Genomic DNA, 72,089 nt, shown 5'->3' with positions numbered 1-72,089 from the left:
CCAACAGCTTCCCGGATCTCACACCAAACGTACACTTGTTCGGATTTAGCCTCAGTTTGAACTTTCTCAGTCTGTCAAACAACTTCTGCAAGTTAACCAAGTGCTCCTCTTCTGTCTGCGACTTCGCAATCATATCATCCACGTACACTTCAATCTCTTTGTGCATCATGTCATGAAAGAGAGTCGTCATAGTCCTCTGATAGGTAGCACCGGCATTCTTCAGCCCAAATGGCATCACCTTATAGCAGAACGTGCCCCAAGGTGTAATGAATGTCGTCTTTTCCATGTCCTCTGGCGCCATCTTAATCTAATTATAACCAGAAAAACCGTCCATGAAAGAGAAAACCGAGGATTGAGCCGTATTATCAACCAATACATCAATATGAGGTAATGGGAAATCATCTTTCGGACTCGCTCTATTCAAATCCCGGTAATCGACACACGTTCTAACTTTGCCATCCTTCTTCGGTACTGGAATGATGTTGGCCACCCACGGGGGATAAGTCGTAACTGACAAGAAACCCGCATCGAACTGCTTCTGAACCTCTTCCTTGATCTTAACCGCCATATCAGGACTCGTTCTCCGAAGCTTCTGCTTGACTGAAGGACAATCTTCTCTGAGAGGTAGTCTATGCACCACAATATCGGTATCCAACCCAGGCATATCTTGATAAGACCAGGAGAATATCTCCACATACTCTCTCAGCATCTCAATCAACCTTCTCTTGACATCTTCTTTCAAAGCAGCCCCGATCTTAATATCTCTTCTGGCGTCCTCAGTACCAAGATTAATAATCTCCAACTCCTCCTGATGAGGTTGGATGACCCTATCCTCTTGCTTCAACAATCTGACCAATTCTTTAGGGAGTTCACAGTCTTCCTCACTCTCCTCTTCAGCTTGGTAGATGGGATTATTGAAATCATACTGAGCCATAACAGAACTGTTCATAGTGGATTCCGTGAGATCACTTCTGCATGTTTAATGCTTTGCTTTAGAAAAAGAGTTCAAGAAAGTCACAAAAACAAAAACATTGCCATTTTAATTTTTGAAAAATGAAAACAAAAATAGAAAGACAGGGATCACAAAATTGTTTGCAAAACGTCCTTTATTAATGATATCATTGGAAAAACATGACGAGGCCCTACAATGAACCACTACGCCTTGGGCAGAACGTAGGGTTTGTGCAAAATGAAAAAACAAAAGAAAATTACTCTGTTTGAAGAGTAACTTGGACCACACCTTCTGCTGTCCAATTGTTGATCAATTCCCCTGGTGCACACGGGCGAACCCAGTTGTCCAGATCACAATCACTGTCACCATCTTCACTACTGGCCGCAAAGACGTCACCGTGATTCATCAGCCCAGCGCTGGTAAAGGTACTCGGACCTGTCTGCACACCCTGCTCCGCCTGCAGAGGTTGATAGCCAATTCCGAATTTGTCTTCTTTGATAGGCAAATCCACCATCTTGCCCCACCCTTCAGCCTTACCGGAGTTGACAACTTCCACTGCCTGCTTATACGATGCAATTGAGGCACCTGGCTTCTTCTGCTCAGCAAAAGCCACCCTCTCAAGAGCAACAGTCTCGAATGCCTGGCATAAAGTTTCATGGATCTCGCCATCCACCTCTACATATTTGAAAGAGGATAGGTGACTCACCAGAATATCTTCTTCACCGCACACGGTCACAATCTGACCATTCCAGACATACTTCAGCTTCTGGTGGAGAGTTGACGAAACTGCCCCAGCTGCATGAATCCACGGACGCCCCAACAAACAACTATACGTGGGCTGGATGTCCATCACATAGAAGACAATGTCGAATACCTCCGGACCAATCTTCACTGGCAAGGTGACTTCACCAAAAACAGACCGTTTGGATCCGTCAAATGCACGCACAATCAGGTCACTCGGAGTGAGGATGACTCCTCCAACATCAATCTTGCCCAAAGTCTTCTTAGGCAGCACATTCAGAGAAGAGCCAGTGTCTACCAGCACATGTGACTGTAGCACCTCAAATTTGCACCTATCATCATGCATACATTTTCACATTAGGTCATGGCATATCATGGTCCATTGCATAGCATTGCATTGTCCCTCAGTTGCCTCAAGAGCAAGCAATCAAGAATTAGGTCAAACTAATCTCCTGATCAGTCAACCAAGCAAGCAAAGGAATTTCTCATTGAACCAAGGCCCTAGGGTTTGTCCAACAAGTTCACATGACTTGGTGGTCTTTTTGAAGTGTTCAAGTCAAGGGTTGAAGGCTCAGAGGTCATCAGTTCATGCACAAACAGTCAAAAGCCCTAGACAGTCAACAGTCAGTCAAAGCAGTGGACGGTGACCATTCTTGTGGAATTTGGGCACCATGATCAGTAATCAAGAGTTCATGCAACTTGGGACATCATTTGAAGTCAAGTTCTCAAGGAATTAGGGTTTGGAATTCATCAGTCAATGCACAATCAGTCAGAAACCCTAAAAGTCAACTGTTGGTCAACTGTCCATTTAATCAGTGATTTGATGATTGGAATTGGTTTGTGAGAGCTCATTCATGGCCAAATAGTACTCATATATCATGTCAAACACCATCATGGAAGAATTTGAAGCCAGATCAGAAATTTCCAAAAAGGGAAACTGGACCTGTAACTGAAACTTACCAAAAATGGAAAGTCTTGATCCTCAAAATTACATCTTGATACCAGCCTCAAATGAATTTTTGCCCAACATGAAAGTTAAAGATCTTGTTCTCCCATTTCCAAAAAGTCCTAGAACTCTCAATTCCCATGTGTGGTTGGCAAGTTATGATCGAATCGATTTCAGAAAATCTTGAACTTCAGAAGGCCATATCTCTCAAACCGTTTGACCAATTTTGGTGGGGTTTTTTCCTACAAGTCACATTTGATCCCCTCTTTCCAAAAATATAAATTTCATGAGCCAAAACTTCACCAATCAAAATGGCATATTTTGACTTTTCTCATTTAAATGTAAGTTTGACCAAGAGTTGACTTTTTGATATAAACATTTTTTCTACATTTGGCCAATTGGAACAGCTCATAAATGTCATTTAAAATATGTTTGCAAAGCCCATTCCCATGAAGTACATGTATCCATGCTAGTTTGCTTGAAATGTGGCCAAGGTACACTTTATCCATACTATCCACCATACCTTGCTTTGTACTTCTCTAAAACAGAATTTTAGAAGCACATTTGCTGTCATTTGAAGCCTCATTTGCAGCAAGATAACCAACAGAAAAAGCCATGCCAAGTTGCTTGGGATTTTGGAAGGCAAGTACATTTTCACCATATCTCTCCACAAATCCATGGACCATACCTTGTACATCAAAACAGAAGATTTTCTGTCATTTGTAAACCAGAATTGCAGCCATACCATACAAAAAAACACACTGCACATCATTTTTTTTCACTCTCCAAAAACACTTCATTTTATGCATTTTCCCAAACAGTCAAAAAACTCAAAAAGAACTGAGCTTGGCCTTGCTTAATACTACATCTATTCATCATTTTGAACCTATTTTTAACAACATTCTCCAACTGGAAGCTCCTTTTCCTCTACTGTTTTAAAGAGGCATCATCAATGGCAAAGTTTGGTTAAAGCTATTTCAAGCTGTTTCAAGCCCAAGCATCTTCACCATTCATCATTTAGAGCATAAGTCTACATCTGTTTGAGCTTATAACATCAAAACAACAACTGTTTCACTCATTTTTTCAAAATCAAGTAAGATATCAAATCTCTCTATTTCTAAAATCATGAACTACATCTTGTAGATCTTTTTGCCATGAGCTTACTGTGCTTTGAATCGAAGGAAACGGTTGAGAATCGAGAAAGAAATTTGAAATCCAAATTTGATGTTCATTTACATTTTTACTTGATTTGTCCATTTTAGCATGATTTGGGATTAATGGAGTTTGGTTTAGGTTTGAGCATGTTTAGATGCACATATTGGTGTTTTTATTTTTTAATTTGGAAAAAAAAAATTTGGAAAAAAATTTTAGCATGATAGATACGTTGCTGTTGCTACTGTAAGTAATATGTTTTCTGCAATTTGTTTTCTGCAATATGTACTGTAGCATTTGTATGTGCCTTGCCTTTCCAAATAAATGCCAAAAGGCCTGGGGCGAGGGGGATTCGAACCCCAGACCTTTGCTTCAAATACCAAGTGTTTTACCACTGGGGCGCAATGCCAATTCATTAATTAAACGCCTCCTACAAAATATATGTTAAAAAAGGGCGCTGACTTTGCAAATTTAATGAAAGCTGGGTTTCATACTCAGCATGGGGGGCGTTTTGGTCATTTACCACAGCGCCTATTATTTAATCCACTTTAATTCATTTAGTCTCAATTTTTATTTCATTTACCATGCCAATCTTACAAAATTCATAGATCATTCATTTTAAATCCAAATTTCATGGGAATTTTTGCATAATGATCATCACAATCTCTAGTTTTTTATCATTATTTTTCCAGATTTTTTGGTTGAGTAATTTTTAGTTGGCCTTAGGGTTTGTGACATGTGACCAATTTTTGTACACTTTGCCAAATCAATTGTGAAATGATGATACTTTATCCAATGGCCCCCAAATTTTTTGTGCTTAAACTAGATACATTCATGGTAATTTTGGTATAAAGTTTGTGAATTTATCATTTGTGGTTTGTGAGTTATGATTTTTTGAATTAGGGTGTGACAATTTGTGTCACACCATTGATGACCAACTTCATGATTTTCATTGCTATGCTTCTTGACCTCCAAATGGATTGAAATTTTGCATGAGCCTACTATTGTATGTCTAGTTGACTTGTGAATTTTATTGGATTTAATTGAACTATTTTCCATTTGTTTGAGATTTTTCCTCCCTGCCTAGTCAAATGTTGACTTTGTGTGACACATGTTCCCATTTCATTTGTGAAATTCTCATACTTTATTGGATGGACATGAAATTTTGCATGAGATAACTAGACATCCTCATCTTTGCCATGGTTTTGATCCCATTCATTTATCATACACCATTCTTGACTTATGATTTTTCTAAGTTGATGCATGTTTGGTTGACTTCATTGAGCATGTTCAAATTTGCTTTGACTTTCTGATTTTTATTGACTGCCTTCCACTCGTCCAAATGGGATGAAATTTGACATGCTTACCATGCTATGTGTTAGGTTTGATCATGATTTATTTGATGATTTTTGGAAAATGTTTAGATTGCTTTTGAGTTAAGTCTTGCTGTTGACTTATATGAGCTTCTGTTTGCCATATTTTGACCTAAACTGTTCATGAAATGATGATAGTGATTGATATGAGTGTGAATCCAATTGGGTTTGTTTCTTGAATGCTTAAATTTGACTTTGATTGGATATCCTTTGCTGTTTTGACTTTCTCATTCACTTTTGACCCTAGGCTTGCCCTAGTGGTCCTGTTACTCACCTTTGAGTTTGTGATTTCAGGTTGACCATCAAATGGCCATTGAGACCAATTCTTTTGACTGAGCTTGCTTGAATATTGTTGTCTAACCTCCTTGTTTTGTAGATGGCTTGGCTCACATGCCTTAAGCCTTGTGCCTTGCACATCCATGTGCCTCCAATTAACTGTTGGTGTCGGTTTCTGTTTGTTTTGTTTGAAGTTGTATACTAACATCTGCTTGACTGTTTCAGGTGCTTTAGTTGCTTAGTTCCTTGTGAACTTTTTGCTTTGCTTTGCTTGTATAAGCAATTTGCATTGAGGTATGTCTCTTTTACTTCATGTAGTCTGGAAGACCTGGCCTGTTACTTGGCCAGGCAACTGTCTGAAGTCCTCCTTAAGAGGCAATGTTTGTGATTGTTTAATTTTGTCCTTGCATAGAGTCAAAGTCCTCCTAAGTGAAGAGGCAATTGGTGGAAGGTAGGGATATGCAATCTATCCCCCACTATTCAGTGTGTCATCCGCTTTGATCACACCACTGTGTTGATGCATTGCAGATACAAACCCAAGATCTTGTACAATTGTACAGTTGAGTCAGTTTTAATGTGTAGAAGGGTTCCCACTTTCTGAACCCACACATTCTTGTCTTGAGCTCTCCCAGGCCAGGGATAAGAGCTGTGAGGTCTCATCCTCACTTCATCCTTTCATCTGCTTCACCTTAGCCCCTCAATGGCAAGGTTAAGAGCAACATTCACCCAGTTCCAGAGGTTTGTTTGTTGAGGTTGATATGACCCCTTGACTAGAACCTAACCCTTGTTTGAGCCACTTGTTTGTGTATAGCGTGTGCTATCTGTGCTTGTAGGATTGTTTGACTTGCTTCCTGTGCAAGTTAGGATAGTTTGACTTGCTTCCTGTGCAAGTTAGGATAGTTTGACTTGCTTCCTGTGCAAGTTAGGATAGTTTGACTTGCTTCCTGTGCAAGTTAGGATAGTTTGACTTGCTTCCTGTGCAAGTTAGGATAGTTTGACTTGCTTCCTGTGCAAGTTAGGATTAGTTTAGACTTGCTTCCTGTGCAAGTTAGGTTTTGCTTGGCTTGCTTCCTGTGCAAGTTAAGTGTGTGTGGCTTGCTTCCTGTGTGAGCCATACTTAGGATAGGTTGGCCCTCGTGCCATTTAGCTAGAAACCTTAACTTAGGGTTGATTTTGCATGACAACATCTAGGCTCGAGTCGTAGTCTCCCTAGAGTTGTGTCTCCCTCTGTTATCTGGTTAGGCTAGTCCTTTATCCCTCCGTAGGGGAACTACATCGCCCTGATCTTCATACCAGATGAAGTATGTAGGCAGGAGATTGAGCTGATCTCTCCGGGCGCCTTTTCTTTTCTTTTGTGTGTGTTTGACAGTTATAGGCTCGAGTCCCCGACTCCCTATTAACTTGTTGTGTTGTTGTGTGCTTGGAAGCTGATGTAAGTCCATCGAGTGGCAGTTAGGTTCCAGTGTGCGTGTGTTTTGGTTCGGATGCTGATGTAAGTCCAGCAGTTGGCATTCAGGCTCCACGTTTGCCTTCTTGTGTGTGTTTTGGTTCGGATGCCGACATAAGTCCAGTGATTGGCAGTCGGGCTCCACGTTTGCCTTTGCCTGTGTTTGTTTGTGTGCGTGTCAGCCGAGCTACGAATGCTCTGATTCTTCTCTCGTCCGAGAAGATACGTATGCATAGGATGCGATATCCTAGCGAGCATGTGTCGTTTCCCCAGTCCGAACTACTTCGACTCTGATGTCTATGCCTGATAGACTAAGTAGGCCCAGGATGCGATATCCCGCCGAGTCAGTTTCAGTCAGTTTCTTGTGTCTCTTTCAGCCAGTGTATGTGTGTTTATGAGCAGTGTTTAGCAACCAATATTCCTTCCTTTTGTGCGTGGATCCCGTAGAGTACTACGGATGCGTAGGGGTGCTAATACCTTCCCTTCGCATAACCGACTCCCGAACCCATTCTCTTTGGTCGCGAGACCATGTTCTTTCCCAGGTTTACTCTGAGCGTTTCCTTTCCCTCTTTTGGGATAAATAACGCACGGTGGCGGCTCTGTTGTTCTTGTTTTCCCGCCGGTTTTTCGCGCGATGCGACAGCTGGCGACTCTGCTGGGGATAAAGAGAAGTTGACCTGTGCTGGTCCATCTTCCCTGAGCGAGTCTCTCCTAGCGCTCTCTAGGTTAGGGCTTTGGTTGCTTTGCACTATTTTATTGCATTCTTTGTATATATTTGCATTTACTGTTTGCATTTATTATTTGCATCATTGTTTGCATTCATTCATATTCATCTGTTCATCTGGCTGTGTTTCTCTGTTTGGGGTGGGAGTTACTCGAGGTAAAAGGCCCAATACCCAGGCTATGAGTGAAATCTAGGAAACCTAGGAATAGAGTGATTCATGGGAAGCGGGTGGTATGGCGCCACTTAGCGGAACATTGATATCACGAGCAGTTCAGACCCTGGTGGGATATTGTCGTTACATGCTTCAGGTGTGTATATGATGGTATTCTGCGAAAGGTTATTTATGCTGCGTTTCTCTCAGCTTTACCCTGGCCTAGACTACGCCCGTGAGTGGGAAGGGTTATTCATTACAGGTACCGTTGGTGACTTTGGTTCTGTTGGTGACTCTAGTTCAGACAACAGCGTGATCAGTTTGACCATAAGTTGGATTTATGTTCTGATCTTGACTGAAGCTTCGACCTAGTCAGAGTTTGCACAACCAGCCAGTCCAGTCTGCATCATGTGCATCATAGCATATTTATTTTTCAAAAGAAACGCAATGAAAAAAATCAGAAAAAAAAATCAAAAAAAAGAAAATTTTCAAGGAACTCAAAGGAGTTTATTTGCAAAAAATTTCAAAACATGAAAAAACCGGGAAAAATTTTTCACCTGATATATCTGAGGAGATATTCTCATATATGATCAAAATGCTAAATATTTCAAAGTTTGCAAATAAAACCCTCGAATTCCTTTGAAATAAAAACAAGCATATGCATAAACACTTCATGCATCATTTGCATCAGCAGGTTCTGTTCTGGTCTCCTGTCCTGTGGTCTGACCCTGCGATCTTCATTTATTTTGAAGATGCACTTTGCCGGTATTATACCAGAGCCATCTCTGCCAGATTGATGGATCATCCTGAGCAAGAGAATTGTGAACTCAGAGAGATATTTGCCAGACTTTGTACTGTTGATGGATTTATTCCTGGTTAACCGATCCCGGGCTGGCATTGGCTACTATTCTGGGGCATGCAATGAGCAAGGTCTGTTCAAGAGTGGAGGATTCATCCATGACGATCAACTTGAAGAAAAGGATGCTGCTATCTTGGAAGAGGACGCAGGGGATTTGAACAATTTCATCATTCCTGGAGGTGTCTGCCACAATTGGGTCACTGTGGGCTTTTCTACAGTTTTTTCATAAGTCAGAGTAACAATCACTTTGTTTAAAAACCCTTCTCCCATGCCAAAAGGAGAAGTGATGACATTGTTGGCAGCATTTTGTGCAATGATATTTTCATTCAAATAATTCATGTTAAAACATTTGTTTTTCCAATTGTTTTCCCTTTTCGCTTTTTGCATGAAATTGGTGATCACAAAAAACCTTTAAAAACAGGAATAAAAGCAGTCTTTTCATCTGCATAACGATTGTCTTGTTTGATTTTCAAAGAGCTTTTCATATCAAATCATTATGCAGGTTGTTTCTCAAACCCATTGAACATAGTGATCGGACGTCATCTCCCAATTTTGAATTCCCTGTATTCGAAGCGGACGAAGATGATGTTGAAGGGATTCCTGACGAGATTTCCCGACTTCTTGAGCAAGAGAAGAAGATCACTCAGCTGCATCTCGAGAATCAGCAGAACAGCCAACTGGGGCATTATCAAAAACAAAAAAGGAAGAAAAAAAAAAGAAAAAAAGAAAAGAGGAGGGTGCAAAATCAAAAAAAAAGAAATCAAAAGAAATCAAAAGAAAGAAAAAGAAAGGAAAGAAATAAAAGAAAATAGCACCCTCAAAGTCCCAAGTTGGCTGATGCTGAATTCGATCAAAAAGAAGAGATCAACTGCCATGTGTCATGGTCAGTCATATCAGCAGAGAGTGAAAAAGCATTCAACAAGAAGGTCAAGCCTCGTGTGTTCCGAGAAGGTGACCTTGTGCTCAAGAAAGTCTTGTCTTTCGTACCCGATTCCAGGGGCAAGTGAACCCCAAGCTATGAAAGTCCATGTGTTGTCAAGAGAGCCTTTTCAGGCAGTGCTTTAACACTTACATCAATGGATGAAGAAGTTCACTCGTCCTGTGAATTCCGATGCAGTCAAGAAATACTTCGCCTAAAATAAAAACAAAAAAAGCAAAAGCTCGATAAGTCAAACACCCCAAAGGGCGACTTAGGCAAAAAGGAGCGTCTCGGTGGATTGAAAACCCGAAAGGGCGATCCAGGCAAAAGTTAGAGACATTGAAAAAAAAAAGGAATTTGCATCCCGCTAGATTGATCACCTCACACTGGGGCAATCTAGGCAAAAATTAGGGATTTGGCAAGTAACTGCATCTTGACAAGACTGTGCTCTATATCTGTCATCCGTCAGGGATTCTCGATTCATCATCGACTGAAGCTCTGAATACATCGAAAATTCAGAATGGTAGAGGAAAGGTCATTATGTTCGATGTAGCCCTCTCCAATATATATCACCGATTTCAAACTTGTACAGATCCATGGAGTCTCGCCCTTTGCAGACTACCATTCCATCACATCAATTTGAGCTTTTATCCAATTATTTGCATTCTTATTTGTTTCAACTCAACAAATGTTTTGCATGTTTTTAATTGATAAAGTATCATTGTTTTCAAAGTAAACAAATTTTTCAAAAAAATTGTTCTTAAACAAAGTGAACGTTCACAATGATGGAAGGATACTTAGGAGACCCACAGTGCTCTCCCGGGGGTGGTATGATTACCAACAGGTAAGACAATTGTTCGTATCTCGAGCATGACTTTATCTTTGTCCTGCAGAACCTCGTATGGTCTCTCCTCAGTGAAGTTGCCCGACGCAGTGTTGTTTGAAGATGTTCATCTTCATGTCCCCAGTAGTGCAACATTTCTCCCTCCGAGTCCCTATTAGCTCTATTGTGGGGCATCCCCAGTAGAGTGCTGTTTGAGCCTTATCATGGGGCATACCTGGGGCACGTTTTTATCTGACGATCTCTTGTGCAGGGGCTGTTAGATATCTTCATTCACTTGCCAGTGGTAACATGAACCTTTTTGACAAAGAGATCCCCTCAGAGTCCAACCAGGGGCAAGGGATAGATGAACCGTGAAAAGACGGTGAAGGATTACGACAACGATCCTGGAAAGTTAATCAAGAAGACTCTTCAAAGTCTGATGATTGGAAAGTATGTATAAATCCCAAGAGTTCAACCTCCGTGAAGTACGAACGAGTTGGGAATACAAGATGATGGAGCAGAAAAGTCCAGAAGAGTCTGGGAGTTCTTAAAAGTGGAAAGTCAACACTATGGGTGGATGATGGATACTAGTGTTCGACGAGTCGACCGACATCCCTGTCAAAAAAGCTGTATCTCCCCAGAGGATTGAGAGTATGATCTCCCTGGCAGATTCGAGATCGTTGTCTCCTCAGCAAGCCTGAAGGTTATCACGTCCCCAGCCTAAGTCAGTATTGAAGCTATCAGAGTTGTTTCCCCTGCAGAGATGCCTGTAGACAGTACCTTCTTTCCCCAGCAGATCTGAGGATTGTTTATCCCCAGCAGGCTTATGCTTGCAAATTTCCCCAGTTGAGAATCCCCGCTGAGCGCCTGGCAGCTATTTTCCCCGGGAGTCCCCTAGTGGAGTTTATCAGTAGACTGTTGGTGTGTTCCCCAACAATTGGTTTTGTGATGTTGTTACCTCCAGTATGGCTGTGAGTGCTTATCCCAAGCAGGTTTGTGGGAATTCATCTCCAGTATGATATGACGTGTTATCATCCTCAACAGAGTTGTTACTCTCACCACTATGGTTGATCTCTCCACTAGGATCGTTCTCCTCAGCAGAATGGTGTGTTTTTTCCTCGGCAAGTTCCCCGAGTGGAACGGGTCTCATGAAATACATCTCCAGCAGTGATTCTCCTACATATGGATTGGTTGGGTCGTCCCTAAGTAGAGTAGCATTTATTTCTCCAGCAGAGTTCATCCTACCAGTGGATTGGACGGGTTTCTGTAGTAGACTGATATCTGCATCCCCAGCTGAGTTGATTCTACCCATGGATCGCGTGGGTTATCCCTAGCGAAGTAACAGACGTTCTCCAAAGCAGGGTTTATCCTATCTGAAGATTGGTTGAGTCTTCCTCCCAGTGAAGTCGATTTACCATTCCCCAGCACAGTTCCTGGAATTCCCCGGTGTTGTCTCTGAAGGAGACGTGTGTTTATGCATTCATCATTTAGATAAGCATAGCATATCGCATCATTAGTGCATAGCATTTCCATAATCATGGGGCATTGTGTAAAGCAAGAAAAAACTCATGCATCAACATTGCAAGCATATCCATTAGCCCTAGGCCGTGGTGACCAGCCGAGATTGGGTTGTTGGAAAGAGTTTAGCATCGCGCCATTGGATCGGCTTCAGAATTGGGTTCATCAGCATGGTCGAGAGGTTGGTGTTTTCCGAACAAGTGATTCCTCAGTCGAGTGGGTATCCCCAGCAGTGTTACTCCCCAATTGTTAGCGTCTTGCCAGCTTGGGTCTTTTTTTCCTTAAGCAGATATGGGTGTGTCCGATCTCTCCATGTAGAGTCTACCCCTTAAGCAGAAAGTGTCAATCTTTTCCTGCCATTTCCCCACTGAGATACGTCCTCGTGGATGACGGTTGCTTCCGTTCCCTCCCAACACACATTGGGATGGGTTTTCCCTATTGAGTTCTTTCCTCATTAGGATGAGTCTTGTTTCAGTCTGCCTTTTTGGATCGATCCTAAATTGGTTTCCTGTTGGCTGTCTCCTGTACTTCCCTGGGGCATAAATGAATAGTCGCTCACTAACCGACACTCATTCATCTTATCCTCAGCGGAATTTGTTTGGCTTCTACCTACGAACCGGTAGTTGTAAGTCCTATCTTTGTGGTTTTCTACCTACAAGCTGGTAGTTGTAAAATCCCGCTTTCATCCCCTTGTTGGAGTTAACCCTTTGTATTCATCCTTTGCATGACTGGTTACTTTTCCGTGGTTTTCTGCCTACTAACCGGTAGATGTAATCCCCTCTGTGCAGTTATCAGTATCCGGTTTGTGATATTGATATTCTTTCCCCTCTGGATACTTGCCTTGATCAAGCAGTATTGTCCCCATTGGGTCTTCCCCTTCTTTTTGGATACTCGCTCCGAGTAAGCAGCTTTATCCTCTTTTGATCGGTCATATTTTGCATACCGAGTCTGGTACCCAGATGCCTTTCTTTTCGGTCGATTATTCATTTAACAACCTACAACCCGGTTATGGATAATCTTCCATGCGAGTGTATTATCTACGTTTTGACGGCTATAGATAATATGTCTCACGTTTTTCCGGTATTCAAGACCGAAGGAGTTTCCGACGATCAGGTCGATGTACTCATGGCACAAAGCCAATTTTCCGGTATTCAGACCGAAGGAGTTTCCGACGATCAGGTCGATGTACTCATGGCACAAGGCCAATTTTCCGGTATTCAGACCGAAGGAGTTTCCGACGATCAGGTCGATGTACTCATGGCACAAGGCCAATTTTCCGGTATTCAGACCGAAGGAGTTTCCGACGATCAGGTCGATGTACTCATGGCACAAGGCCAATTTTCCGGTATTCAGACCGAAGGAGTTTCCGACGATCAGGTCGATGTACTCATGGCACAAGGCCAATTTTCCGGTATTCAGACCGAAGAAGTATTCTCCTCTCCGTTGGTGTCGATAAACGTCGAGTTTTTCCCAATCATCCGTTGATGATTTGGTTGTGTTCACTCTCCCCAGTAGGGTTTCCTCCTCTCCGTTGGTGTCGATAAACGTCGAGTTTTTCCTAGTCATCCGATGATGTCTAGTTGTACCTGTCCCCACGTGGATTTACCTCTCCGTTGGTGTCGATAAACGTCGAGTTTTTCCCAATCATCCGTTGATGATTTGGTTGTGTTCACTCTCCCCAGTAGGGTTTCCTCCTCTCCGTTGGTGTCGATAAACGTCGAGTTTTTCCTAGTCATCCGATGATGTCTAGTTGTACCTGTCCCCACGTGGATTTACCTCTCCGTTGGTCTTGGTAAACGTTGAGTTTTTCCCATTTCGTCCGTTGACGTATGGTTGTATCCCTTCCATTCATTCATTAATGTTTGGTTACCTCTCCGTTGGTCTTGGTAAACGATGAGTTTTTCCCATTTCGTCCGTTGACGTATGGTTGTATCCCTTCCGGTCATTCATTAATGTCTGGTTACCTCTCCGTTGGTCTTGGTAAACGTCGAGTTTTTCCTAGTTGTCCGTTGGCATCTAGTTGTGATTTCTTTCCATTCCCATTCGTCATCGTTGTGATGTCTGGATGTGGCCATACCCTTTGAAAACCAAAAAACAAAACAAAATACCCAGTAATAAATATCAAATCCCAGTGGACGTTTCCATTGGTGGATCCCTGTATTGTGCAAATTCTACGGTTCTTTGGTATTCAATCCCTGTTTACCCTGCAAGTCTGACAGCCGTTGCTCTCATCCATTCGGGTTCCCAGCTGATTGAATAGGGGCAGCTGTAGCACCTCAAATTTGCACCTATCATCATGCATACATTTTCACATTAGGTCATGGCATATCATGGTCCATTGCATAGCATTGCATTGTCCCTCAGTTGCCTCAAGAGCAAGCAATCAAGAATTAGGTCAAACTAATCTCCTGATCAGTCAACCAAGCAAGCAAAGGAATTTCTCATTGAACCAAGGCCCTAGGGTTTGTCCAACAAGTTCACATGACTTGGTGGTCTTTTTGAAGTGTTCAAGTCAAGGGTTGAAGGCTCAGAGGTCATCAGTTCATGCACAAACAATCAAAAGCCCTAGACAGTCAACAGTCAGTCAAAGCAGTGGACGGTGACCATTCTTGTGGAATTTGGGCACCATGATCAATAATCAAGAGTTCATGCAACTTGGGACATCATTTGAAGTCAAGTTCTCAAGGAATTAGGGTTTGGAATTCATCAGTCAATGCACAATCAGTCAGAAACCCTAAAAGTCAACTGTTGGTCAACTGTCCATTTAATCAGTGATTTGATGATTGGAATTGGTTTGTGAGAGCTCATTCATGGCCAAATAGTACTCATATATCATGTCAAACACCATCATGGAAGAATTTGAAGCCAGATCAGAAATTTCCAAAAAGGGAAACTGGACCTGTAACTGAAACTTACCAAAAATGGAAAGTCTTGATCCTCAAAATTACATCTTGATACCAGCCTCAAATGAATTTTTGCCCAACATGAAAGTTGAAGATCTTGTTCTCCCATTTCCAAAAAGTCCTAGAACTCTCAATTCCCATGTGTGGTTGGCAAGTTATGATCGAATCGATTTCAGAAAATCTTGAACTTCAGAAGGCCATATCTCTCAAACCGTTTGACCAATTTTGGTGGGGTTTTTTCCTACAAGTCACATTTGATCCCCTCTTTCCAAAAATATAAATTTCATGAGCCAAAACTTCACCAATCAAAATGGCATATTTTGACTTTTCTCATTTAAATGTAAGTTTGACCAAGAGTTGACTTTTTGATATAAACATTTTTTCTACATTTGGCCAATTGGAACAGCTCATAAATGTCATTTAAAATATGTTTGCAAAGCCCATTCCCATGAAGTACATGTATCCATGCTAGTTTGCTTGAAATGTGGCCAAGGTACACTTTATCCATACTATCCACCATACCTTGCTTTGTACTTCTCTAAAACAGAATTTTAGAAGCACATTTGCTGTCATTTGAAGCCTCATTTGCAGCAAGATAACCAACAGAAAAAGCCATGCCAAGTTGCTTGGGATTTTGGAAGGCAAGTACATTTTCACCATATCTCTCCACAAATCCATGGACCATACCTTGTACATCAAAACAGAAGATTTTCTGTCATTTGTAAACCAGAATTGCAGCCATACCATACAAAAAAACACACTGCACATCATTTTTTTTCACTCTCCAAAAACACTTCATTTTATGCATTTTCCCAAACAGTCAAAAAACTCAAAAAGAACTGAGTTTGGCCTTGCTTAATACTACATCTATTCATCATTTTGAACCTATTTTTAACAACATTCTCCAACTGGAAGCTCCTTTTCCTCTACTGTTTTAAAGAGGCATCATCAATGGCAAAGTTTGGTTAAAGCTATTTCAAGCTGTTTCAAGCCCAAGCATCTTCACCATTCATCATTTAGAGCATAAGTCTACATCTGTTTGAGCTTATAACATCAAAACAACAACTGTTTCACTCATTTTTTCAAAATCAAGTAAGATATCAAATCTCTCTATTTCTAAAATCATGAACTACATCTTGTAGATCTTTTTGCCATGAGCTTACTGTGCTTTGAATCGAAGGAAACGGTTGAGAATCGAGAAAGAAATTTGAAATCCAAATTTGATGTTCATTTACATTTTTACTTGATTTGTCCATTTTAGCATGATTTGGGATTAATGGAGTTTGGTTTAGGTTTGAGCATGTTTAGATGCACATATTGGTGTTTTTATTTTTTAATTTGGAAAAAAAAATTTTGGAAAAAAATTTTAGCATGATAGATACGTTGCTGTTGCTACTGTAAGTAATATGTTTTCTGCAATTTGTAATATGTGCCTTGCCTTTCCAAATAAATGCCAAAAGGCCTGGGGCGAGGGGGATTCGAACCCCAGACCTTTGCTTCAAATACCAAGTGTTTTACCACTGGGGCGCAATGCCAATTCATTAATTAAACGCCTCCTACAAAATATATGTTAAAAAAGGGCGCTGACTTTGCAAATTTAATGAAACGCTGGGTTTCATACTCAGCATGGGGGGCGTTTTGGTCATTTACCACAGCGCCTATTATTTAATCCACTTTAATTCATTTAGTCTCAATTTTTATTTCATTTACCATGCCAATCTTACAAAATTCATAGATCATTCATTTTAAATCCAAATTTCATGGGAATTTTTGCATAATGATCATCACAATCTCTAGTTTTTTATCATTATTTTTCCAGATTTTTTGGTTGAGTAATTTTTAGTTGGCCTTAGGGTTTGTGACATGTGATCAATTTTTGTACACTTTGCCAAATCAATTGTGAAATGATGATACTTTATCCAATGGCCCCCAAATTGTTTGTGCTTAAACTAGATACATTCATGGTAATTTTGGTATAAAGTTTGTGAATTTATCATTTGTGGTTTGTGAGTTATGATTTTTTGAATTAGGGTGTGACAATTTGTGTCACACCATTGATGACCAACTTCATGATTTTCATTGCTATGCTTCTTGACCTCCAAATGGATTGAAATTTTGCATGAGCCTACTCTTGTATGTCTAGTTGACTTGTGAATTTTCTTGGATTTAATTGAACTATTTTCCATTTGTTTGAGATTTTTCCTCCCTGCCTAGTCAAATGTTGACTTTGTGTGACACATGTTCCCATTTCATTTGTGAAATTCTCATACTTTATTGGATGGACATTAAATTTTGCATGAGATAACTAGACATCCTCATCTTTGCCATGGTTTTGATCCCATTCATTTATCATACACCATTCTTGACTTATGATTTTTCTAAGTTGATGCATGTTTGGTTGACTTCATTGAGCATGTTCAAATTTGCTTTGACTTTCTGATTTTTATTGACTGCCTTCCACTCGTCCAAATGGGATGAAATTTGACATGCTTACCATGCTATGTGTTAGGTTTGATCATGATTTATTTGATGATTTTTGGAAAATGTTTAGATTGCTTTTGAGTTAAGTCTTGCTGTTGACTTATATGAGCTTCTGTTTGCCATATTTTGACCTAAACTGTTCATGAAATGATGATAGTGATTGATATGAGTGTGAATCCAATTGGGTTTGTTTCTTGAATGCTTAAATTTGACTTTGATTGGATATCCTTTGCTGTTTTGACTTTCTCATTCACTTTTGACCCTAGGCTTGCCCTAGTGGTCCTGTTACTCACCTTTGAGTTTGTGATTTCAGGTTGACCATCAAATGGCCATTGAGACCAATTCTTTTGACTGAGCTTGCTTGAATATTGTTGTCTAACCTCCTTGTTTTGTAGATGGCTTGGCTCACATGCCTTAAGCCTTGTGCCTTGCACATCCATGTGCCTCCAATTAACTGTTGGTGTCGGTTTCTGTTTGTTTTGTTTGAAGTTGTATACTAACATCTGCTTGACTGTTTCAGGTGCTTTAGTTGCTTAGTTCCTTGTGAACTTTTTGCTTTGCTTTGCTTGTATAAGCAATTTGCATTGAGGTATGTCTCTTTTACTTCATGTAGTCTGGAAGACCTGGCCTGTTACTTGGCCAGGCAACTGTCTGAAGTCCTCCTTAAGAGGCAATGTTTGTGATTGTTTAATTTTGTCCTTGCATAGAGTCAAAGTCCTCCTAAGTGAAGAGGCAATTGGTGGAAGGTAGGGATATGCAATCTATCCCCCACTATTCAGTGTGTCATCCGCTTTGATCACACCACTGTGTTGATGCATTGCAGATACAAACCCAAGATCTTGTACAATTGTACAGTTGAGTCAGTTTTAATGTGTAGAAGGGTTCCCACTTTCTGAACCCACACATTCTTGTCTTGAGCTCTCCCAGGCCAGGGATAAGAGCTGTGAGGTCTCATCCTCACTTCATCCTTTCATCTGCTTCACCTTAGCCCCTCAATGGCAAGGTTAAGAGCAACATTCACCCAGTTCCAGAGGTTTGTTTGTTGAGGTTGATATGACCCCTTGACTAGAACCTAACCCTTGTTTGAGCCACTTGTTTGTGTATAGCGTGTGCTATCTGTGCTTGTAGGATTGTTTGACTTGCTTCCTGTGCAAGTTAGGATAGTTTGACTTGCTTCCTGTGCAAGTTAGGATAGTTTGACTTGCTTCCTGTGCAAGTTAGGATAGTTTGACTTGCTTCCTGTGCAAGTTAGGATAGTTTGACTTGCTTCCTGTGCAAGTTAGGATAGTTTGACTTGCTTCCTGTGCAAGTTAGGATTAGTTTAGACTTGCTTCCTGTGCAAGTTAGGTTTTGCTTGGCTTGCTTCCTGTGCAAGTTAAGTGTGTGTGGCTTGCTTCCTGTGTGAGCCATACTTAGGATAGGTTGGCCCTCGTGCCATTTAGCTAGAAACCTTAACTTAGGGTTGATTTTGCATGACAACATCTAGGCTCGAGTCGTAGTCTCCCTAGAGTTGTGTCTCCCTCTGTTATCTGGTTAGGCTAGTCCTTTATCCCTCCGTAGGGGAACTACATCGCCCTGATCTTCATACCAGATGAAGTATGTAGGCAGGAGATTGAGCTGATCTCTCCGGGCGCCTTTTCTTTTCTTTTGTGTGTGTTTGACAGTTATAGGCTCGAGTCCCCGACTCCCTATTAACTTGTTGTGTTGTTGTGTGCTTGGAAGCTGATGTAAGTCCATCGAGTGGCAGTTAGGTTCCAGTGTGCGTGTGTTTTGGTTCGGATGCTGATGTAAGTCCAGCAGTTGGCATTCAGGCTCCACGTTTGCCTTCTTGTGTGTGTTTTGGTTCGGATGCCGACATAAGTCCAGTGATTGGCAGTCGGGCTCCACGTTTGCCTTTGCCTGTGTTTGTTTGTGTGCGTGTCAGCCGAGCTACGAATGCTCTGATTCTTCTCTCGTCCGAGAAGATACGTATGCATAGGATGCGATATCCTAGCGAGCATGTGTCGTTTCCCCAGTCCGAACTACTTCGACTCTGATGTCTATGCCTGATAGACTAAGTAGGCCCAGGATGCGATATCCCGCCGAGTCAGTTTCAGTCAGTTTCTTGTGTCTCTTTCAGCCAGTGTATGTGTGTTTATGAGCAGTGTTTAGCAACCAATATTCCTTCCTTTTGTGCGTGGATCCCGTAGAGTACTACGGATGCGTAGGGGTGCTAATACCTTCCCTTCGCATAACCGACTCCCGAACCCATTCTCTTTGGTCGCGAGACCATGTTCTTTCCCAGGTTTACTCTGAGCGTTTCCTTTCCCTCTTTTGGGATAAATAACGCACGGTGGCGGCTCTGTTGTTCTTGTTTTCCCGCAGGTTTTTCGCGCGATGCGACAGCTGGCGACTCTGCTGGGGATAAAGAGAAGTTGACCTGTGCTGGTCCATCTTCCCTGAGCGAGTCTCTCCTAGCGCTCTCTAGGTTAGGGCTTTGGTTGCTTTGCACTATTTTATTGCATTCTTTGTATATATTTGCATTTACTGTTTGCATTTATTATTTGCATCATTGTTTGCATTCATTCATATTCATCTGTTCATCTGGCTGTGTTTCTCTGTTTGGGGTGGGAGTTACTCGAGGTAAAAGGCCCAATACCCAGGCTATGAGTGAAATCTAGGAAACCTAGGAATAGAGTGATTCATGGGAAGCGGGTGGTATGGCGCCACTTAGCGGAACATTGATATCACGAGCAGTTCAGACCCTGGTGGGATATTGTCGTTACATACTTCAGGTGTGTATATGATGGTATTCTGCGAAAGGTTATTTATGCTGCGTTTCTCTCAGCTTTACCCTGGCCTAGACTACGCCCGTGAGTGGGAAGGGTTATTCATTACAGGTACCGTTGGTGACTTTGGTTCTGTTGGTGACTCTAGTTCAGACAACAGCGTGATCAGTTTGACCATAAGTTGGATTTATGTTCTGATCTTGACTGAAGCTTCGACCTAGTCAGAGTTTGCACAACCAGCCAGTCCAGTCTGCATCATGTGCATCATAGCATATTTATTTTTCAAAAGAAACGCAATGAAAAAAATCAGAAAAAAAAATCAAAAAAAGAAAATTTTCAAGGAACTCAAAGGAGTTTATTTGCAAAAAATTTCAAAACATGAAAAAACCGGGAAAAATTTTTCACCTGATATATCTGAGGAGATATTCTCATATATGATCAAAATGCTAAATATTTCAAAGTTTGCAAATAAAACCCTCGAATTCCTTTGAAATAAAAACAAGCATATGCATAAACACTTCATGCATCATTTGCATCAGCAGGTTCTGTTCCGGTCTCCTGTCCTGTGGTCTGACCCTGCGATCTTCATTTATTTTGAAGACGCACTTTGCCGGTATTATACCAGAGCCATCTCTGCCAGATTGATGGATCATCCTGAGCAAGAGAATTGTGAACTCAGAGAGATATTTGCCAGACTTTGTACTGTTGATGGATTTATTCCTGGTTAACCGATCCCGGGCTGGCATTGGCTACTATTCTGGGGCATGCAATGAGCAAGGTCTGTTCAAGAGTGGAGGATTCATCCATGACGATCAACTTGAAGAAAAGGATGCTGCTATCTTGGAAGAGGACGCAGGGGATTTGAACAATTTCATCATTCCTGGAGGTGTCTGCCACAATTGGGTCACTGTGGGCTTTTCTACAGTTTTTTCATAAGTCAGAGTAACAATCACTTTGTTTAAAAACCCTTCTCCCATGCCAAAAGGAGAAGTGATGACATTGTTGGCAGCATTTTGTGCAATGATATTTTCATTCAAATAATTCATGTTAAAACATTTGTTTTTCCAATTGTTTTCCCTTTTCGCTTTTTGCATGAAATTGGTGATCACAAAAAACCTTTAAAAACAGGAATAAAAGCAGTCTTTTCATCTGCATAACGATTGTCTTGTTTGATTTTCAAAGAGCTTTTCATATCAAATCATTATGCAGGTTGTTTCTCAAACCCATTGAACATAGTGATCGGACGTCATCTCCCAATTTTGAATTCCCTGTATTCGAAGCGGACGAAGATGATGTTGAAGGGATTCCTGACGAGATTTCCCGACTTCTTGAGCAAGAGAAGAAGATCACTCAGCTGCATCTCGAGAATCAGCAGAACAGCCAACTGGGGCATTATCAAAAACAAAAAAGGAAGAAAAAAAAAAGAAAAAAAGAAAAGAGGAGGGTGCAAAATCAAAAAAAAAGAAATCAAAAGAAATCAAAAGAAAGAAAAAGAAAGGAAAGAAATAAAAGAAAATAGCACCCTCAAAGTCCCAAGTTGGCTGATGCTGAATTCGATCAAAAAGAAGAGATCAACTGCCATGTGTCATGGTCAGTCATATCAGCAGAGAGTGAAAAAGCATTCAACAAGAAGGTCAAGCCTCGTGTGTTCCGAGAAGGTGACCTTGTGCTCAAGAAAGTCTTGTCTTTCGTACCCGATTCCAGGGGCAAGTGAACCCCAAGCTATGAAAGTCCATGTGTTGTCAAGAGAGCCTTTTCAGGCAGTGCTTTAACACTTACATCAATGGATGAAGAAGTTCACTCGTCCTGTGAATTCCGATGCAGTCAAGAAATACTTCGCCTAAAATAAAAACAAAAAAAGCAAAAGCTCGATAAGTCAAACACCCCAAAGGGCGACTTAGGCAAAAAGGAGCGTCTCGGTGGATTGAAAACCCGAAAGGGCGATCCAGGCAAAAGTTAGAGACATTGAAAAAAAAAAGGAATTTGCATCCCGCTAGATTGATCACCTCACACTGGGGCAATCTAGGCAAAAATTAGGGATTTGGCAAGTAACTGCATCTTGACAAGACTGTGCTCTATATCTGTCATCCGTCAGGGATTCTCGATTCATCATCGACTGAAGCTCTGAATACATCGAAAATTCAGAATGGTAGAGGAAAGGTCATTATGTTCGATGTAGCCCTCTCCAATATATATCACCGATTTCAAACTTGTACAGATCCATGGAGTCTCGCCCTTTGCAGACTACCATTCCATCACATCAATTTGAGCTTTTATCCAATTATTTGCATTCTTATTTGTTTCAACTCAACAAATGTTTTGCATGTTTTTAATTGATAAAGTATCATTGTTTTCAAAGTAAACAAATTTTTCAAAAAAATTGTTCTTAAACAAAGTGAACGTTCACAATGATGGAAGGATACTTAGGAGACCCACAGTGCTCTCCCGGGGGTGGTATGATTACCAACAGGTAAGACAATTGTTCGTATCTCGAGCATGACTTTATCTTTGTCCTGCAGAACCTCGTATGGTCTCTCCTCAGTGAAGTTGCATTCCATGGTGATATGCAAGGCCTTGTTATGGTTACGTCCTTCAGGCGTTAAGTCCAGATCAGTGAACCCCAAACCGTGCCTGGTACTCACATTAGCAATCACACCCTCCAGTTGGTTGACAGAAATCTCTTGAGGCACGTAAGCCAGATTCAGCATCTTCAACAAGGCATTACGGTGCGCCTCAGAGCACAGAAGCAATGAGAGGATAGAAATCTTGGACAGAGTCTGATTCAATTGATTTACAATCTTGTAGTCACTCTTCTTGATTATTTTCATGAACTCCTCCACGTCTTTTTCGAATGAACCCTCAGGCGCCTCCTTCTGAGCCGGTTCTTCATCAACCACAGCCTGTTTGCCTTTAGCTTTGGCAAGAGCCTCGGCATTATTGTCTCTCAACGGTTGTGGAACAAACAGACGTCCACTTCTGGTAAACCCTCCTGGTCCTCCAACATTGTCCACAACTAGACTCACAACCACAGGAGTTCTACTAGGCACACCAATAGTCACAGGAGCTTGATTCACTGGTCTAACCTGATTTTCAGCCCTTCGATTGCTGCGGTAAGCGTTGTCATACCTCCACGGCACGACCCTACTATCAACAACCCTTTTGCCGGAAGCAACGATTGTAGTTGGAGTACTGACGGTTACAAGAGCGGAAATAGTAACGGGAGTACCACTAGTTGTAGGCGCATTACCAGTCTTCTGACCACATCCTTCCGACGGTTTGAAATAGATAGTGACGGTTAACACCATCCCACGATCTCTAACAGCCTGACTGAACTGCAAACAGCCCTCGTCAATCAAATTCTGTATACCAGCCCTCAACTGATCACAACCATTTGCTGACTCTGCACAGTCTACACAGCCCTCACAACAGCCCGGGAATACGCCCCCCTTCAACAAACGGTCCTTTACAACTGACAGTGGAGTCTGGATCTCCTCAATGCTAACAACCAAGTCTTCAGCTTCTCCCCCTTCGACATTGTTCACTCTGTGTGCACCATGCGGAGGCATAGGGTTGTTTACAACATTCGGCACAAAAGCAAAATTGATAGTTTTAGCGTCAATTAGGTCCTGGACCTTATGGTGAAAAGCCCTGCAGTTCTCAATGTGGTGTTCCGGTGCACCAGAATGGAAATCACAACGCACGTTGGCATCATACCCAGGTGGTATTTTTGTCAACGGAGCCATGGTTCTCAACTCCACGAATCCCAATCTGAGCAACTCAGGTAGCAACTCAGCATAGGTCATCGGTAACGGATCAAAACGTCGATCAGGCATCCTCTGTCTAGGATGATATGGACGTTGTTGTTGTTGTTGTGGCGGTTGTTGAACTCTCTGTTGTTGCTGTTGTTGACGTGGTTGAGGTGCCGGAATTGTTACAGCAGCAACCTGACGATACTGATTTCTGTTTACACTTCTTCTACCATGTTGCATAGCACTGGTTTCACCCTCTCTCCTGCGAGGTGCCCCAGCAAACGGTTTCTTTGAAGATGAGGACCCTGCATCCTGAATTTTCCCAGCTTTAATCAAACTTTCAGTCCTCTCACCACAGATCACAACGTCTGAGAAACTACCGAATGGGCAACTCCCCATCCGGTCCATGAATACACCCTGCAAAGTACCGATGAACATGTCAGTCAACTCCCTCTCCAAAATAGGGGCACCTCTGGGCGTACTCCTTGAAGCTCTCACCAGATTTTTGACAAAGACTCTGCAACTGAGTCCGGCTCGGCGCCATGTCCATGTTATGTTTATACTGCCTCAAGAAGGCCTCTCCCAGATCTTTCCAGCATCTGATAGAATCTCTCTTAAGCTCCATGTACCAATCCAAGGAAGCCCCAGATAAGCTGTCCTGGAAGAAGTACATCCACATTTTCTCGTCATCTGTGTAAGCAGAGATCTTTCTATAATAGGCCTGCACATGGGTGCGAGGGCAAGAAGTACCGTTGTATTTATCGAACGAGGGTGCTTTGAATTTGTAGGGAATCCTCAAACCTTCAACCAAACCCATGTTCATCACATCAAACCCAAGGGAGTTCTGACATTCCATAGCTCTTATTTTCTCAGCAAGGGCATCAACTTTACGGTCCCTCTCTTCAACTCTTCCAACAACCTCATCGTCTTCACTAAGCAGTGTGAACATGTCCTTTTGTCTATCAACAAGCGGAGCAGGATGACGAATCGGAGCTCGGGTAGCTCTAGCATTAACAGTCTCTGCAGCAAGAGGCTGTCCGTTGATTCTGATACCCCTCAATTCATCCCCTACAGCGTAGTCAGTGGCGGGAGCAGCAGCATTCTCATGAACGGGTACACCCACTGGTGAAGCACGGTTGGACGGCGGAATCACAGCTTCCTGTCTCTGGGCTAAGGCACGCAGCTCCTCTTGCCCCTGAACGACCCCTTGCATCATTGTCATAAACTGGGCCATGTTAGCCCTCATCTCAGCCAATTCTGCTGGAACCTGGTCCATGTTTCTCTGATGATTCAGTCTGGTTGAGTAGCGATGCGGTCGTTGATCAGCTATCCTGCCTGACACAGGAACCAGAGTGAGAAGTCGCGAACAAGAACACCTGTTATGCAAAATGATATGAGTATGATGCTAATGATGCATATGATGCACATGATATGTTCATTTCTCAGGCATTCAAAGAGCCTAATTCATCTTTAAGAAATGGCAACCTGCAATACACAACAAGGAAGCAACATACAAAAGAGGTGAAACATCAACAACCTCATCTATAGATAATGAGCAACAAAGGATCATACAACAAGTCAACAAAGATCCAAATGATCAAAGTACAACAATGAATCCCATCCAACAAGCCTGGAGGTGATTCTCAACATAAACAACAGAGATACAAGCTAAGACAAATGGCTTCCAGGAATGAGCGTCTTCAAGTAATGACACTGGTCTATCAACAGGTCACACTCTGAACATTCTGGCAAGGGAGTGAGCTTCTCCTTCAATTATCTTCTGAGCTCCACAACTTCTCCTCCAAGTTGGCTCTCTGATGCACGTCTCAAGTCTACTTTCTTCTTCAACTGGATGTCTTTGTCTCTAAGTTGCTTCTCCAAGTCTCTTATCTTCTTCTGATAACTGGCTTCAGCTCTCTGCAACCTTAAACACTCATGGTGTTCTGCATTCAACAAGGCCTCCATCTCTTCATAGGATCTCTTCTTGCTCTTTACACCACCAACATATGAACTCTGCATATCTCTGAGTTGATGAGCTAAATTCAACTTATCAGCTTTGGCTTTGTACAACTCCATCTGGGTATCTTGTTCTTTCTCTTTCAACCGGCGATTCTCCATCAGAGCTTGCTTGTACTGCTCAGCAGGTACATTCTCAGCAAGGATTAAAGGTGGTTGCTCTTGCAAGGGCTTCATCCTATCGTAGGGCAACAATAAAGTTTCCACTCTCTTCATGACCCACTCAGTGTAGTCAGGCATAGCAATGGCAAACTTCTTCCCTAGGACAACTCCATCTTTAACACCAATGGTCTTCCAAGCTCTTCCCACTCGCTCCAATCTAACAGGGTCACTTCGCTTCTCAAAATACACACTCTCAGCTACCTTAGCATCAAGTGGTCTTCCATTCATCACAAACCCCAACTGCCGAAGAGAAAGAACCGGGTTGTAATTGATGCAACCCTTAGTCCCTACAAGTGGCACATTCCGGAACTCTCCACAACTCATAATGACATTACGCACATCCATCCGGTAAGATTGCCACCTGATATCATAAGAGGTAAGAGACATAACCCTCTGAGTCCACTTATGAATGCTCTGAGCATCCACAAAAGGTCCACTGACTGGCAAGAGAGACAAGAACCATCTGAGCAAAAGTGGTAGACAGCATCTGATAGCTCCACCCTTACCATGCCTACTGTGAATAGCATAGTAAGTGTCAGCTAACAGAGTAGGAATCGGGTTTCCTCCAAGAAAGATAGTGACTGCAGCATAGTCCACAAAGTTGGGCATACTCGGGAACAAGACAATCCCATAGATCATAATGGCCAACTGAGCCTGAAAAGCTTCCCAATTTCCCTTCTCCGCTTCTTCTCTAGCAATCCTCAACAGGAACTTCAAAGGCAAACCCACAACATCCCACTGGACTTCCAATTATCACTGACTTCCTTGATACCCAAATGGAGAGCTCTGGCAACAACTCTGAAATCAACCTCCTGAGGCACATCCAAGAAAGGAACCTGATATCTGATCGGGACATTCATCAGAATGGAGTACTCCTCAAGAGTAGGCGCCAACTGATAATCCTGGAAAGTGAAGCAACGAAGTTCTGGGTCATAGAACTGTAGAAGAGTCTGCAACGGCACCGAATCTACCACCGTCTTCAACAGTGTCAACAAATCACCATACTGATCAACGAACCCCTTCTGATTACCACTGGTCACAAAATTGCTCAACTCTACCAAGGACGTCAAGGCTCACGGTGAAAACTGTAGGAATAAGTCTTCCGCTTCAACTCTGGGACTGTTGCCATCTCTCTCAGTGAATCGAACTCCTGAATGAACCTTAGAAATGATATGTATGCAGAAATTAGTTTGTTTTTTTTTTTATTCTTTTTTTTTTGCGTATCTTTTTTGAAAATAAACATGCTATGATGCAAATGATGCAGACAAGAATGGCTGGCTGTGCATCTCGGAACACAGGCTCGAAGTTTCGGCTTGAACTCGGAACCGCAAATTCATCTGAAACCCAAAGTCATCTGAGACAACCCATATCTGAAGAACCGAGTCACCAACAGGATCACAAGTCACCAACAAGTCATCAACAAGTCACCAACAAGTCACCAACTGTACCTGTAATAATGATCATTCCCTCCCCACTCACGGGTGTCATCTAGGTCAGGGTAAGGTCGAGAGAAACGCAGCATAAATAACCCTTTCATAGAATATCATCATATACACACCTGAAGCATGTAATGACAATACCCCATCAGAGTCTGAACTGCTCGTGATATCAATGTTCCACTAAGTGGCGCAATACCACCCGTTTCCCATGAATCACTCTCTTCCTAGGTATCCTAGATTTCACTCATAGCCTGGGTATTGGGCCTTTTACCTCATGTAACTCCCACCCCAATAGAGAGACAACACAGCACAGCCAGATGAATAGATGATGATGAATGCAAACATAAATGCAAACAATAAATAAATGAATGCAATAAATGAAACAGCAAAAGCAACCAAACCCTATCCTAGAGAGCGCTAGGAGAGACTCACTTAGGGAAGATGGACCAGCAAGAGGTCAACTTCTCGGGATAGTCCCCAGCAGAGTCGCCAGCTGTCGCATTACGCGAAAAACCGGCGGGAAAACGAAAACAACAAAGCCGCCACCGTGCGTTATTTATCCCAAAAGAGGGAAAGGAAACACTCGAAGTAAACCTGGAAAAGACATGGTCTCGCGACCAAAGAGAGATGGGATCGGGAGTCGGTTATACGAAGGGAAGGTATTAGCACCCCTACGCATTCGTCGTACTCGACGGGATCCACGCACAAAAGGAAGGATAAAGGTTGCTAAAAACTGTTCAAACACTGCACACAAGGCTGAAAGGAGACACAGAGACGACAAAAGAAACTAACTCGGCAGGATATCGCATCCTGGGCCTACGTAGTCTGTCAAGCACAGACATCAGAGTCGACGTAGTTCGGGACAGGGGGAAACGTGCTCGCTAGGATGTCGCATCCTATGCATACGTATCTTCTCTGACTGGAGAAGAATCAGAGCACTCGTAGCTCGGCTAACGCACGCCAAACAAAACACACAGGAAACCGACTGCCAATCGCTGGACTTACGTCAGACTCCACACAAACAAGCAAACCTGGAAACCGAATGCCAATCGCTGGACTTACATCAGACTCCAAACCAACAAACGCACACAGGAAACCAACTGCCAATCGCTGGACTTACGTCAGACTCCAAACAAAGAAGCAAACACAGGAAACCAACTGCCAATCGTTGGACTTACGTCAGACTCCTACCAGAAAGGGGTTGAAAACAAAAAGGGCGCCCGGAGAGATCAGCTCATCTCCTGCCTACGTACCTCATCTGGTATGAGGATCAGGGCGATGTAGTTTCCCTACACAGGGAAAAAGGGCTAGCCTAACCAGATACAAAGGGAGACACAAACTACTAGGGAGACTACGACTCGAGCCTAGAAGTTGTCATGCATACGATCCCTATGTTAAGGTTTCTATCTAACTTGCACAGGGAGCAAGCTATCCTAAACAGCACCGGCAAAGCAAACATACACACAATTAGCACACACTATATACAAACAAAGTGGCTCACACAAGGTTAGGCTGTGAAACACAAGCCAACTGGAATCGGGTGTAATTAGCTCTTAACCCTAACATTGAGAGTTAGGGTGAAGCAGATGAAATGGGAGGTGAGGGTAAGACCTCACAACTCTTATCCCTGACTTGGGAGAGCTTCAGACAAATGAAAGTGTGGGAGTTCAGAAAGTTGGAACTATTCTCCACATATGACTGACACAACAAAGATCTTGGGCTATTATCCACAATGCATCAACACAAGGTGTGCGAGCAAAGTGGATGACACACTGAATAGCAGGAGATGGACTACACATCTCTTTTATCTGCCAATTGCCTCATAGAGGTCTTTTCCTGCTTGGCTTAAAAGTAAACAAACACAAGCATTGCCTCTTAAGGAGGGCTTCAGACAGATGCCTGCCCAAGTAACAGGATAGGTCTTCCAGACTACATGAAGTCAAAGAGTTATACCTCAATGGTTAAGCAACCAAGCAAAGCAAAAGCAAGTTCAAAAGAACTCAAAGCAACTTATGTACCTGAAAAAAATCTAACCCAATCAGTATACAAGTCAAACAAACAGACAGTCAATATCAACAGTCAAACCCAATAAGCAAAGGCATAAGCCACAATTCAAGCTCAAATGAGTTAACAACCCTACAAAACACACAATGTTAGTAGTCAAAGGCAAACATCAAATGCTCAAATGATGGAGCATCATGAACCATATAACTTGGATGTGTAAACCTGAAATCAAAGCTCAACTGTGAGTCACAAACCACTAGGTCAAGGCCTAGGGTCAAAGATGGAAAAAAAATTCAAAACAGAACATGAAATTCAATATGAATCATCCTTAATCAATCAAGAACACAATCCAAAAGGTCTCATATCAATATCATCAACCAAATTCATTTCATGAACCAAACATGATAAGGTATGCAAGTTGTAACCACTTTGTGACATCAGAATGAACAAATGCACAATAAATCAAAAATGATTCAAATAATCTCAACAAAATTCATGAGTAAACAAGACATACAACATGATCATCACACAAAAAATTAGAGGCATTGGATCATATTAGACATGATAATCAAATTGCATAAGTCAAGGCAAGCACAATCAAGCACATATGTGACACAACTTGGCACACCAACTTAGCACAAGCATAAAACAGAAATGAAACATGGTAAAAACCTCAAACCAAAGCCAAAACACCATTCAACATGTCTAGAATTAGTGTGCAAAGTTTCACATCCATTGGAGAAAGCACAAGCATTTCACAATCACATGAAAATCAAGACAATTCAAAAGCTCACATATGACCATCCAGAAAGAAAAATCTCAATCAAATCAGAAATCAATCCAAAAATTCTACCAAAAATCATGAGTAATAACAACATCCCTAATATGCATCATGCAAAAAATCAAAGCAATTGGAGTTCATTTGGCATGGCAAATATATCAATCAAGTTGAACAAGCAATGGTGTGACACAAATTGTCACACCAACATTCACATGATCATAAAACAGAAACCACAAATGGTAAAAATACCAAATTAACACCAAAATGTCAAGAAAGATGTCTAGTTTTAACAGGTAAAATTTCATGAGCATTGGATAAAATCTCAGCATTTCACAAAAGATATGGAAAGGCAAGGTACAAGAGACATACATGTTCACAAACCCTAGCCCAAAACAATTTTCAGCCATGCACAATTTATGAAAAAATGATCATAAAATACTAGACAGAAAATGGAATGCAATCCAAAAATCCTCATATTTTTTGGATCATTATTCAATTTAATATGAATTTTGGAAGTTAAAGAAAAAAAGAAAAAAAAGAAAAAAAATGCATGAGAAGCATAGTTCATGGCATGGAGAAAATAAATGAAGCATGTGAACATTTGTTGCAAGCTGGAATCGAATGGAGGAATAATTTGAAATAGCCAGGCGCGCCAAGCTGCAAACGCAGCGTTTCATTAAAGGTGATGTGGTCCAATCAAATTTAAACCCTAAGATAACAACATGCAAATGCTGGAAAGGGAAATCTGCAGGAAACAGGATGAACTGGCAAGGAAATTCGCAGCAAACGTATGAGTTCCGCAGGAAACTCCCCAGGAAAACTGGAGATGCATGAACACACGATGAAGATCATGAAGATCTTCATCCATTTTTCCAGAAAATTTTCAAAGGTTCCAGAAATGAAAAACAAGCATAGCATCACGTAGATCTCTCAACATACATCCATAATCATCAAGAATCATTCAAACATGCATGAATCGAAGAAAATAAGTTTCATCATCAAAACTTAAATCACCTATATCTAGCTCAAAAAAGCATGGAATTGCACGATTTAAAGCTCAACATCATCAGCATTCAAAGATCAACAACAATAGCACAAGAATTTTAGGAATTAGAGAGATTGATTTTGTGACCTCTTGAAGAAACAGAACTGGAATTGGTGTATTTCAGGCTTTGCAATGCTTAAAACCTCCTCTACAATGCTTGTACAGATGATTGGATGAAGAATTGAGGCTTAACTATGCACGACCTCTCTCAAATCTGAATTCACCATTGATGTATCAAAGCTTCGAGCTGCTTCAAACTGCACGAATTCCTTTGGATCTTCCATCAAACTTGCTCACAAATGCTACCAAATGATGAATTGATCACGAAAAGTGGAGTATGTTTGGAGAATTTGAAAGAAAAAAGTGAGAGAAAAATTTCAAGAATTGGATCTAGATCTGAAAAAGTGATTATCCTTTTATGAAAACAGTTATGATTTGTGTTATATACTCCCTCTTAATCACTCCCTTAAACATGTTTAAGCCATGGCAGTTGTAATTAGCAAGATAGGAGTGTAAGTGCAAAAATTAGCATTTCACCTCTATGCATGGTGTGCATGATGAACAGTACACGAAAATGGCTTGAATTTCACTCAAAAAGTCATTTTGGAGCCAATGGTCATGGTAGAATGTGTGAACAATGCACCAATTTCAAACTTTAATTTTCCCTCCAAAAATCAAGTGAAATTCCAAATGATTATGTGATGATAATGCATGGCATGTAATGCATGATTTGGAAAGCATAGGTCAAAACAAGAACAATGCAAAAAGAACCACTTAATTTGGACTTTTGGTTAAGAAGTTATGCTCATTTGAAGTTCAAACCACACTTGGCCAAGATTGATCCATATCTCTTCAACCATACATGAGAAATCCATGATCTTGGACTTTTTGGAAAGGGGAGAAAAAGATCTTCAACTTTCATGTTGGACAAAATTTCATTTGAAGCTTTCTTGATGATTTTATCTTGAGTTGAAAACCTTTCCATTTTTGGCAAATTCAAATTACAGGTCACCTGCTATTTTTGGAAAGTTTTGATCTGACTTCAAATCCTTCAATGTTGATGTTTGAAATGTCAAATGATACTTATTCCCACATGAATGAGGCATCTCTAACCATCTCCCACCTCCAAATCCATGATTGAACTGACAGTTGACTTTTGTTGACTTTTTAGGGTTTCAGATGAATTGATCATGAGCTGATGAGCTTTGAGCCTTCAATGCCTTGCCAAACCACTTCAAAATGATCCTTAGGTCACATGAACTCATTGCACCAACCCTAGGGATTTGATCTCATAGAAAATTCACTTGCTTGCTTGCACAACTGAATCTCCTGACCAGTCTTGACTGATGACTTGATGGACTATGCAATGTTAATGACCTAAAATGAAAATGTATATACAAAATGGGAGGTGCAAATTTGAGGTGCTACACCCTGTTGTGGAACATTCCCTCTCTGATCTTTCTAGGAGAAGTTTGGATGATTCTTCCAACCTGGATTGTAAGTGTTGGAGTAGGAGTTATTATGCTTTAAAATTTTTATCTCTTCAATTTGTTGAGGGGTGGCAAAGCAATACATAGTGTGGTGCGGTCCATTACAAATTTCACAAGTGATGGTCTGAGCAAGTTGAACTTGAGCTACCTGTTGGGTACCTATGTTCATAGCTTTCAATTTATTTTCCACTTCATTAACTATTGTATCTTCCAACCAGATTTTTTTAGTTTTTAGCTTCAGATCAATCACTCCATCAAGTTTACTAGTCCACCTATCATACAATTCCAGATGCTCATTGGCAGCTATCGCTCCAATAATCTTTTTAATACCGGTGGCTGTTGAGAAGTTTGTTGAGCCACCGACTACTGTATCAATCAACTGTTTTGTCTTTAGTTTCATCCTGTTAACAGACATCTGCATCTGTTTAGCCTGATCCATATTATGAGTTGGGCAAGCTAATAAGACTCTTTTGAATCTTTTGTAGGCATCTCCCAAAGACTCACCATTCTTCTGTTTGAAGTTCAAGATTTCATACATTTTTCTCAAAAATACCGATGCTAGAAAATACTCATTTAAGAAAGTAGTTTCCATCTCTTCACATGATGTAATGCTGCCTGCTGGGAGAGAATAAAACCATTCTTCCGCCTCTTCAGCTAAAGTAAACGAGAACATTCTTAACTTATTTGCGTTGTCAGTATGACCATTAATTTTTAACGTAGTACTCATGGTCAGAAATCTCTACAAGTGCTTGTTTGCATCTTTATTAACATTTCTGGTGAAAGAGTTTCTTTCAAGTTGATTGATTGTGCTAGGATGCAGTTGAAAATTAGTCACATTCACCGGTTGGTTGACAATTGTTAATCTACCACCTGGTGCATTTGCGCCTCCATAATCACCAAATAGTCTCTCTGGAGGTGGAGGTGGAACTGGAGGAACTTCAGCCAAAGTTTCTTTTTCTGAATTTGAATCTGAGTGATCAGAGGGAACTTCTTCTTTGGAATTCAATCTAGCGTGTCTGAGTCTCCAGTGAAGGGTTCTCTCAATTTCTGCATCTAAAAGAAATTCAGCTGAGGGATCTCCTCGCATCATAGATTAGTGAATGAAAATATATAAATGACAGAAAAATAATTTTATTGCAGAGCAACAAAATTTTAATTGAACTAAAATTAAACTCCATATTTTGGAAATCCCCGGCAACGGGGCCAAAAACTTGTTCTAAAAAATAGCAAGTGTACTATTTTGCCTTTTGTAGTAATAAGGGGAAATCTTTGAATGTCGATCTCAAGGAGTGCAAGTGAATATCGAATTCAAATCATCGTTCAGTTAAACAAAAACTAGTGTTGGGAGTTTTGAATTCAAACTTATAAAAATAAAGGCAAATAAAATAATACTGTAAAATAAAGGTTTGCAAGGGAAGAGGAACAATGCCAGGGAAGGTGTATAATTTGCCCCTGTAACAATTCTGAGTTACTATTGCATCAACAAATATCAACTACTACCAATTCTCAAGGGTATTTTCTCCCAAGCCCTTGGTGATAAAACCTGTAATCATTCAACCCTAATTTCTATGACCATAGGAAATTATCGGTGAAATTAAGCCTTATTATATCAAGAATGCTCTGGTTCATAAAGGGTATCCCTAGTCCTAGGTGATATCTACTGCAAACTAATCATATGAAAACCTTAACAATGGCGGTCCAGCCTAATTGATAACCATACAACAATCACGACTGGTCTGAAAGAGAAAGCATTAAACACATTAAAATATTACCGTAAAAATAATATTATCAATGCAATCGTAAACTTAAAGTCATTACAGATCTAAAAAAAATACACATTACAAGTAATTGGATGACTTGGATCTTCAATTGCTTCCGCTCATGAAAATATTTCGCTCTCTGAATTCCTTGATCTCTATAATTCTTGATCCTTTGACAATTCTCTATGCTATGTGTTCTACTCGTTCCAAAGTGTCTTTTTATCTCGTAGAAACTCTCCTAAAATAGTGAAAAGTCCCTTGGCAATGGTTGGAAATCCCCAAAACGTCCATGCTGCTCAAGCCCGGGTAAAAATCCCAAAAATTGGAAGATTTTGCGCCTAGGCTAACACGACCCGTGTCAGCTCCCTGCCTTATCCATCTCTTCTGACATGTCCCAGGTGACCTGACACGGGTGGTCGTGTCAGACCCCTGTCTTGGCTATTTCTTGTTCTTAATTTGCCTTCCTCCTGACACAGCCCATGTTAGGTGGCACATGTGGCTGTGTCAGGCCTCATGTACTGAAAAATCTCCTTTCCTCAAATGTAGGACCCTTCCACTTTCTTGCATTGAGTATGTTGGATCTTCTACGTGGACCTAGAGGGCATAAACACAGACAACCAAAGCATAAAATCCCGAAAACACAAAATAAAACTAAAAATTGATAAAATGCTTAAATAACTTACGGAAATGAAAACTAACTCAAAAGGTACCATAATATGCATAAAGTACTCTAGAATCCTTGGTTTCTTGTCGAATAAGTAATGAAAACATAGTAAAAATGGTGACCGATCACCATTCCATGCATCCATTGTCTTTTCCACCACGACACCTCGTTTGACTATTTTTCTGTCCTCACCTTTGATGTGTTTAGTGCCAACCAAAAGTTGAATTTTCACATTTTTGGTTATGTGATACTTACAAAGTAATTCAGACGATGTAGGAAACATTGTTGCATCCGGATTCATCAGTGCAGTGTTGTGATCGATGGTTGTAACAAGTGGCATGTTTTCTTGGTCCTTCAACACAATCTTGCATATTTACAAAGTTTGTGTAATGTTTTCCTCTTTTTTGGATTTCAAAAATGCAAATCTGACTGAATAAGTCATCTCCTTAGAAGTAGAACCAACAATTTCTAAGAGTGGAAGTATATACTTGTTTGTTTTATATGTCAAGTTAGTTGTGAGCACATTGGGAAAGGTGTGTTGAATAACTTGACAAAATCAGGATGACTTCAAAATCTATCTTGAACAATGACTTTATCCCTACAATCTCTGAACCTCGAAACATAGTCGTCATCATCCAAAAGCTCCAAGAGTTGTTACATATCAGATCTTGGTCCTCTTACTTCCTTTTGTCTCGAGCACACACATTATATATTTGTGATATTTGAAACACTTAGAGGTCTCTTCCATTTTAAAGAGGCAAGTATGTTTTGCAGAGCCACCATGTTTAATGTCATGTCCGAAACAAGTTCAGTCTCCTCCGGCACAATGCAAAATACAATGGGATGACTGGATATTTTGTCACTAAGTTGTTACTTAAATCATTTGGATGAATAGAAAACCCATAAATGAGTTCAGGGGGTACTTCGGAGATGCATCTCTGGATACACCCAAATTTTATACGAAGATGCATGTCAAAACTATTTTTTAAAAATTGGAGTGAAACTTAGAAAAGAGAAGATAAACGTGATTTTGGATGCGTCATAAAATGCATCTCCAGATGTTTGAGGGTATTTTCGAATATTTAAGAATGTGGGAGGCACCACCGAGGAAGGAAAGAGTATCCCTTACAAAAATTGGGCTTGTAACTTCTAAAGTGGGTTGGGTTACAACTTGTACATGATAAACGATGAATTAACTTGCCACCTCCACTTGAACCTGACCCCCCCCCCCCCCCCCCCCCCCCCCGTTTGAACAAGTTTACCTTTATACCAACGGTAAAATTCCTGAAATATTGAAATTTACAATATGTTACCGAAAATTGAGTCTATACCATAAATTTTGCAAAGTTACAGTTTTTTACCACTACCGTGACACACATACCAAAAATTTGAATTTTCCGGTAAAGAACGTAGCAGAAATTTCTAAATTTCGGGTTGAGATATACCGAAAATTATGTATTTTACATGAAATGTCATAAAATTCGGGAAATTTCAAAATTTTGGAATACCGGAATTTTTGAAATTTTCGCTATGAGCCCAAAATTTCAAAAACAAAAACAATAACACAACAACCTGCATGAATGGTTTCAACTTAACCTAAACCCAATGATTGTTGTTGACAAAAACAATAACAATGATTTTATGATTGCTCGTATACATAGGTGAAGCTATGGTAAGAAGGAAAAAGGTAACCCATATCAGGAATCACCATACATTTTTATTGACCTTGTACACCCAAGTGTTCTACTTTCAAGGCATTCCTAACTTCAGAGTCCGTGTCATAGAACAAATTAGAAAACAATTTAGGGTGTTGATGAACTTGAGTATCTAACTGGGACTGAATCAACGATCATGACTCTTCAACACAATCAAGTAAAGCTGCAATAGCCCCAAAACCAAAATATCCATCATCACCCACATCAACAATGTCATCAGTGTATGAATGCAAGAAACTAGGAAACTGAGACAAGTAAAGATGCCTCAAAGATGCAGTGGACGGTTGACTTTGGCCTGGGATATTTGACGGTTGACTTCCTGTTGGTTTCGTGCATGATCTCTTTATAGTCTGACTCTCATACGAGCCCTCACCATACTCCCAATATGAAGGCTCATGATACACAACACTCTCTTGACCCTTTCTTCTCTTCTTAACTCCCATCTTTGGCTTGTACTTCATCGGCTATGGACACATAGAAGTTGTGGATGGATGTGTTAGTTCCTGAACCTTTTTCTTCAAAACCCTTTGGCCTACAAAATCTAAAGTATTGAAATATGTCTTCAATTCTTCACACTCGGCTTTTGAATCCAACTTTGTACCATTTTTTCATGACTGATATCATGTTCTTCAATGTGTAATTTCTTCCAAAAAAATATGAATTGGATCTAAAGGAACCTGATTGCCAAGTATTTGGAAATCGGTAAGTTGACACGCACAAGGTAATCCATGTGTTATTCTAATGAAACATCTGCAAAAATCTTTTCTTGTATCAACGAATTTTACCCTTTCTAGTTCATTCCCAATGTGTTGTATGCACTGCCTTGAAACAAAATTATGCAAGTTGGTATAGAATGGAGTGTTATACCGTTACTCAATGTCGACAATACTTTTTCGAAACAAGACTCTGATTGAACTTAGCTGCAACTTCAACATCTTCTTCACAATATACCAACTTCGGCATAAATCTCCTCGGCTTATAGTCAACATGTTTTTTAGTCTTCAATGAGCAGACTCCACCCTAAAAACCACAATTAAACCATAATAAGTCAACATGATAAAGAATTCTTAGTAATGTAATGAATTAAAAAACAAGTTTGTGTACATGTTCGTTGTTGTGTTCCCTAAATGAGTGACTCTGTTAGTCCAAGCAGAAACAAACCTTTCTTTATAAGGTGTCAACCGTATTTCACTCACATACTTAACAAACAAAGGAATATCAACACAAACAGTCTCAAAATGCTTCAAGTGTGAGACAAACTCAGTTTCTCTATTAGCATACATGATGTTGTTCAATAGATCCATGACATATTCATGTCTTTCTTATTTAACATTCTCTTTACATTTCATGCTAATGGGTTTTGAAATATGGAATGAACATAACAAATGAGTTGAATTTGGAAACACAACTTTAATTCCATTCATCAACGCAAGTTCTCGGTCCGTCACCACAACATTCGGTAGCAATTTATTAGAATAGAACAACTCTTTGAGCTTCTCCAGTGCCCATTTTAAGTTCTCCTCCCTTTCGTATTCTAAATAGGCAAAGCCTACCGAAAAAGTCATTTTTTTGACGTAACGCCAACAATCTCAAGCAATGGTAGTTGATACCTATTTGTCTTGTATGTAAAATAAAAGATCAACACCAAGTGAAACATATTCAACAACTTCACTGAATCAGGATGTGTCTAGAAGATATCAGCAACAACATTTGAGTATTACCTATTTCTTGTCCAACACATATATTTTTCTATATGAATAAGAGTCAACATCATTTGCATTTCCGACGATGAACCTCTCTTACTCGCATTCTATGTAGCTCTAGCTTTATACACTTGGATAAAACTAGTGAGGTTTTCTGGATCTTTGTCTTTCAAGGCAGAAACTATGTACCGTGGTGCCATGTTGTACTTAGTCATGTCATTCACAAACTCTCTCTCGTTAAGTTTTAGATGACTCAAAATGTCATGGCCATCTAAGTCCTCAGGTATTTTATGATTGTGCAACCCACACCTAACCATCATCTTCCAACCACTGCCACTCAACACAAATCTCAACCTAAAAGGGAATTTCACTTTCATACTATAAACACCCTATTAGGATTTACTGATTTCATATGTATTCTTCCTTTTATAATTTCCTCCTCTGTCACAACCCATAAACAATTTATCTTTCCTACCTCGCTTGTCTTTTACAGTATCAGAACAAGCAGTCACAACAATAATACCATGTTGTTTGCCAATATTCTATGCACAGACTAATACTTCAGATCGAGACTCAAATATCTACCATTTACAACATATAAAAAGTATACTATCAATATCATATAAGGACGGGAAAATATTTAATTTAAACTTGTTACATAGAAAACTATTTTGTATGTGGTGAAGAACTGCGTACATTTCGCTACATGAATCCGTAGATGACCATGTCGGCTCCAGACCACACATATAAAGCATTTTCCCTAATTTCGGATATGTTACACGAAATTTCAAATATATTCAAAATTTTATGTATACTCGAAATTTGCAAATTTTTGGATTTTTTTTCCGGAAATTTTGAAATTTATGGTATTGGATATTGGATATTGGATATTTTGAAATTTCTGGTATTTTCTACTAGAATTTTCCAAATTTTTGGTATAAATGCGTGAATTTTCAAAAATGCAAAAACTTGCGTTTCAGAAGTTTCAAAATTACTACCTAAAACTTTGTTTTGGTATATTAGAAAACGTGAAAACTTTGGAAGAAGACAAAAATTTTAATTGGTAAATATTAACAATATTTTGGAAATTTAAACTTTTTGAAAGGTGCCGAATATAATATGAGGGGTGGCAAGATAATTCCTCGTGATAAACATAGTGGTTGAAATGGTTTTTAAGTAGATGATGAGCATTCAAAAAATAAGTTCTACAACAAATATACAAATACTCAGGGAAGAAAGAGGCCTATCCCCAATTAATTATTTTTCATCCAAATTTTTTATGAAAGATGTGAGGCGAATTGAGTCATAGTTCCATAACATAAGACGAGTATTCGAAAAGCGAGCTCTACAACTAGTATCCAAATAGTCTTGGAAGGAAGAGGCCTATGACCAATTAATCTTCTTTCATCTATGAAAGAACATAATAAATTTGATTGATTAATGTATTTTAGTTTGGAAGACGACTGTTGATAGTGTATTTCTGGTTGATTAAATGCATATTCTGTCATTTTGATAGTGTATTTTCGGGAAGAAATCAATGAGGGTTGTCCTCATTGAAAATCAAATCGAAATCATTCCAAATTGAGTGTGCCAATCGATTGGTTGATGTCCCCAATGAATTGATTAATCAAGTCTTTCTTGATTTTGAACGTTCGTCATTAATTATGGGATTTGATTACTTTGGAGCATGCATTTAGCTTGGATTTGATTTGAAAACTTGTGCGTCAAGCTCTTCCAATCAATTTCCTTAAGGTGTCAATCGAATGGACTTACCTCAGTTAGCCTTCTCGGTGCATTTTTATATCGTGTGCCAGATTTTGTGGTTTTTCTACACCCCAGTTCAGTTTTATTTGCACCTCATTTCGATGAAACACTTAGAAACTCCTCTTTTTGGTTAGTGGACATCATTTATCGAGATGCACAAAATTAAAACCACTATTTTAAAAGATTAATAAAAAAATTCTGATAATTTCAATCATAAAACAATGTACTATCTCAAATATCAAAAGTACGTCCTAGTGATCAGCTACATATTACTCACCAATGATATTTTACATTGGTTGTAGAGGTTAACTCACAACCTCTTAGTATGTGAGACAACTCCTTACCAACTGAGTCAACCTTCACTAGTGTTGGATAGCGATGCATACGAGTTGGATTGAACTTTGTTTGGTCTAATCCATTATCCAATCCGTTCAAATTTTAATGAATTGAGTTCATCGTCCAACCCAAAATTTCCAAATCAAACGAACCAAAATCGATCTGTTCATTTATGAGTTGGGTTAGGTTGAGTTTGTGGGTTCTGTTTCAAATAAAAAATAATTTTTTTAATATATATTTTCAATTATAAAAAAATAATAACACAATTCGATAAAATTGCACTCATTTGTAAAACTCAACTTGTATGAAACACATTATATAATGCCCATAAAATTCATCCACTTGATAATAGTAAGAAATTTCAGAAAACACCTTATTTTAATAAAATAAGTAACGTGAAAATGATACAAAATGAAATCAGAAACAATATTTAATCTTAGAATTATCTAAATTCATGGTCTAGTAGTAATAGTATTGATGTTAAATAGATATATTTTTTTCGGAAAAATTGTGATTAGAACTGATTATTGCGGATTGAGTTGAATATACCCGTAAATAAACGAGTTCAAACAATTTATGAGTTTGTTCAATTTGAATCAATAGATTTGTGGATTAACTCACATCAATGAACACTCTTATAATATGATGTCTTTCTTTTGATGGAGAAACAAAATAAATAATTTTAATCTTGTGGTTGGACGATGCATTCTGAGATTGAAATTTATGTATTTATTTTTTCAATTATTTTGATAGCAGCCATAAAGATAGTATGTGTACATAAATTTGTAAAAAGACATATATGCTATATTCCGCAGCAACATAGGGCTCCTTGACAAGCGCTACCGAAAGTGATACCCTTTTGTGCATGACTCTAAATACATTCTTGAGGATGATCTGGACACAAAGCAATAACATAAGTTAGATAATTGATACATACCAAATAAAATCTAGAATAAAGAAAAGGAACGGGGAACTCTAAACTACCACTCTTTTCATCTTCTTTTCACCTTCTAAATCAAATTAGTTTCAATGAAGAAATTCAACAATGTTCATCTTCTTTTCATCTTCTTCCTTTACTTCTATGTAACCACCCATTCCTTGTTTAGTCCATCTTCCAAATCCAAAACAACCGCGCATCCCTCTGCAACACTCACTTCAAATAAAGATGTTAAAACATTTTTTTTCAAACAAACCCTCGATCATTTTAACCATCTTCCAAAAAGTTATACAAAGTTTAAGCAAAGATATTATGTAAATTTCAAGTATTAGGGTGGTGCTAATTCCAGCGCCTCAATAATTGCCTATTTGGGTGCAAAAAATGAAATGGAAATGCCCGATGAAGATTTTGGGACGGATAATGCAACATCCTTTAAAGCCTTGCTGGTGTATATAGAGGTAGTAAATATGAAACTGTTTCTTTAATACTCAATGATGATTTATGAATCAAGTTGGTTTTACACAATCTGACGTTACTTTTAATTTTCTTCTTAGCATCGCTACTACGGGAAATCTGTTCCCTTTGGATCAAAGGAAAATGCATACAAGAATACAAATACCTTGGTCTACTTAAACTCAGAACAAGCCCTCGCAGATTACGCCGCCATGCTGATAGATTTAAAAAATTCATTACATTTACAAGAGTCGCATGTGATTGTGATGGGAGCATCCTATGACGGAAGTTAGTTTCTAAGAGCCTGTTTGAAACACTTTTCAATTTTAGTTCTTAAAATTTGTTTTTCAAATCTATTTTAAAAAACTATTTTTAAGAAGAAAATTAACAAAAAATTTGTTTGATAAACTAATTTTTAAAAACTGTTTTGAAAATATGAAAATGAAAAAACTTGTTTGGTAATCTAATCTTTTAATAGTATTTTAAGAAGAGAATAAAAATGCATATTTTGTCATTTACTTTTAAAATCTATTTTATTGTAAAAAATATTACAAACTTAAGAAAATTAATTGATATTTGGTCGAATACAAATAATTGGGTTAAATCAGTTTTTAATTTTACAAATCACATAACACTTGTTTGTAATAATAATAAGAAAAAAACAAGTAAAAAATGGGATTCCACGTTTAATTGAAAAAAAAATTATATAGTGAAAATAATTAAGAAACACAAAAAAAATTAAGTAAAATAAACAAACATATTTGAAAAGGTTACTCATACATAAAAAGAGCATAAATAAAAGAAATAACATACTCTTTCAAATACGTTTTTCTATTTTATTTTTAAAATATAAAAATTATTAAAATTACATTAATGCTATTAATGAAAATTATAAATTTTTATGTTTTTTTTTCAAGTTTTATAATACTAAAAACTAAAAGGTAAGAAGCAAAACACAACTAAACTGTTTCACTTTTTTGCTTTTAAAAACTGAAAAATAGAAAAGAGTTTTTAAAAACACTTTTGCAAAACATTATATTCAAATAAGTTTTTAAATTTTAAATTTTCAAAAACTAAAAAAGAGTTTTTAAGATGCATTTCAAACAGGCCCTAAGACTCTCTTGTTTTGAAAATTCTTCCTTTTTATATAGAATTCTTGTCTATATGATTTATATAAATTCTGTAATTGTGATGTGTTACTGTTATATTAAGTTTTTGCTTTCTAATGGTCAAAATAAGAATGTAGAATCAGAAGAATCCGAGCTATGAATCGCTATTTGAATGTAGCAGCAGCAGATCCTGTTGTAGCCTACCCTCCAAGCTCTAGTGTACTGATTGCTCACAACATTGTCTGAAGAGTGCCAACGTATTAAAAACCACTGGAATTGTAAAACAACAATGAGATTAGAAGAACAAAAAAAGGTCGTTAAGAATTGAGGCTAATGATTGAGTTTTTGAAACTTGATCAAAGTAATGACATACTAAAGGATTTCTTTCTTGAAGATTTTAAACTAGAATTTCATATATTGTATTCTCAGTTTATGCAATCTTATTATACAATTATCAGTATTCTTGTTTCTTCATTATAATTCTTTACTTTTATAATTTTCAACATCTTCATCTACTTTCACTTTTGATTTTTTTTCAAAATAACCAAATTTTTCAAAATAAAAAATAAAAAATAACCAATTTTTTTAAAAAAAACTAAAATAACCAAGTTTGGTAGAGGATGCGCCAGATGAATTGGCGCACCCCCATATCAATAAGAGGAGGCGCTAGTAGCATTGGCACACATGCATTAGGCCTCATGAGGAGGCGCCAATGCTTGTGGCGCCTGCATTGGCCCTCATGAGGAGGCACCAATGCCTCTGGCGCCTGAGTGTGTTTCTTAAGGTGGGTGCCAATTCATGTGGCGCCTGCTTGTAATGGTCATGTGGGCGCCAATTCAACTAGCGCCCACGTGTTTTGTCAAATAGATGTTCCGTCTCTATAAATACCATGCCTTGCATATAATTCTTTTCACTCAAATTCATCTCCTAGTCTAGTTCAACCATCAATTTAAATTTTCTTTGTTTCAACAATGTCTACATACATTCAGAAACAAAATGCTGATGTAATATTTTCTGCCGTTGCGGCTCCGATACAGGTTCGACTTTGGAACACAGATACGTTTGAACATCTTAATCGGACGTTGTACATTTGGTTAGAGGGAGAAATTGGAGAGGGTGAACGGATTAGAAGAATACAATGGCTTGTGTCCACGTTCAACCAACACGGAGAAGTGCGCGAATGGGTGGATATTAAGACCGACCAAGACGCTCGTAGGATGATGCATTACATGTTCAAAATTGTTTTGATGGTTGTAATCGCATAGTTTTTGTATTCTAGTTGTTTTAATTGTTTGTGTTATTTTTTATGAACAACTGTCTTTTCGTCACAAACGTCTACTATGAAGTAAATTTAGTTTTCCATATATTGCAATAGAGGTACTTTGAAATAAATTTAGTTTTCCATATATAGCAACAGAGGTACATCTGAATTTATCTGGTTGTGCTCGTTCCAACACTAGGACAATTATTACGATTGTGACCTGGTTGACGCCATGAACTACGTAGTCTAACCATTTTGTTCGCCGTGTCCATTTCGGTTCGAATCCGGGTGCTGTTAGGGCGACCCTTTTTCTTCCTTCGCATAACTTCGTTGTGCCAGACGATGTCCCCTTGATATTTTGGCCAATAATCCTCTTTTTCCACTACCGAAAAACTAATTTTATAAACATTTGAAAGGCTGGAGACTTTGTAAACTTCAGATAGCAAGTAGGATGGATCCCTTCGAACCTTTGAGCACGCCGCAATGACATGGGAGCAGAGGGTACAAAAGGCTTGGAACCTTCCGCAGTCGCACCAACCTCTATCTAGTTCGACTTTGTACTGTCCCATCGGCATGCCCTCATTATGATCCATGGACTCGGAAACACTAAACCAACCTTTAGTTCGGTCAAATACCGTAACCACATATGTTTCTGCTTTGGCAGCTTCATGTCTGATGAATTTCATTGAAGCATCACTGAACAACTGTCCAGATTGCAACACTGAGCTCCATTTTGAGCGTCTGGTTTCAAACAACGCCCCTAGCCTAAAATATGTAGCTTGCACCAAAGCGGTTATTGGTAGGTTACGGATGCCTTTGAAGACAAAGTTCATTGATTCCACAAGATTTGTTGTCATGTGGCCCCAACACTGACCGTTGTCGTATGCCCTAGCCCACTTCTCCAATGGAATACTATCGATCCACCGAACCGCATCTTCGTTCGACAATCTTATTTCCTCGCAGTAGTGTTTGAAAGAAGGTTCTGATAATGCGTAACCTGCATTGACAACCTTCTTACGCAACGTCTTATCTTTGATTTCCCGCATGAAATTCTGAGCAATATGTCTAATACAAAACACATGCGTCGAAGGAGGATTTTGCCAACCATTGTCAATGTTATTATATGCACTGATGATTGAGGGGTGTCTATCATAGATCAAACACAAGTTAGGCTGAGGTGCAACGTGCAATCGAATATTTCTTAGGAAAAAACTCCATCCCTCAGCAGTCTCCCCTTCAACTAGGGCAAAGGCGATCGGAAAAATATTGTTGATCCCATCTTGTGCCACTGTCGTCAGTAACATTCCTTTGTATTTTCCATACAACCATGTACCATCAATTTGTATAATTGGTTTACAGAAAGAAAAACCTATGATACACGGTTGATACGCCTAAAATAGACGGTGAAATATTCTACTTCCAACAGCACACGTACCATCTGGTGTATATGCGGGCAATGTTTCCATCTTGACAATTGTCCCGGGAGCATAGTGTTTTAGAGCCAACAAGTATTTTAGAAGTTGTTTGTAAGATTCCTCCCAATTGCCAAACACTTTTTCAACAGCTTTTGTTCTAGCTATCCATGCCTTCCTATATGGTGGAGTGTACGCGTACTCTGCCCTAATATGCGAAATTATTGTACTCACCTTTAACGAAGGATTGTCGCTAATGACAAACAATATTTCATCGCATATTAGCTGAGAGCTTAATTTACAATTATCCTACATTCGGTTTGTCAGCATGCATGTGTGATCTGGACCCATTGATCAAATCTCCCAAGATTCGCTCCTCTTCCGGTACGAAGCTGACAACCTAAAAAGGCAGTGCTCATTCGAACAATAAACTTTATACATCGATGCGTCAGTTCTGTCTAATCTAAAATCTATTGATAGTTGCATGTGGAATTTCTTAATGGATTTTACACATCCCTCTTTTGTGCGAAATGTGTCTCCTTGTTTCAGAGATCCTTGCATTTGCACGTAAGGATTGTACCATACATCTGCCGAAGGTTCATCTGAACACAAATTTAACCTTGTCATGTGTTGGGGTGGGCAATATACATGACTTGCTGGTATTGGCTCCTCTTCCTCTTCAGCATTCACCATCGAATCAACCATGATCTCAGGTTCCTCTTCTTCATCGTCTGGAACATTCACCTCAGCTTGTTCGTCATCAGTCTCACAAAACACTTGTGACTGATCAATGTACTGAGACTCCTGTTGTTGATGTGGTAATATATACAACTCTATATCGTTGTAACCGGATTGTTCGTGACTTCCAAACATATGTTGAACATTATCATCATCTCGAATCTTCTTCTGATAAAATTTTACCTGGTTTTCTGCAAACCAAACCGGATTTTTATAGATGATCTGACCCACATTATTGCACTGTAATTTCTTTTTTATTCTTTGTTTCAGATGTGAAAAATTTGATCGTTGATTTATTGTAAACCGGGCCACCTCTGTGTTTCGAAAACAAAAACCGAACAACTGATGATCAAATATTTCACCTTCGACATGTGCACTGATCATGTAATGTTGTATGGAAGACATTGTGTTGAAATATTAAATATGCAGATAGTTTGAATGGAATTGAAAATGAATGCATTGCTAAGTTTTTCAACTGCACAACATAAATAGGTTGGTCATTGGTAAATTGGTCCTTGCATTGATAACTTGGTAATTGTCTGTTCATACTTGACCATGCATGAAATTGAAGGAATCCAGCACGCAGAGAAAAGATTGAAAAGAATACACAAGTGCCAGGGAATCAAAGAATCTTTGAGCTTTGTGCCCTAAGATTCCAACCTAGGCGCCCATTCCCTAGGCGCCATAAAGTAACTGAGGCGCTAAAGGGTTGGGCGCCTCTTCACAAAACAACACCTAGGCACCACTAGGAAGGGCGCCCCTTGCATTTGCCCTACACTAAGGCGCCAAGAGGAAGGGCGCCTCTTCCTTGCATGTGAGAAATCACATGTAGGCGCAAAACTCAAGGGCTCCTCTTCCCTTGCATGTGCTTTCTTCACATGCGCCAAGAAGATTCCTCACATGCTAGCTTTCTCTTCCATGCTGAATTTTGTCATTCTCTTGTCTCCTCTTGCCTTTCCATGCAACCAATCACACTCTTTTTAGGTTCCAAACCTACTAACTCATTCATCTATAAATAGTCTCTCATATCAATAATATCAAATCATCTTCATCAATACTCAAGTATTTTCTTCTACCACACTTCTTTCATCTACCAAACTCAAACTTTGCAAATTCAAATCATGTATTTGTTGACTATGGGCGATGAATACAGAGGCACAATCGAGAATATCTCGGCATTTGTATGTTATCTCTCTCTTTTAGTTTCTATTTTTGGATTACTTCTAATACATATCTTCTTTGTGTTATACCTTTGTAATCTCTCTCTTTTTAGTTTCTATTTTTGGATTACTTCTAATACATATCTTCTTTGTGTTATACCTTTGTAATCTCTCTCTTTTTAGTTTCTACTTTTGGATTACTTCTAATACATATCTTCTTTGTGTTATACCTTTGTAATCTCTCTCTTTTTAGTTTCTATTTTTGGATTTCTTCTAATACATATCTTCTTTGTGTTATACCTTTGTAATCTCTCCCTTTTTAGTTTCTATTTTTGGATTTCTTCTAATACATATCTTCTTTGTGTTATACCTTTGTAATCTCTCTCTTTTTAGTTTCTATTTTTGGATTACTTCTAATACATATCTTCTTTGTGTTATACCTTTGTAATCTCTCTTTTTTTAGTTTCTATTTTTGGATTACTTCTTATAGATGTGTGTTTGTTGAGTATGTATTTCTTCTTCTAATTGTATTTTCTTACTTTTTTATTATTAGGATCCAAAGCGATTTAGATTCCGTGTACATGAATATGTACCCCACGATCCTTTAATAGAACCATATATTAGAGGATGTTGATTTGGAAGTCTACTAAACATTGTTTCGTACTCGGTGGACTACAAGTTCATTTTGGCTTTGTTGGAGAGGTGGAGACCCGAGACCCACACATTTCACCTTCTGATTGGTGAGTGTACCGTCACACTTGAGGACGTGTACATGTTGTTGGGTCTCCGTATAGACGGAAAGGCAGTGAATGGGAAAGTTAACCAAGACAACAATATATTCAATGAATTATTGGGTGCCCCTTTGTTAGACGACGAAACTGAGGGAGACACATCCGGTCAAGCAAGGGGGCAAGGTATAAATTTAAAATACCTTAAACAATATTATGCCAGTATAGTATTGTCCGACGATTCAACCGAGTATGAGAAAATAATAAAAACTCGGTGTTATATTATGATTTTATTTGGTAACTTTTTGTTTTCAGAAAGTATAGGTAATTCTGTGAATATGATGTATTTACCTTTATTACGCAACATTAATAAGGTAAACACTTATAGTTAGGGTTCAGCTGTGTTAGCCCATCTATATAGTGCAATGTGTAGAACTGCAAAAAAGAATACCTGTACTTTTTTTTTCATGTGCTTATTTGCTTCAAGCATGTGGGTGGTCTAGAATGTCGTCGCTCGCCCCGATAAATGAGTGCCCATTCGTGTTCCCCTTTGTAACCGAGTAAGTCTAACACTTTACCATTCACCATTTAGTTAATTATATTTATTATTTAAATTAACATTAAATAATATTTTTCACTTCTTTTTATTATCTTAGGTGGTCAGTAAGGGGAATGAACTACAATAGGTGTTCGAAACACGCTATTGTAGTCTATCGAAATCTATTGGACCACATTGGACATGACGATGTAATACTCCTACCAAACTATATTTTAATTTAAAAATACTTCTCAAATTATTTTACATCTAACAATTTGGTATTATTTTACAGTTTGTTTGGAGGCCATATCTGGGTCTGAATCATGATGTGAACCATGACGATGCTGCAGTTTGGACAGCAAATACACCGATTATCCGATTCACTACAGTGGAAATGCACCAAAGTGACCGGGTCAAACTACAGTTCGGAATGCTATAACATATTCCAGAATCTCCCACGTGTTTGGGGAATTGGCATCAAAAAAGGGTCGATGCACTGTGGGATTATTCTGACTGGAGAGACTTTGCAAAAGACATGTGTCGTCAATGAAGGAATTGAAGATAACACATCTTGAACAAACCAGTTATCCAAGGTGCAAGACCGACTCAACAATATATGGCATGGTTTAGGTCTGTAACAACTCAGCAATTTGTATCTGAGCCGCGATATTTAATGGATTCGCGCCAACTTGCTTCGTCATCGTATGCCCCACATCAATTCACCACCCAACACCAATGTGAACCCACCCAAACCCAACAACCAACCACACAACATCAACGGACCACATACACACAACAACCACACACCCAACATCGCAACCCGTTCATGCCAACCACCCAACAACCAACCATCCAACGTCGCAATCCATTATACCACCCACCCAAACACAAAACCAATAATCAAACCCCGCCACCACAACCGTCAGCCCAGATGATTCATATGGGTCACGTCATCATAGCCCCCCCACCAATGAACACCCAACCACTATTTAACTATAGTATGCCCCAGGAACCATTGCTTCATTTTCAAAACGACTCAATGGCCCAATTTGGGCAACTATACCGTCCCTAATTCACCCAACCCCAACGCCCTAACTACGATGACATGGGCACCGAACTCCATTACGGAAGCGCCGTTGGCCAGAGCCCTTCCGGATATTGGGAGCAAATGTTGACACATCTGTCAAATACCGCCAGAACTTCCGCCGAACCTTTCAACCAGCCATCGATCGATCAGGTCAGCACCCAAAGACCACAAACACCTCAAGAAAATCGTGGGAGACCTCGGAGACAAACTAACGCACCGGGATGTGGAACCGTTGGACGTTATAATCGGGCGGGTCATTAGGTTTTTTGTCTTTCCAATGTAACAATTTATTACATATTTAATGAATTTATTTTTTTCATTATTATTTTTTTATATATTAAATAATAAATAATAAATATTAAAAATAAAAAAATAAAAAAAATTAAATAACTAAAAAAATTAAAATAAAATTAAAATAATAATAATAATAATAGGATGAGGTGTATGCGCCAGATGAATTGGCGCATACACCCACCTTAAGAAACACACTCAGGCGCCAGAGGCATTGGCGCCTCCTCATGAGGGCCAATGCAGGCGCCACAAGCATTGGTGCCTCCTCTTGAGGACCAATGCATGTGCGCCAATGCTACTGGCGTCTCCTCTTATTGGTATGGGGGTGCACCAATTCATCTGACGCATCCTCTACTAAACTTGGTTATTTTGGTATTTTTTTTGAAAAATTGGTTATTTTCGATTTTTTTTGAAAAATTTGGTTATTTTGAAAAAAAAATCTTCACTTTCACCTTTTTTGAAAAAGACTTTCACTTTCACCTCACCAACATCATCACACAATATCGTTGGAACCACTGTTAGTGTAACATGCATGCTATTGTAAAAACTAACTGGTGTTGACTTATCTTTAACTTGACCCTTTTGCACTTGGTATTAGCAATAGAAACCAAATAATTTTAAAAGCTACTTTTCCCTCTGTCCATCATATATGTCATTTAACAAGATTTATGATAGGAAAATCTCTATGAAATATTCAATTAAAGCATTCATCATAAAAAGTACAAAGTTCTTAGTGCTACATGCATTTATATATATTAAAGAGCTAAAAGTGATGGTGATTTTGAGTTTGCTCAAGCAAAGAATCGGGCGCTAAGAGAAGCTGGAGTTGTTGTTCCTACTTCATACGAAGCTTTTGAAACTTCAATTAAAGAAACATTTAACATAGTGTGCAAGGAGTCATTATAACCACAAGGAAATATAATAACATGTTGTTCACATAAGCTTTGGTCGACAATACAACCATTGTGAATTTTAGTAGAGACCATAACATTGTAAGAAGCTAATGTTCGTTCAAACATTTCATCGAACATTTTACGAGTATCTTCTGTTTTTTTTATAAAAAGAGAGATGCAATATAGATGCTTTAGGGTAATTTAAGGTTATTGCTATTGTTATTGTTAGTAGAGATGCTATAGATGCGAATTCACAACATGATGAAGGAGAAGAAGAAGATCAAGATGAATAAGGAGGTTTGTAAACCCCATAATCTACTGAAGTTGCATGTCCCCAATACTTTTCGGGGGAGAATACGAAAATGCTTTTTTTGTTTGTCTTATCGCTTTCGTTTTGTTTATTATTGTTTATTGACTCTTCTTCATGATTGCATATCATTGAATCAATTTTTGAATCGAATCATTTTTAGCATGCATAATTCAATTGTTTGTATTTGAGTTTGATCATGATACTTCTAGTCAATTGATTGAGTTAGTGGAACAAGAACCGTATGTCTTGTTGGTTCAAGTTAGGTTGAATGGAAAATCTTAAAGTGTTTTGAAAATCATGAAAAATTGAGATTTTATATGCATGACCTGAATCATGTACATATCCGTACTAAAATCAAATTGAACAGAGGCATATATAAACTTTTCAAAACCTATAACTCGAATCACACTTTTAACTTGATTCGAATCAGGCAGCTCTATGACTCAAATCATAAGTTGCACTTGATTCGAATCAGACAGATCTAGTCAGCCGCTGCCTCTTTTGATTCGAATCATATTTTCTACTTGACTCAAATCAGACAAATTTTCACATTTTTCATTTTGGATCTATCCAATTTCACTCGAATTAAGCTTTATACTTAACTTGAATCACAAGCCTTCACGACTGGAATCAGGCTTAAAGATGCCTCGAAGATGTAGTGGACGATTGACTTTGACCCGAGATATTTGACGGTTGACTTCCTGTTGGTTTTATGCATGATCTCTTTATAGCATGACTCCCCTGCGACCCCTTACCATACTCCCAATGTGAAGGATCACGATGCACATCACTCTTTTCACCCTTTCTGCTTTTCTTAAGTCCCCTCTCTAGATTGTACTTCACTGGTGGTGGAGACATATAAATTGTGGATGGATGTGTTAGTTCTCTAACCTTTTACTTTAAAACCCTTTGGCCTATAATATCCAATGTATTGAAATATGTCTTCAATTCAAGAAAATGAGATACCATGTGAAAGTGAAGGTTACCTTCAAGGAGAGTTATCAAACATTTAAATATTTAAAATCTATTTCACAAACTCTATTTAAAAAAAATCTTAGATTTAAGAATTGGTATTAGAAGTCTAACTCATTACTTGATTCCAAAGTTAGAAAACTTGTGATGAATTTCGTGAAAAATCCATGAAGGAGGAGTTCTTCTTGAAACTTGAAGAGTTGAGTTATTTATTAAAAGATGAAAATAAGAATTCGATAATAGTAATAATAATATAATAATATGCATCTTCAGAGCTATATGAAGAAAATGTTGAAAGACCAACACCATAAGTATCATTTGAAAGAAATACCATTGTGTATGAAAGATCCTATGAGGAATCAACATCCGAAAGATTTTCGGAAGTATCACCATCGAGAAGATCATTCGGAGAATTGTTATATTAGGAGATTCTCCTAAAGAATATTTAAATAGATAAAAGAAAGACGAAGAGGAACATGTGTGCTCCAAAGCTACCTTCGAAGAATATGAAATCGAGACAACTACTCTCTCCTAGATGAAAATGTTTAAATCAAGTGTTAAGGTTAGTAAGAAAATTGAGAAATTAGAAAGATATATTGTAGAATTTAAAGATCATATTAAATTTCTTGAAAATAGTAATGAAATGATTGGAAATGAATTAGTTGATTTTATAAGGAAATCATTAAAATCTAGCAAATATGAAACCAAATTTTTTTTTTTAAAATGAAGTCAGTAGTTTGAGTGAAACCCTAGATAAATTTACAAAGGACAAAGAAAATTTAGATTTAATCTTATAGAATCAAAGGGCTTCATATAATAAAACAGGATTAGGTTATCGACCTAATAAATTGTTTTTAGAAAAGGGGTGAAAACCAAGAGAAAGGGATGCATAAAACAAGGCAAGGATCAAACCCTCTCATAGGCCAAAACAAACCAATGAAGCTGAAATATCCTCATTTAATCGATTAAATCTAAATGGATAATTGATTAAAGATTAAATCTTCTTCTAATCCAATGCTTTAAAGAAAAAAAAATGGATTAAGAAATCACATCCTTAATTAAATCTTCAGAAAATCCTCATTAAATTTATTCGCAATCAGAAAGCACCGTGAAAGCCACACATGTATCATGATTGTAATAAACAAAAGGCTCTCTTTGAAAACCTTTCTTGGAAGAACCGCCTTTCATAGAGAAAGGAAACAAAGTAGAAATAAGGTTCCATTCAGAAGATGACCCACTAATATCCTTAAAATTTCCACTAAACCCTAAAGGGATATACCCAAAGCTACATAACAAACTACCATTTTCACTCAACTCCGGTGGTGACCGTACCACCACCGCATGAAACCCATTTCTACAATTCTGACACCGGAGTGTACACTCCTGATAAACATTAGGATACTAAAACATTGCATGACATTAAGGGCACACCATCCAAAAGCGTCTAGCTTCAGTGTCAGCGGGCTTAGGCTCAGTCTGCTCGTCAACATTGCTCTGACTCGGCCCAGTCCGCTCGTCGACATTGTGCCGACTCTACCTTGACCCACTGTTTTGTCCCTCGGCAAGTACGTCATATTGATTGGAAGACCTAGGGTTGTTCCTATGTTGAAGGCCATGCTTTTGATTGACCTGAACTAGAGGAGGAGGTTGAATAGGTTGTGGTTGCGGCTTCGGATTTGGTGGTGGTGGTGGCGATGGCGGTTGAATAGGTTGCGGTGGAGGTAGTGGCGTCATTGAATCAAGTTTTGAATTGATTTGTTTTTTGCATGCATAATTCAATTATTTGAATTTGAGTTTGATCATGATACTTTTAGTCAATTGATTGAGTTAGTGGAATGAAAACTATATGTGGTGTTGGTTCAAGTTAGGTTGAAAGGAAAACCTTAAAGTGTTTTGAAAATCATGAAAAACTGAGATTTTATATGCATGACCCGAATCATGTACATATCCTAACTAAAATCAAATTGAACAGAGGCGAACAAAAACTTTTCAAAACCTATAGCTCGAATCACATTTTTAACTTGATTCGAATCGGGTTCAGGAGTCGGTTATACGAGGGAAATGTATTAGCATCCTTCACATCCGTTGTATTCAATGGGAATCATTTAGTTAGTTTTGCGTGAGGTGTTAACTTAAAAATGTTTGTGTTTACTCTTATTTATTCATTGCTGAAAGAAAATGAAGTTCAAAATGGTTTTTTTAATAGGGTGCTTGACGAGACGTTGAATATCGCTCTACATCCTCTACTGTGATGAGGAATTCAAAGCTACGTAGTTATTTGTAGAAAATGATTGTTTGTTGGTTTATTTTAGCAAAAGATGTTTATGTCGCATTCTAGAAGTTAAACATTTCTTATATGATCGCGCATGAGAGACATAAGCGTTTATTTGAATCATGGTAAAATGTATAAAACATCATTCATTTAAGAAAAAGTTTGCGGTCATACTAGTGTGGAAAAAGATTGGTTTAATTGGTTGAAATGGTTTTTAAGTAGATGACGAGCATTCAAAAAATAAGCTCTACAACAAATATCCAATACTCGGGGAAGAAAGAGGTCTACTTAGTGCATTTTTAGCTTGAATTTGATTTGAAAATTTGTGCATTAAGCTCTTCCAATCAATTTCCTTAAGGTGTCAATCGAATGGACTTACCTCAGTTAGCCTCCTTAGTGCATTTTATGTCGTGTGCTGGATTTTGTGGTTCTTGTACACCACAGTTCAGTTTTATTTGCACCTAATTTCGATGAAACACTTAGAAACTCCTCTTTTTGGTTAGTGGACATCATTTATCGAGATGCGCAAAATTAAAAACACTATTTTTAAAGATTAATAGAATTTTTTCTGATCATTTCAATCATAAAACAATGTACTACCTCAAGTATAAAAAGCACATCCCAGTGATCGATTACATATTACTCACCAATGATATTTTACATTGGTCGTAAAGGTTAAACTCACAACCTCTTAGTATGTGAGACAACTCCTTACCAACTGAGTCAACCTTCATTAGTGTTGGATAGCGATGAATACAGGTTGGATTGAACTTTGTTTGGTCTAATCCGTTATCCAATTCGTTCAAACTTTAATGAGTTGAGTTCATCGTTCAACCCAAAATTTCAAAATCAAACCAAATAAAATTGACCTGTTCATTTATGAGTTGGGTTAGGTTGAATTTGTGGGTTGTGTTTCAAATAAAAAATAATTTTTTAAATAATTTTTTTCAATTATAAAAAAATAATAACACAATTCGATAAAATTATACTTATTTGTAACACTAACTTGTATGAAACACAGTATGTAATGTCCATAAAATTCATCCAATTGATAATAGTAGAAAATTTCACAAAACACCTTATTTTAATAAGATACGTAACGTGAAAATTATACAAAATTAAATTAGAAATAATATTTAATCTTAGAATTTTTTAAATTCATGGTCTAGTTGTAATAGTATTGATGTTAAATAGATGTATTACTTTGGAAAAATTATGATTAATACTGATTATTGTGAATCGAGTTGGATATACCCATAAATAAGCAAGTTCAAATAATTTATGAATTTGTTCAATTTAAATCAATAGATTTATGGGTTAACTCACATCAATGAACACTCCTATAAATAATTTTAAACTTGTGGTTGGACGATGCATTCTGAAATTGAAATTTATGTATTTATTTTTTCATTTGATAGCAGTCATACAATAGTATGTATACATAAATTTGTACAAAGACATATATGTTATATTCCGCAGCAACATAGAGCTCCTTGACAAGCGCTACCGAAAGTGATACCCTTTTGTGCACAACTCTTAATACACTCTTGAGGATGATCTGGACACAAATCAGGTCGTTTCTCACGGTCTTGTGGCGAAAGAGCGTCATTTAATCTTTCTTTTGTTCCAATCACTTTATATGTGCCTACAAATATATAAAAATTAATACCAGAGTTATTGTTTATATACTTTGATAGAGATACAATTATAGGATCAATTATTTTACATCAAAATTTAAATTAAATTAACGTAGAAAAATAACATGTAAATTAAAGGAACCTTGAGTCAGAACGGAAACGATGCACACAATTACAATGAAAAGATACTTACGATTGATACAGATTGCCATGTTTTCAGTTTTCAGTTTTCAATGAAAATCAACAAACACCTAGGGACTATTTATTGAGACAAATGAGAATAGTTATGGAAATAAATCTTAATAGTTTCTTTCAGTCAAAAAGAAATAGTTTATTATTTCATTTTTCTTAATTTTAATTTTTAATGATAAATTAATGCATTAATTTGGTAAATAATAATAATAAATTCATTCAATTTTAACAAAATATAATTTCTCCTATCCTTTTTTAAAAGTTAATTGAGTCAACAAAAATTATTGTATTTCGTTCATATATTAAACCAAATACAATAAAAAAATCAAATACATCAAATTTTGTTGATTCTAATATCTCTTACAAAAAAATATTCATAGTACCAAAAATTTATTTTCATTTTTAATAGATTTAATCTATTGATTAATTTGAGTTATTTAGTGTAACTTGTCAAAATTTAAATTTGTAAAAAATGAGTTAAAAATAAAATAATTCATTTTGAATTTAAGTAATATGCATTATCAGTGTAAAATAGTTTTATATTATCATCTAATAAAAAATTAAAAATTTGTCATATCATTAAAATAATTTAAAATTTAAATGTGATTTGATGTAATACACGTCACTGATTGATATTGTATAATTATACCATATTGACGATACATATTCTATTTTCTCATTTATTAATTTAAAATTGGTTTAAAATTTTAATTTATTTTAAAATAAAATAAAATGGAATTATAAAATTATATTGTTTGATTGGTGAAAAAATATCTATATTTAACTAAATTCAAAGATCCCAGACTGTTCACCTTTAATAAATTTAGTCAAATGCTAAGGAAAAATTCAATTTAATTTTCATTTAGTGACTTACTAAATTATGTTCAAAAATCAATAATATCTTTGACCAAAAAGCTCAGTAAAACGTTAAAATATTCCGGATATGCATCTCCAGATTATTTTGGAGGTTAAATCGCGTCAGACCCTTCTCCTTCCCCATTTCTCAGTTTACTCAAACTCAACTTCAAACTCTCTCAACTTTTTTTCTCTACACCAAGTCAAAACTCAATCAACAAGGCTCAAGGAAACTTCAATCAACATCTGTAACATCAGAAACAACATTAGAAACATCAATTTCGTATGTTTTTTGAGTTTCTGTGTAAATGAGTAAAAATCGTTGATTAAGGTTAGAAATGAGTAAAAATATCATTTAAGATAATTTAGACATAGTGCATTAGACGTGGGTTGACTAAAAAGGATGATCAAAACATGTTTTTTTAGACTTCATGGGGTACATTGACGCCATTAACGCAGCTTCTAAGTTGTATAAAATTCTAGAGATGCATCTCTAGAATTTTTCAGCGTTTTAGTTTCCCAGATTCTAATGGAATTTTCTCAATACTTTTTTTTTTTAAATTTCTTGCTTGTGGTGTTGTTTGCCTCACTAGTTTTCTGCTTTACTTTAACTTACATGAATAATGGATGATAGATACGATAGACTGAGGCACGAAAGAGTTGCTCAACACACATCAGTGCAGCGGAAGAAAAGTCAACAGGTTTCAGAGGCTCCTAGTCCCTCTGGTCATGCAGAACCATATACTTATGGGGGCCGTGCTACCCCTCATGTCACTTAATCTTCTTCTTCCCTTAGGAGACGCGATTTACCATCTGACGCATTACTCCCTCCATTTTTCCGCAGGCACCAGGTACCCGATTCTCCAGTGCCACCTCCTAATGTATATGCTTTTGAGTTTGTGCCACCTTTTACTCCTGATGTGTTGATCCAATGCCACCTCTAGTGGTTGCGGGTGCTGAGCCAGAGGCATTTGGAGGAGGCCTTTTTGATTTGTCATTACTGCCTCTGTACCTAGACCATATTGCCAGACATATATGAGAAGGAGAGGTAGCATTAGTTCAATTCATTCTTTTTTTATTTATGTTAATTTTAATTGACAAATGTCTGACATTGTTTTTTTTTTCATAAGCGTGATCCGCAGAAGTTTATTAACGACATACGAAAGATTATTGGCTTGCCTTATCCGAATGATGATTGATTTTAGGGGGTTTTGTCCTTATTTGGCCTGAAGGAGTTGTGCATGATCGGTTATACTACGGTAAACCACGGGATGCTTAATGCATCCGTGGATAGATGACACTCAGAGACCTCATCATTTCATCTCCCGCTTGGTGAGATGACTATCACACTCGACGATGTCTCGTATTTGTAACATCTTCCTATTGGGGGGAGACTCCTAGATCATGGGAGGATTACCAAAGACGAGACATATCAGAAGATGGTAGACTATCTAGGGGCTAACCCAAGGGAGGAGAATGAGGAGTTGGATAGGATCAGGGGCGTTCATGCTAGGTATGAATACCTGAAGAAGATATATACAGATGAACTACATAGAGCATATCAGGCCACAAGTGATGATGAGCAGGTGGGGCTCAACATAGCGCATGCTATGAGAGCATACATGCTATATTTGGTTGGCACTGTCATTTTTTTGGACATGAGTGCCACTTATAAAAGAATATATTAGTTTGAACATATTATATTATTTTAAGTTTCATTTTGAAAATAGTATACTTTTGAGTTCCATTTTAAAAATAATATACTTTTTAAGTTCCGTTTTTTATGTTCAAATAATATACTTTTAAGTTCAATTTTAAAAATAATATATTTGTATGTTCAAAAAGTTAATATACTTTTAAGTTCCATTTTAAAATAATATACTTTTATGCTCAAAAAGTTAATATGCTTTTAAGTTAAAATGTCTATTATTAAAATGTCTATTATTAAAATGTCTATTTTCTGATTTAAGAAAATAATATATTTTGAACGGAATCTATTAAAATCTATTATTTAAGATATTTTAATCTCTTAACTTAAAAAGATGTCTACATTGAAAAAATGTTAATGTCTCTATAACAATCCAACTTTCTGATAGGTACAATCTCAAATATTAAATCGATTGAAATATTAAAGGATGATTTATTTTATGAGTGTGGGAGATGTTTTATTAGCATTATAGTATTAGCTGACTTCTTTTGGTAAGTTTTTATTTTTAATTTTTACTATGAAAAAAGTGTCAGTACAAAATGTAAACAAAATCGACAAAATACATGTTTTTTTACTCAAGTGCAAAATAAAAAAGACATCAAAAAAAGAGATAATTCTGACGTATTCAACAAAAACTTAAATGTTTTGATTTATTTACTTTTACAAATTAAGAAAAGAAAAAATGAGAAAAATAATATTTTTTTGTTAATGCAATATTTGTAATAATATACAGTTTTAAAAAGTAAAATAAAAATATGAGTCATCTTGTTTTATAAATAGAAATGTGCATATTAAACAATGGTTTTTTTTTCATTTTGTCATCTCAAACAGTTTCCAAAATAAGATTAGAAAGATGTTTTAAATTAATTTCTCTTCAAGTTATTTAAAAAATTATTTATAAAATATATTTTAATAACTAAAAAGATAATCTCATTCAAATAAATTGTAAACATTTTAAATTTTAATTTAATGACGCAAAATACAAATACACTATTTTTAATCATAGTAGGAAAAAGGGTTTTTGATCAAAAGAAAAGAGAAAAAATGAAAGAACTTTAAATTATGATTATAAATAAATTAATATTTAGAAAGAATCTAATATATTTATAAATAAATGTGTGCACAGAGGAATACTAGAGTACTCATACCCACTCAATTTTGCTAAAAACTATCGTATTTAATTAATTTCGTTAATAATTATCATACATAATTTTGAATAAATGAATCCAAACACGAGAGATGATGAATTGTGAAATGCACAAATCATAATTAATAAAAAAAGTTTACTTTTAGAATAGTTTATGTTAGTTCAAAGGTAAATGCAGTGGAAACTAGAAAGAAGAAAATTGTAAAATCTCACCTCATTTCTAAGCCTTGCATTTACAATGAGATAGTATCAATATTAATATGTTTGACTTAAGATTTTCTAAATAGAGAGACTTTGAGAACATAGTTGGCAATTTGGAAGAATATGAGGGGGGCAATTGTGTATCTTCCATAATCAAATATAAAAGTAAAAGAATTCCTCTAATTTTCATCTTGAAAATGTGTGTGAGAGAGAGAGGTAAATGAGTATCAAGTTCATACTCGTCTTGCATGTAGAAGTGAAGAGAATTTATTGAATGTAGAAGTAAATAATGCTTCTTTTCTAACTTAGAAAAGAAGGAAATGGATCAAGGATCATCATCAATCCTCTCATCATCTTCATCAAATTTAGAACCGACTCTTGAGGTGAGGTTCTTTAGAACTTAATTTTGGATAGAGAAAACTAGGATGAAATGCATGTTGGCTTTTAAGTTGAAATAGACATGATTGATTTTGACTACATGTTGAATGTGTGATGGTTGAATGTGTGATGGTTGAATGAGATACCATGTATTTCTATGATGAATATGTGAAATAATGTTTGTGATTGTGTTCAATTGATACCACACGGTTGCATGATGAATCTATGTTATATTTGAATCTTGTGTGTTGGATAATTGTTCTTCTTGAATATTTTGCGTGTTTCTAGAAAAATTACTTCGGTAAGACCTTTTTACGGCCACCCCATAACACTTTGTGATCAAATGGTAAAAAAGTATGGGAAAACTAGAGCCATAATACTTTTGTAATATTCATCTTGTAATACTAGCTGCCGTAATCTGCATATTTTGAGCTAGGAAACTCAAATTGAGGGGAGGTCAACTGTGTTAGAAAGCAAACATAATTATACAAATAATTGCATAACTTTTATGACCATTAGGTGTCAACCCTAATTGGTGGTACTCAAATGGTAATACTTATGATATGATGTATTGTTGATCTGAATGATCTAATGGACATACGCCTTGATTTCGTTCTATGTTATGGATCAGAATAATTCAAGGGACCTAATCCTTGATTCTATTCTATATTATGTTATGGAAATAGAATAGACAAAGCCCCTACATCTTGATGTTATTCTATGACATGTTATGAATTTGATGATCAAATGGAGCTACGCCTTGACTTGAGTACATGTTATGAATATGATGATAAATGGACCTACGCCTTGACATCAGTACATGTTATGAAGCTGGTGATATGGGAATCTACGCCTTGACTTTAGTACATGTTCTGATGGATGGAGATCAGGGGACTCACACTTTAACTTTCTTGGACATGTGACTTCACATACAAGAGGGAGTGAATTGTGTGTTTCAGAAAAATTTGATTTTAAATTTTTTATAGAATTAATTTCAAAGTTTAAAAAAAAAAATAGAAAAGTTTTGAAAGTGAGAAGTGGGAAATAAAATTCATATGGTAAATTCAAGAAAGTAAAAGTTAAGAGAAAAGAGAAAATACCATAAGTTATAGAGGTTAGGATAAAAGAAAAAGACCTAATCCTCTCCGAGATTTGTTCCTGAGAGTATCCAATAAACTTAAGATCTTTTATTAGGTTGAACTCTTGAACCCTTTTATACAAGAAAAATGAAGTTTGTGGCTAACTTCCACCAAAACAATAAACGCGAAGAGAAGCGTTGAGTCTTCCTTTTAAATAATGGTTCGAAGCGGTTAGTCTCCTTTCCACAAGAAACTCAGAGCGATTAGTCTTCAAGCTTCAAACTAATATTCTACATGTGTTGATCTTGAACCTGGGTGAGCATTTAACACCAAGATGAACTCACGAACCTAGGAAATTTTATATCAGACTGATCTCCAACCTTAGGAAGATGATATTTAACCTTAGCCTGATCTCGAACCGAATGAAATCTTTTGAATGGCCTAAGCCTTTGAACCGAACAAGTTACTTAATAATTAAATCCCCAAAACCAAAATTCCAATGGTTTTAGCTTTGAACCCCAATAAATAATCCATAAATGGATGAAATAATCCCAATAAAAATATCTTAGAGAGAGAGAGAGAGTGTGTGTGTAAAGAGTAAGGAGTGAAAGATCATGTATCTGGATGTGGAAATATGTGGGAAGGTATATTTATTTATAGGCTAGAGGTTGACACAAAAAGGGAAAATCTTTGTGGTCAAAATTAATGATCCAATCGATTGGGTGGCCTAAAAACAGTCATTTGGTTTGTTTTAAAAGGAAAGAAAAGACCTATGTTTAAGGCACGTTTTTCACTGACCCAATCGATTGGGTGAAATGTCAATCAATTGGCAGGAACAAAAATTTCCCCATAAATTTTCTGACAGTTCCTAAATCATCTAGCATGACTTCATGACTTCAATACATAAGCCAATATCCAAATACTCGGGGAAGAAAGAGGCCTACGCTCAATTAATCCTTTTTCATCCATATTTTTTGTGAAAAATGTTAGGCGAATTGAGTCATAGTTCCTTAACATAAGACGAGTATTCAAAAAGCGAGCTCTACAGCTAGTATCCAAACACTATGAGAAGAAAGAGGCCTATGACCAATTAATCTTCTTTCATCTATGAAAGAATAGATTAAATTTGGTTGATTATCATATTTTAGTTCGGAAGACGAGTGTTGAAAAAGCAATCTCTACAACTAGTATCCAAATAATCGGGGAAGAAAGAGGCATACGCCCAATTAATCCTTTTTCATCCGGTTTATTTGAGAAAAATATTTTTGAAGCGCTTTGAATGAGTTTGAAAAAGAACTTGATGTTGATCAAATGTTTCCCCACTTTTTTTATAAAAGATTTATTTGGGACCTTTTCTTATAGGTCTGACATGTTTGATGATATGGTTTATGACTTTTTAAGAGGCTTGAATCCATGTACTAAGGTTGAATCACCTTCTTCCCTAGGATCATAATTTTCTCTTATTTCTTTCTATTTATCAATCCAGCAGTGAACACAAACCTTCCTCGTGCTTCTCTAGGTTTTTGGCTTGAGGAGGCCATGATGAAGCTTATGGAAAGAGAACTCACATAAGAAGAATGCTAGAAGAGATTAATCTTGAGGTGCAAGAAATAGTGAGAGTGCATACATATTTATAATGCGTCTTTGACATTTAGATAGTGTATTTTTGGTAAGAAATCAATGAGGGTTGTTCTCATTCAAAATCAAATCGAAATTATTCAAAATTGAGTGCGCCAATCGATTGGTTGACGGCCCCAATGAATTGATTAATCGGGTCTTTCTTGATTTTGAATGTTCATCATTAATTATGGGATTTGATTAGCTTGCAGCATGCATTTAGCTTGGATTCGATTTGAAAATATGTGCATCAAGCTCTTCCAATTAATTTTCTTAAGGTGTCAATCGAATGGACTTACGTCAGGTAACCTCCTTGGTGTATTTTAGGCCTTGTGCCAAAAAATTTGTTGCTTTTCAACACTCTGATTAAGTTTTATTTGCACTTCATTTCTATGAAACACTTAGAAACTCCTCTTTTTGGTTTGTGGACATCATTTATCGAGATGCGCAAAATCAAAACCACCATTTTTAAAGATTAATCGAATTTTTCTGATCATTTCAATCATAAAACAATGTACTACCTCAAATATCAAAAACACATCCTAGTGATGAGTTACATATTACTCACCAATGATATTTTACATTGATTGTAGAGGTTAAACTCACAACCTGTTAGTATGTGATTCTCCTTACCAACTGAGTCAACCTTCATTAGTGTTGGATAGCGATGAATACGGGTTGGATTGAACTTTGTTTGTTCTAATCCATTATCTAATCCGTTCAAACTTTAGTGAGTAAAGTTCATCGTCCAACCCAAAATTTCAAAATCAAACCAAATAAAATCGATATGTTCATTTATGAGTTGGGTTAGGTTGAGTTTGAGAGTTGAGTTTCAAATAAATTTTTTTTTTTTCAATTATAAAAAAATAATAACACGATTCGATAAAATTACACTCATTTGTAACACTCAACTTGTATGAAACACATTATATAATGTCCATAAAATTCATCCACTTAATATTAGTAGACAATTTCACAAAACACCTTATTTTAATAAAATATATAACGTGAAAATGATATAAAATGAAATCAGATACAATATTTAATCTTAGAATTATTTAAGTTCATGGTCTAGTATTAATAGTGTTGATGTTAAATAGATATATTTTTTTGGAAAAATTGTGATTAGTACTGATTATTGTGAATTGAGTTGGACATACCCGTAAATAAGCGAGTTTAATTAATTTATGAGTTTGTTCAATTTGAATCAATAAATTTGAAGGTTAACTCACATCAATGAACACCTTATAATTGGATATCTTCTTTTGATGGAGAAACAAAATGAATAATTTTAAACTTGTGGTTGGACGATGCATTTTATAAACTGAAATTTATGTATTTATTTTTTCATTTGATAGCAGCCATACGATAGTATGTGTACATAAATTTGTACAAAGACATATATGTTATATTCCGCAGCAACATAGGGCTCCTTCACAAGCACTACCGAAAGTGATACCCTTTTGTGCACAACTCTTAATACACTCTTGAGGATGATCTGGACACAAATCAGGTCGTTTCTCACAGTCTTGTGGCGAAGGAGCGTCATTTAATCTTTCTTTTGTTCCAATCACTTTATATGTGCCTACAAGTATATAAAAATTAATACCAGAGTTATTGTTTATATACTTTGATAGAGATACAATTATACGATCAATTATTTTACATCAAAATTTAAATTAAATTAACGTAGAAAAATAACATGTAAATTTAAGGATACCTTGAGTCAGAACGGAAACGATGCACACAATTACAATGAAAAGATACAAACGATTGATACGGATTGCCATGTTTTCAGTTTTCAACTTTCAATGAAAATCATCAAACACCTAGGGACTATTTATTGAGACAAATGAGAATAGTTATGGAAATAAATCTTAATAGTTTCTTTCAGTCAAAAAGAAATAGTTTATTATTTCATTTTTCTTAATTTTAATTTTTAATGATAAATTAATGCATTAATTTGGTAAATAATAATAATAAATTCATTCAATTTTAACAAAATATAATTTCTCCTATCCTTTTTTAAAAGTTAATTGAGTCAACAAAAATTATTGTATTTCGTTCATATATTAAACCAAATACAATAAAAAAATCAAATACATCAAATTTTGTTGATTCTAATATCTCTTACAAAAAAATATTCATAGTACCAAAAATTTATTTTCATTTTTAATAGATTTAATCTATTGATTAATTTGAGTTATTTAGTGTAACTTGTCAAAATTTAAATTTGTAAAAAATGAGTTAAAAATAAAATAATTCATTTTGAATTTAAGTAATATGCATTATCAGTGTAAAATAGTTTTATATTATCATCTAATAAAAATTAAAAATTTGTCATATCATTAAAATAATTTAAAATTTAAATGTGATTTGATGTAATACACGTCACTGATTGATATTGTATAATTATACCATATTGACGATACATATTCTATTTTCTCATTTATTAATTTAAAATTGGTTTAAAATTTTAATTTATTTTAAAATAAAATAAAATGGAATTATAAAATTATATTGTTTGATTGGTGAAAAAATATCTATATTTAACTAAATTCAAAGATCCCAGACTGTTCACCTTTAATAAATTTAGTCAAATGCTAAGGAAAAATTCAATTTAATTTTCATTTAGTGACTTACTAAATTATGTTCAAAAATCAATAATATCTTTGACCAAAAAGCTCAGTAAAACGTTAAAATATTCCGGATATGCATCTCCAGATTATTTTGGAGGTTAAATCGCGTCAGACCCTTCTCCTTCCCCATTTCTCAGTTTACTCAAACTCAACTTCAAACTCTCTCAACTTTTTTTCTCTACACCAAGTCAAAACTCAATCAACAAGGCTCAAGGAAACTTCAATCAACATCTGTAACATCAGAAACAACATTAGAAACATCAATTTCGTATGTTTTTTGAGTTTCTGTGTAAATGAGTAAAAATCGTTGATTAAGGTTAGAAATGAGTAAAAATATCATTTAAGATAATTTAGACATAGTGCATTAGACGTGGGTTGACTAAAAAGGATGATCAAAACATGTTTTTTTAGACTTCATGGGGTACATTGACGCCATTAACGCAACTTCTAAGTTGTATAAAATTCTAGAGATGCATCTCTAGAATTTTTCAGCGTTTTAGTTTCCCAGACTCCAATGGAATTTTCTCAGTACTTTTTTTTTAAAATTTCTTGCTTGTGGTGTTGTTTGCCTCACTAGTTTTCTGCTTTACTTTAACTTACATGAATAATGGATGATAGATACGATAGACTGAGGCACGAAAGAGTTGCTCAACACACATCAGTGTAGCGGAAGAAAAGTCAACAGGTTTCAGAGGCTCCTAGTCCCTCTGGTCATGCAGAACCATATACTTATGGGGCCCGTGCTACCCCTCATGTCACTTAATCTTCTTCTTCCCTTAGGAGACGCGATTTACCATCTGACGCATTACTCCCTCCATTTTTCCGCAGGCACCAGGTACCCGATTCTCCAGTGCCACCTCCTAATGTATATGCTTTTGAGTTTGTGCCACCTCTTACTCCTGATGTTGTTGATCCAATGCCACCTCTAGTGGTTGCGGGTGCTGAGCCAGAGGCATTTGGAGGAGGCCTTTTTGATTTGTCATTACTGCCTCTGTACCTAGACCATATTGCCAGACATATATGGGAAGGAGAGGTAGCATTAGTTCAATTCATTCTTTTTTTATTTACGTTAATTTTAATTGACAAATGTCTGACATTGCTTTTTTTTCATAAGCGTAATCCGCAGAAATTTATTAACGACATAAGAAAGATTATTGGCTTGCCTTATCCGAATGATGATTGATTTTAGGGGGTTTTGTCCTTATTTGGCCTGAAGGAGTTGTGCATGATCGGTTATACTACTGTAAACCACGAGATGCTTAATGCATCCGTGGATAGATGACACTCAGAGACCTCATCATTTCATCTCCCGCTCGGTGAGATGACTATCACACTCGACGATGTCTCGTATTTGTAACATCTTCCTATTGGGGGGAGACTCCTAGATCATGGGAGGATTACCAAAGACGAGACATATCAGAAGATGGTAGACTATCTAGGGACTAACCCAGGGGAGGAGAATGAGGAGTTGGATAGGATCAGGGGGCGTTCATGCTAGGTATGAATACCTGAAGAAGATATATACAGATGAACTACATAGAGCATATCAGGCCACAAGTGATGATGAGCAGGTGGGGCTCAACATAGCGCATGCTATGAGAGCATACATGCTATATTTGGTTGGCACTGTCATTTTTTTGACATGAGTGCCACTTAAAAAAGAATATATTAGTTTGAACATATTATATTATTTTAAGTTTCATTTTGAAAATAGTATACTTTTGAGTTCCATTTTAAAAATAATATACTTTTTAAGTTCCGTTTTTTATGTTCAAATAATATCCTTTTAAGTTCCATTTTAAAAATAATATATTTGTATGTTCAAAAAGTTAATATACTTTTAAGTTCCATTTTAAAATAATATACTTTTATGTTCAAAAAGTTAATATGCTTTTAAGTTAAAATGTCTATTATTAAAATGTCTATTTTCTGATTTAAGAAAATAATATATTTTGAACGGAATCTATTAAAATCTATTATTTAAGATATTTTAATCTTTTAACTTAAAAAGATGTCTACATTGAAAAAATGTTAATGTCTCTATAACAATCCAACTTTCTGATAGGTACAATCTCAAATATTAAATCGATTGAAATATTAAAGGATGATTTATTTTATGAGTGTGGGAGATTTTTTATTAGCATTATAGTATTAGCTGACTTCTTTTGGCAAGTTTTTTATTTTTAATTTTTACTATGAAAAAAGTGTCAGTACAAAATGTAAACAAAATCGACAAAATACACGTTTTTTTTTACTCAAGTGCAAAATAAAAAAGACATCAAAAAAAGAGATATTTCTGACGTATTCAACAAAAATTTAAATGTTTTGATTTATTTACTTTTACAAATTAAGAAAAGAAAAAATGAGAAAAATAATATTTTTTTGTTAATGCAATATTTGTAATAATATACAGTTTTAAAAAGTAAAATAAAAATATGAGTCATCTTGTTTTATAAATAGAAATGTGCATATTAAACAATGGTTTTTTTTTCATTTTGTCATCTCAAACAGTTTCCAAAATAAGATTAGAAAAATGTTTTAAGTTAATTTCTCTTCAAGTTATTTAAAAAATTATTTATAAAATATATTTTAATAACTAAAAAGATAATCTCATTCAAATAAATTGTAAACATTTTAAATTTTAATTTAATGACGCAAAATACAAATACACTATTTTTAATCATAGTAGGAAAAAGGGTTTTTGATCAAAAGAAAAGAGAAAAAATGAAAGAACTTTAAATTATGATTATAAATAAATTAATATTTAGAAAGAATCTAATATATTTATAAATAAATGTGTGCACAGAGGAATACTAGAGTACTTATACCCACTCAATTTTGCTAAAAACTATCGTATTTAATTAATTTCGTTAATAATTATCATACATAATTTTGAATAAGTGAATTCAAACACGAGAGATGATGAATTGTGAAATGCACAAATCATAATTAATAAAAAAAAGTTTACTTTTAGAATAGCTTATGTTAGTTCAAAGGTAAATGCAGTGGAAACTAGAAAGAAGAAAATTGTAAAATCTCGCCTCATTTCTAAGCCTTGCATTTACAATGAGATAGTATCAATATTAATATGTTTGACTTAAGATTTTCTAAATAGAGAGACTTTGAGAACATAGTTGGCAATTTGGAAGAATATGAGGGGGCAATTGTGTATCTTCCATAATCAAATATAAAAGTAAAAGAATTCCTCTAATTTTCATCTTGATAATGTGTGTGTGAGAGAGAGAGGTAAATGAGTATCAAGTTCATATTCGTGTTGCATGTAGAAGTGAAGAGAATTTATTGAATGTAGAAGTAAATAATGCTTCTTTTCTAACTTAGAAAAGAAGGAAATGGATCAAGGATCATCATCAATCCTCTCATCATCTTCATCAAATTTAGAACCGACTCTTGAGGTGAGGTTCTTTAGAACTTAATTTTGGATAGAGAAAACTAGGATGAAATGCATGTTGGCTTTTAAGTTGAAATAGACATGATTGATTTTGACTACATGTTGAATGTGTGATGGTTGAATGAGATACCATGTATTTCTATAATGAATATGTGAAATAATGTTTGTGATTGTGTTCAATTGATACCACACGGTTCATGATGAATCTATGTTATATTTTAATCTTGTGTGCTGGATAATTGTTCTTCTTGAATATTTTGTGTGTTTCTAGAAAAATTACTTCGATAAGACCTTTTTACGGCCACCCCATAACACTTTGTGATCAAATGGTAAAAAAGTATGGGAAAATTAGAGCCATAATACTTTTGTAATATTCATCTTGTAATACTAGCTTCCGTAATCTGCATATTTTGAGCTAGGAAACTCAAATTGAGGGGAGGTCAACTGTGTTAGAAATCAAACATAATCATACAAATAATTGCATAACTTTTATGACCATTAGGTGTCAACCCTAATTGGTGGTACTCAAATGGTAATACTTATGATATGATGTATTGTGGATCTGAATGATCTAATGGACATACGCCTTGATTTCGTTCTATGTTATGGATCAGAATAATTCAAGGGACCTAATCCTTGATTCTATTCTATATTATGTTATGGAAATAGAATAGACAAAGCCCCTACATCTTGATGTTATTCTATGACATGTTATGAATTTGATGATCAAATGGAGCTACGCCTTGACTTGAGTACATGTTATGAATATGATGATAAATGGACCTACGCCTTGACATCAATACATGTTATGAAGCTGGTGATATGGGAATCTACGCCTTGACTTTAGTACATGTTCTGATGGATGGAGATCAGGGGACTCCCACCTTAACTTTCTTGGACATGTGACTTCACATACAAGAGGGAGTGAATTGTGTGTTTCAGAAAAATTTGATTTTAAAATTTTTATAGAATTAATTTCAAAGTTTAAAAAAAAAAGAAAAGTTTTGAAAATGAGAAGTGGGAAATAAAATTCATATGGTAAATTCAAGAAAGTAAAAGTTAAGAGAAAAGAGAAAATACCATAAGTTATAGAGGTTCGGATAAAATAAAAAGACCTAATCCTCTCCAAGATTTGTTCCTGAGAGTATCCAATAAACTTAAGATCTTTTATTAGGTTGAACTCTTGAACCCTTTTATACAAGAAAAATGAAGTTTGTGGCTAACTTCCACCAAAATAATAAACGCGAAGAGAATCGTTGAGTCTTCCTTTTAAATAATGGTTTGAAGCGGTTAGTCTCCTTTCCACAAGAAACTTAGAGCGGTTAGTCTTCAAGCTTCAAACCAATATTCTACATGTGTTGATCTTGAACCTGGGTGAGCATTTAACACCAAGATGAACTCACGAACCTAGGAAATTTTATATCAGACTGGTCTCCAACCTTAGGAAGATGATATTTAACCTTAGCCTGATCTCGAACCGAATGAAGTCTTTGGAATGGCCTAAGCCTTTGAACCGAACCAGTTACTTAATAATTAAATCCCCAAAACCAAAATTCCAATGGTTTTAGCTTTGAACCCCAATAAATAATCCCTAAATGGATGAAATAATCCCAATAAAAATATCTTAGAGAGAGAGAGAGTGTGTGTGTAAAGAGTAAGGAGTGAAAGATCATGTATCTGGATGTGGAAATATGTGGGAAGGTATATTTATTTATAGGCTAGAGATTGACACAAAAAAGGAAAATCTCTGTGGTCAAAATTAATGATCCAATCGATTGGGTGGCCTAAAAACAGTCATTTGGTTTGTTTTAAAAGGAAATAAAAGACCTATGTTTAAGGCACGTTTTTCACTGACCCAATCGATTGGGTGAAGTGTCAATCAATTGGCAGGAACAAAAATTTCCCCATAAATTTTCTGACAGTTCCTAAATCATCTAGCATGACTTCATGACTTCAATACATAAGCCAATATCCAAATACTCGGGGAAGAAAGAGGCCTACGCTCAAATAATCCTTTTTCATCCAAATTTTTTGTGAAAAATGTTAGGCGAATTGAGTCATAGTTCCTTAACATAAGACGAGTATTCAAAAAGCGAGCTCTACAACTAGTATCCAAACACTATGAGAAGAAAGAGGCCTATGACCAATTAATCTTCTTTCATCTATGAAAGAATAGATTAAATTTGGTTGATTATCATATTTTAGTTCGGAAGACGAGTGTTGAAAAAGCAATCTCTACAACTAGTATCCAAATAGTCGGGGAAGAAAGAGGCATACGCCCAATTAATCCTTTTTCATCCGGTTTATTTGAGAAAAATATTTTTGAAGCGCTTTGAATGAGTTTGAAAAAGAACTTGATGTTGATCAAATGTTTCCCCACTTTTTTTCTAAAAGATTTATTTGGG

At 36.9% G+C, this 72,089-nt stretch overlaps 2 long non-coding RNA genes across 2 annotated transcripts; one reads left to right on the top strand and one right to left on the bottom strand.

Annotated features, from left to right (window-relative positions):
• Positions 1-57,664: 57,664 nt before the first annotated feature.
• Positions 57,665-67,393, top strand: LOC127083020 (uncharacterized). The gene is made up of 3 exons (XR_007788285.1): positions 57,665-57,789; positions 58,141-58,232; positions 67,104-67,393. It is a non-coding gene; the product is annotated as an uncharacterized LOC127083020 (long non-coding RNA).
• On the bottom strand, positions 64,952-65,493 carry LOC127083019 (uncharacterized). Its single transcript, XR_007788284.1, has 2 exons — positions 65,357-65,493; positions 64,952-65,221 (listed from the first exon to the last, which is right to left on the bottom strand). It is a non-coding gene; the product is annotated as an uncharacterized LOC127083019 (long non-coding RNA).
• Positions 67,394-72,089: the final 4,696 nt, after the last annotated feature.

Source organism: Lathyrus oleraceus, chromosome 5 (genome assembly GCF_024323335.1).
Source record: "Lathyrus oleraceus cultivar Zhongwan6 chromosome 5, CAAS_Psat_ZW6_1.0, whole genome shotgun sequence".
NCBI classification, from domain to species: Eukaryota; Viridiplantae; Streptophyta; class Magnoliopsida; order Fabales; family Fabaceae; genus Lathyrus; species Lathyrus oleraceus.
Note: the sequence above shows the minus strand (reverse complement) of the source record. Positions and strands in the feature narration are given on the sequence as shown.